Source organism: Oreochromis aureus, linkage group 14 (genome assembly GCF_013358895.1).
Source record: "Oreochromis aureus strain Israel breed Guangdong linkage group 14, ZZ_aureus, whole genome shotgun sequence".
Taxonomy (NCBI): domain Eukaryota; kingdom Metazoa; phylum Chordata; class Actinopteri; order Cichliformes; family Cichlidae; genus Oreochromis; species Oreochromis aureus.
The window spans coordinates 37,356,834-37,418,492 of NC_052955.1; the positions used below are offsets into that span (position 1 = coordinate 37,356,834).

Sequence of the window (61,659 nt, forward strand, 5' to 3'; positions counted from 1 at the left end):
GGAGGAATATGTATGACCTAAATCCAGAAGTTGTTATAACACAGAAGAACATGTTTATGTATTTAAAGTTGATTAGGGGAAAAGTACGGAAGAGGATTAGGGCCACTGGGGGGAAAAAAAAAAAAGTGGGCACATGTTTTTTTCTTTTTCCAGAATTCTGAGAAAAAGTCAGAAATTCTGACTTTTTCTCAGAATTCTGGAAAAGAAGAAAAAACATGTGCCCACTTTTTTTTTTTTTTTTTTTTTTTTTTTCCCCCCCAGTGGCCCTAATCCTCTTCCGTAGAAAAGGGAAGACGTTTTACTTATTAAATATAAAATGACACTTTAAGGCAACATTGGGTTTATTTACTGCCACTTATCCTTACAACATAGCCTTGGTGTTCTGACCTGCACTAATAAAGTTCAGTATCATGAGTTGAGTGGAGGGGGAAAAAAACTTGACTTGGGCTCCAGAAAGATTTTGATCTGATCTTCTGAAGTAGCCATCTGTTTATTAGCGGTTCACTGTGATAGTGTGCTTCTGTTAATACTGGGCTAGCTTTTTATTGAAGTGGGGGGGGAAAAACAAAACCCGTTTTCTGTATTTCACAGTAAGAGCTTAGAGTCTTTAAAGGGAACTGATATTAGCCTACTGCATAAGAATTTATTTATTTAAGCTAGCTGACATGATGTAAGCCTGAGCATCTTTTATAGAGAGGCTTCAGAAGAGGAGCAACGCTTATTGTGGCAAGCTGGCTTGAATCACAAATAAGGATCAAATGTTCATATACTAAAATGAGGCTTGCAGAGTTGCAGAGCACAGATCGTAGCTCTCCACTGAAGAGAACACAGGACAAAAATGTACTGCAGGGCGGATGGAAAGAAACTATAAAATGAACAGATTATTTCAACCCATTTAAAAACTGGAGATGTGGTTTAACTGATCAATGGAGCAAGACAACCATACAAGAGCACTCTTCTGTCATTCATCGAGGTGGACAGAGAATCAGTCCTACCACATATTCACATGATGATTCTACAGATTGTATTTATCAGAGAGTAACTTGAAATGGTAAAATCAAATTGTCTGTTAGCACTTCCTCAACCTCATTCTAACATGAAAATGTTAGTGAGTTTGCAGGGCATGAATGAATCCTGTAATGGCCCAAGTTTAAATGATATGGACAATGTGCACTTCTTTTTTCTTTTTTTTTTTTTTTAACAGGAATGAAATCACTGTTACTCTAGCAATAAGGCAGCTTTATTGTGACTGAAGAACAGATTAGGAAAGGGGTTACGTGTTTAATTTTGCTAAGAACGTTGAATTTTTGTCAAATTCTTGATTATAGTCAAACTCCATGCATCTCTCTCTCATATGGTTAAGTGGTTTAGTGACTCAACTCATTAAGCTAGCCGGTGGAAGAAAATGGGTTGGTTGTGTTCAAACCATAACATTGAGTTATATGAAATTAGGCATGCATACAGTGTGCTGAGCATCAGCCTTATTGGCTTTTGCATTTTTCCATCGATCCATGTTTTATATGATCTCTGCTCCCATGTGTGTATGCTGGGGTTTGTTTTTTTTTTGTTTTTGTTTTTTTTTTTCTTCAATTCATGCTCGTGTTTATCCTATCAAAATTCCTTTTTGTCCAAAATCCTTCACTACAACCTCAAATTGATGCTTTTGTTCATTTTCCTGTAGATAAGATGACTGTACTTTTCTAAAACACTGAAGACAGAAAGATAAGGGAACATTTTTTTGTTTCTAAGATTTCTTCTATTTCATCCTGCCCCTGCCAGCTTTCAAATGTTTTCAAGCTGTGGGACTGACTATTAGGGTTTGTATCACTAGTCAAGTCATCATTTGATTATTTAACTGGATGTTAAACTGTTATGCCGAAACTCGATTAACATGTACAGATCAGTTTTTGTTAGGATTATATTAAGTTTGATTTGATTGTACAGATCTGTTAGGAAAAAAAATAAAAGTTCTTGAAAGTGGTTTCAGATCGTCTGGAAGTGCCTTTTTTTTTTTTTTTTTTTTTTTTTCTTTTTTTTTTTTTTTGTATAAATTTTTTAAACTGCTTTGGCATACTACTGTGTGATACTCCTCATCTCAGGTCAAGCCAGCTAAGAAAGTTTGGCTTTGTTGAACTTAGTTTTTTTTTTTGGTATTCTTGAATGGAACTGATACCATTGACTGACTCCCACGCTCAACTAAATCCAATTCTGGGACATTATAATGTAGTTCATACAGTCCTGATCAAAAGTTTAAGACTTGAAAAGACATCTGAAAAATGGCAAAAAAAAAAAAATCATATTTTGCATGGTTGGATCTTAAGGATCCAAGTAGAGCTTCAGTGTGTAACAAGAAGAAATGGGAGTGAGACAAAACATTTTTTTGAGCATGAAATTTATTGAAAACAATGCTTAAACTGAAACAGGCTGTTTTACAAATGGTCAAAAGTTTAGGACCACATGCCTTCAAAAGGCCAAATGTGTGCAAAAATGTGGATTCATTGTCATTTTCTGTCAGGGAGTCACACTGTCATGATGTTCTGATGGCCAAGGCAAAAAACTTTCCCTTTTGAACGTGGTCGGGTTGTTGAACTGTATAATCAGGGTCTCTCGCAGCATGCCATCACTGCTGAGGTGGGACGGAGTAAGACAGTCATTTGGAATTTCTTAAATGATCCTGAGGGTTATGGAACACAAAAAATCAACTGGAAGACTCCCAAAAATTTCACCAGCACTGAGCTGGATGATCCAATTGGCTGTCTGTCAAGACACTGGATGATACACGACCCAAGTTAAGGCTGTTACTGGTGCCGACTGCAGGCTGATAACCATCAACCACCAAGTGGCTTCAAAAACAATCATCTTCAATGGTCTTGTCTCCTTGAATGCCACAGAACTGATCGTTTGGCACCAAACATGGGACATTGAAATCTGAAAGAAAGTTTTATTCTCTGATGAGAAAAAATTTAACCTTGATGGTCCTGATGGTTTCCAACGTTACTGGCATGACAAGCAGATCCCACCCGAGATGTTTTTCTACGCACCACAGTGGAGAGGGCGTCATAATGGGTTCCTGGGTTTCCTTCAGTGGAACAATGGAGGTGCAGGGTTGTCAAATGGCTGCTGGCTATGTCCAGATGTTGCCGAGAGCATCCCCATGACTGAGGGCCCTGGTCTGTGTGGTAACAACAGGGTTTTTCAACAGGACAACACTACAGTACACAATGCCCGCAGGACAAGGGACTTCTTCCTGGACAATAATATCACTCTTTTGGACCATCCTGTGTGTTCCCCTGATCCAAATCCAATTGAGAACCTTTGGGGCCAGATGGATAGGGAAGTTTGCAAAAATGGACAACAGTTCCAGATAGTAGATGCCCTTTGTGCGGCCGTCTTCACCACTTGGAGAAATGTTCCGATTCACCTCATGGAAACGCTTGCATCAAGCATGCTGCAACGAATTTTGGAAGTGATCAACAATAACGTTGGAGATACTCATTACTGAGTTCATTTTTGGAACTCTGATTTCTGTTTTAGGGGGTTTACGGCTTTTTTTTGGAGGTGTGGTCCTAAAACCAGGGGTCTCGAACTCCAGTCCTCGAGGGCCGGTGTCCTGAAACCTTACCACCTTATTACCACCTCAGCATGCATTCAAGTTCCATAGTCTTGCTAATGACCTACTAATTGTATTCAGGTGTGTTGCAGCAGGGACACATGGAAAAGTTTCAGGACAGTGGCCCTCAAGGACTAGAGTTCGAGACCCCTGTCCTGAACTTTTGATCAGCTGTAAAACTTTTTTGCCATTTTTCAAGTGGTCTTAAACTTTTGACAGGGACTGTATCTATCTGACGCTGCCAGGTTGGACCTCAGACTCAAGGAGCTCAGTGATGCCCTGGTCCACATGTGGAAGCGGATCCCCCAAGACACCACATGTTACAGTCCCTAAATTTAAGGATCATCTCATGAGGATTTGGGTCAGGCATACATAGAAGCATGTGGGGTCCATACAAACTACTGTGCAACATTTTAAGTTGCAGCATTGCTGGATCTTTTTTTTTTTTTTTTTAACTTCAATTTTCAAGGTGTCTTTGAATTCAGCCCTCTGTAGATTGATAATTCTAATTTCCTGACGTTTGTTCCCAACATTAGCCAGTCCATATACAGCATGATTCCTTCCACCCCTTTACGATCTGATGTGTTTTGTGAAATTGTTTGTTTGAAGTGACTGATAGCTTATGGATAGTGAAAAATGTAACAGCTCAACATGGTAAAAAGTTTGAAACTAAAAAAAGGTTGTAAATAATCAGCTAAAATAATTCGCCCAACGTTTTAAAAAATTTGAGGTAAAAGTAATAACGGTAATAGAACCGAATGCTGTTATTGTCACTATACATTTGTACAATGAGATACAGAGCATCTCCTACTCAGTGCAAAGATCCTGGGGGGCACTCAGTAGCGGTTTTTGATACGGGCGGTTGCCCGGGGTGGCATCACGGGCATCATCAAAAAAAAAAAAACGCCAGCGCATATTGGGAATGTCATAGGCACCGATCGGTTTTCTATCGCCTATTTGCTGGGAGTAAGGGCGCCCTCCGTTTGCGAGGTGCGCCTGCTGCTTGCGGCACAGAGAGGAGAGGGTGGGGCGGCGGGGCATTCACTGGCTGGCTGAAGCAGCATTTGCTAAGTGTCTGTGAAGGTTCTCAGTCATCCAGGTTATCGTAGTCTAAGGAGCTGGGAAAGAAAAGCGTCTGGACTTCTTTAAGTTGCTTGAAGACGTTTCACCTCTCATCCGAGAAGCTTCTTCAGTTCTAAGGGTCAATTGGTGGGGAGTTCCAGATTTAAACCCAGTGGGAGTTTCCCCCCCAAAGAGGGACAAAGGACCCCCTGATGATCCTCTACCTAATCACATGAGCCAAGGTGTGAAAGCGGGTGGGGGTCCTAATCAGCCAGGGTTTCGGGTGAGCTCATTGTGAAACCTGGCCCTACCCTATCATGTGATTTCCTGAGGTCAGATGGCCCAGGATGTGAGTGGGCATTAAGGCGTCTGGGAAGGGATCTCAAAACTGGATTATAGATGGCAGACAGTTGGTGTCGTAAACCACCACCTCTGTTCAAAGATGGTCGCTCACAGTGGACGTGAATGGCTTCTTTCACTCCTCTTTCAAACCATCTGTCCTCTCTGTCCAAAATGTGAACATTGGCATCCTCGAAAGAGTGACCTTTGTCCTTTAGATGCAGATGAACTGCTGAGTCTTGTCCCGTGGAGGTGGCTCTTCTATGTTGTGCCATGCGCTTGTGAAGTGGCTGTTTGGTCTCTCCAATGTAGAGGTCTGGGCATTCCTCGCTGCACTGTACAGCATACACCACATTGTAAAGTTTGTGTTTAGGAGTTTTGTCTTTCAGGTGAACCAGTTTCTGTCTGAGTGTGTTGCTGGGTCTGAAGTACACTGGGATGTCGTGCTTGGAGAAAACTCTCCTGAGTTTCTCTGATACACCGGCTACATAGGGGATGACAATGTTGTTACGTCTGTCTTTCTTATCCTCCCTCGCTGGTGTCTGATCTTCTTTTCTGTGCATCTTTGCTGACTTTATAAACGCCCAATTAGGATAACCACATGTTTTAAGTGCTTCCTTTACATGTGTGTGTGTGTTCCTTCTTTTTCCTTTCAGGCTTAGAGGGAACATGTTCTGCCCGGTGGTGTAGGGTCCTGATAACCCCAAGTTTGTGTTCCCTTAGAACTGAAGAAGCTTCTCGGATGAGAGGTGAAACGTCTTCAAGCAACTCAAAGAAGTCCAGACGCTTTTCTTTCCAAACTCCTTAGACCAGCATTTGCTAACAAACTTGCAAAATAAAACAAAATAAAAACAAACCAACAAACACGAAAACACCAGACATTATGATACAGACTTATAATTTGCACCGATGTTTTTTTGAAATTCTATACGCGAAAAGTGAGCGCGAGAGCCCTCGGTGCGCCTGCTTGCTGCTGAAGTCAAAGTAAACTTTATTGTCATCTCTGCTACATACAGTACAGTATATAGAGAGATGAGACGACGAGGCTCCAGTTACAGCAGCGCAAGTAAACAAACAATAAATATAAGAAGAGTAAGAAAATAAATATACACTTTAGGACTAGGGGTAAAGGGATCAATAACAATTTAAAATTTATAATTTACAGTTTATAATTTACAGTTTGATGATTTAAAGTCTCACACAACTCGTCGAAAGGAAAGGGGGGCTGGCTGCTTCCAAATAGAGCAGATTTCATTCATAATGTTGTGATTCCAAGCCCATTATGTATTCATGATTTGAATCCTGGGTTGTGCGAAATCCCAGAAATACACCCTAGACAAAGTGAATCTGTGAACAAAGGTGTAGGTCTATTAGGTTATGTTGTGGTGATCCTCGGGTTGGGGGCTGGGTGTTCATACTGGAGTGCAAAATTAAAACCAATGGAAGATGGACAAGAAAAGTTCAAAGCCATCAGGTGCTCAGTTTAGGAAAAAGAGAAAAGAAGAGGAGGAGAAACGAGCAAAAGATACAGGTAAGCAGATGTGTCATTGGATAATGGCAGGTCATGTATCCTGAAACAATCAGAATACTTTATTAATCCCTAAGGAAATAATGTGGGTTACAGTTGCTCCAAGAAGAAATGGTAAAAATAGTAACAGTAACAGACTAAACTCCAAACAATACATTATGTTACAGATTTTAATATTAATTATTCATTGTCAATTGTTGATTTGTCCTGTTCTCATTGTATGACAAATTATGATGGCTGTTTGGTAGCCGTTTGCATACTATGCATACTCTCTCTCTCTCTTCATATGTGCGTGTGTGTGTTTCTGTGGTGAAATTCAGTATGGTTCCGACAACAGTTTTATGTTAATGCACATGCCTTAATATGTTTTGTGGGTGGGTGTGTTCGCCCAGGGCGCCAAACAGGCTAGGACCGCCACTGGGGGCACTATATACATATGGACAGTATTAACAGAGAAAAATAATAATAATAATAATGGATTGGATTTATATAGCGCTTTTCAAGGCACACTGGTGGAGGCAAGCTACGGTTGTAGCCACAGCTGCCCTGGGGCAGGCTGACAGAGGCGAGGCTGCCATATCGCGCCACCGGCCCCTCTGGCCCACACCAGTAGGCGGTAGGGTAAAGTGTCTTGCCCAAGGACACAACGACCAGGACAGAAAGGCCGGGGATCGAACCGGCGACCTTCCGGTTACAGGTACGCGTCCCAACCCCCTGAGCCACGGTTGCCCCATAATATATATATAAAAAAATAAAATAAATATATATATGTATATATATATATATATATATATAAATAAAAAAAAAATGTACAAATATACAAGCCAGTTCTAAAAAGTAATATGTGAAAAATGGTGTTATGTATCTAGAGTTGGGTTATTGCACATAGAATTTGGTATTGCACAGTGGTGGTTCATAGAAGAAAGGGGGGGGGCTGTGTTATCGATGCATGTGTGAGTTCAGGGTGGTTATGGCCTTTGGGAAGAAACTGTTTTTGAGTCTGTGATACCAACATCTAGTTGAAACTGTATAAACCAGAGGATGGATATTTTGATCATGAAAGATGGACTTTTATGCAGAGTTACGGTGCTCTTCTGAGGGCACTGATTTTGGAGCGCATGCGCCGTGGCAAGACCTTGGCAAGTCGGGCACTCTTATTAAAAAAAGCCCACCAGCTCGCGCACTTGAAACTTGCAAAACAAGTTCACGATGTTTAGTGTCATTTTGTTATGTTCCATTAGCTACTTCACCTCAAATTTATCTGTTTTGGATTTGCAATATCTCAAATAGACATTTTTCATCATGTAAGACATCGAAAGACTTTATGATGAAAGACATTTTCAATCTACACCAGAGTTACACTCCACAAATAAGATAACTCTTTCATGTCACTGCACAGTCATACTTAGTACAACGAAATTGGAAAACCATCCCATGTCGGGCGTTTGCGCAACATGGAAGAAACTGAAGTCGGTGAAAATGTGTTTTTTTTTTTTTTGTAATTACCTTCCCTGTTAACACTTAAACTAATCGATATATTATTTCTTACACGTTTTAAAAAATAATATTCCACAGGTATGGGTTTGTCTTTTAGTTTGAAGATCAGTGTATTTCGTGGCTAACGTAATACATCCGGTAGCCAGCTGAATTTAACGTCATTTCTGCTGGTACGTGTGTAGCTACTGTATTCCCGTTCTAATGTTAAAAGCTGCTGTCCTGCTGGTCAGCTGTTCTTCCTCTGTCGCGTGGAGCATTATGTGGATACTGTCTGTTTAGCCGGACATCGGGGTCTCTGTGAGTTTTTGCAAGCAATTGCTCTTATGTTTTTTTTCCCCATGTCGAAGGACCAGTTTAAAAGACAGCTTTAACTGTCGGATTGTTGTGTATGCTTGCTTACTTTACCGCTTATCTTTGTAAACAGCAGCTCGGCGATTTCTTAAAATGTTGTTTTGAACAGTATGATTTCTTGCGAGGAAAATGTACTACGTGCTCTTTTAGCATCTGAAATCCGATTAAACATTTGGAAAGTGTCTTAATTTAGGTTTGATGATGCCACTGTGAATCACTTACCGAGGCCTTGGAATGACGATTCCCTGCTCGGAGGACCATGTACCTGGTAGTGATTAGTTAGCTAATACAGCTAACATATCGGTGCTAACCCTAGTTTATTTTAAGGGCGCTGTTAATGTTACCCAGTGTTACCTAAAGTAACCCCCTCCCCGTTTTTCACTTAAATTGCGTTAGGATGAAGAGTTAATATTGCGAGCAAAATATACATTGAGAGTTGGACCGTTAGCTAGTTAGCAGCGACCTAAACTGTTTAGAGCACATATAAACTACGCTACAGCAGGAGCTATATCAGACCCCCATTAATAAGATGTGTGCTACATTGTAAACGTCTGAGCTTTTAACATCCGACAGTCCACGGTTTCAGTGGTCTGACCCCATTTGACTATCAACTCCACATTTAGGCTGCATTGAACTGGATTTATCAGTTCAAAATATAGGAGTCTCAGCGCAGTTGCTGATTGAGGCTGACTGAGCATAGGGTTCATCAGTAAGGGTTATTACCACGAACATCTGTCACCCTTTGTTGTTGTACTATAAAAATATCTGCTAGGGCTGCAACTGTCAATGTTTTATTTTTAGTAATCGGCTATTCTATGGATTAGTCCATCAGTTAATCGAATAATCTGATAAGAAATACTTTTGCCTTATTAATGAGCAATAATAAATATTCAAAATAGAATAGAGAAGCCTTTTCTTGTCATTGTACATGCACAACAAAATTGTGGATGCTCTGCACAAACTATGCATGGACAAAATATAAATGGCAGGACAGTAAGAATAAATGACAAACAAGATGAATATATACAAAGCAGGAGAAATGCACACATTAGAGGACACAAAGAAAAAACACAGGTACTTCAAAATGAACTGTTTTAATAACTTAACTGCTTACAACATCTCGAAAAACAACAGTATAGTATTTTGCTGTATTAAAATAGTTTTTAAGAAAACATTTTCGTAAATACAAAAAAATACATTATCTCAAGTATGGTAATATAAAATAAAATAAAATAAAATAAAATATACATGCAATGAAAACTAAGGCATAAAATAAAATTGCCTGTACTCCGTCTTCATGGAACGCAGGTGGTGCGGTGATTAGCACAGTTGCCTCACAGCAAGAAGGTCCTGAGTAACTGTGTTAGACTGGGCACCCAGACCTGTACCCTGCCTCCTGCCTCTGCCCCCACATGACGGTGAAAAGGATAAGCGGAAAATGGATGGATGTCTTCTTGGAAGGCTTTCTTAAGTTAATATGATGCAAAAATAGTTTTGAAAGTGTTGGATCTGCTGGATGACATAGATTTAGTGTGTTTTCATATGTATGTGTTTTGTGCATGTGTGTCTGCATACTTAAGTGTGTATGTGAATACGAGAGTTTGTGTGTCTGTAAAGCCTTAAAAGTGTGTGTGTGGTGGCTGCAATGAAGAAAAGCAAGCATATCAGCATTCTGAAGTTTGCCCGGTGCATTGATGTATAATTTTTGTGCTGCTGAACAGACATTATGATGGTGTAGATGTTAATGTCAATAATAATTCACTGCCCAAACTAACAGCCCCAGGTCACTGGCTCAGAGTTTTGGGGAAAAAAAGCTTTTCTGAGATAATATTTTATATTATTTCACTTTAAATCTGTAAAATAACTTTACAAAAGCCTTGAAATAAATATGGTCTAAACTCACTAAATATGGTCTCTAAACTCACCCCTGTTTATTGCAGGTGTCGGAGGTCACTGAGATGGAAAGTGGGACTTCTGCCGTCAGCCTTCAGCCAGCGGCGTAATTAACTTAGTCTGATACACAGTTTAACTGTCCATCTGCATATTTTAAAATATCCTACTAACGTGGCTTTACTTTAGATTTTCGCTGTGTAAAACAAATGGTGGAGGATAGAGCAGCTACAAAGTTTGCTTTTTCTTCACGTCAGAGTTCCACCTCTCGGGTCTTCGTGTTGTAAACAGACTCTGGCTCCATGTTAAACTATGCCAGAGTCATCTTTACTGCTGCTGTTGTTCTGTCAGTGTTTGTTGGAAAAACTGTGGGCTTAATGTTGTGAAACTTGTTATTCACATGCTACTCCTATATATGATTGTATTGCAGGTCTGTTTTTAGTCACAAAGGTTACAGAGTGATGTATTAATTGAAGCAAATAATTTGTGTCAAGGATTTTGTTTTTATAATTCAGTTATCTAAATTACTAGATGACTGGTTGCTACACTAATATCTGCACAGTTCAAATAACTGTGTCTGCATAGGACAGGGCTGTAGATGAACTTTGTTAGCTTATAGTACTGGTGGTAACAAGGTTGCCAGTTTTGTAGCACAGAGCAAAAAGTTGTAGTGCAAGCATGAAATGTGGTGTTTTTTTTGTTTGTTTTTTAACATTGTGTCTTTTAAATATCTTGTTTGACATGACATAAGAATTATCTGATTCACTCTTTTTCACTGCTTCTGAGCAGTAGTGACACAATAAAAGCTGTGCCTTCACTTGCTGTTGTACTTATAAACCTTTCCTTTCCTTTCAGACGTACCTTCAGTTGGTGCAGGTTGTGTGTTTGTTTTGTCCTGATGGGCTGGTTTTCTTTTAAAGGTTTAAAATATTGCTCCATTATTTTCAGCGTGAAAATATGCTTTTGAATTCCAACTGCTTCTATAAGGAGAAACTAGGTGCGTGCATTGGTCATGTGTGAATCTTTCCCCAAAAAATTTTTCCTGAAGGTTCTGTGGGCCTCTTCTATGAACTCTGAACTTTAATTCTTTTCATAAATTTTCAATTGCTGAAAATTCCACCCTTGTTTTATCTTCATCATCCTGGGAGATGGTAGCAGACTTTTTTTTCTTCTTTTTTTTAAATCAAGAATGTCTCTGTACATTTTTAGGACTGCACTCTTTTGGACAGGGATCTTGTGTGGGATCAGCACTGAGGGTCACTGCACCGAGTGCTTTGATTACCAAAGGGATCACTGTTGCCTTCACTCTCCACATCTTCTTGAGTTCTTCTCTGAGCCCTTGGTACTTCTTGAGCTTCTCTTGTTCCTTTTTCCTGATGTTGCTGTCATTCAGAATAGCAATCACTGAGGCCATCTTCCTCTACTTGTCCACCACTACTATGTCCAGTTGGTTAGATATCATCGGTTTGTCCATCTGTATCTAAACTCCCACGGGATCTTAGCTCGGCATTCTCAACCACCCTAGGAGGCGTATCCCATTTTGACCTCAGGACTTCTAGGTCATACTCAGCACAGACGTTCCTGTATACTATGCCGGCCACTTGGCAGTGTTCCACGTATGCTCTGCCTGCTAGCATCTGGCACCCTGCTGTTATGTGCTGGATTGTCTCAGGGATTTTGCCTGGTATGGTAGACCCCAGCCTCTATCAATCTTCTGCTCAGAGCTCGATTTCTCTTTCACTTCTTTCATACAGCTTGATGTCAACCATGTAGAGGAGGTGGCTGACAATTGCTCCATGCTGTAATCTGTATCCGTAGACGGTCTCGTCAGTGATCTCACTGAGGGGTTCAGGCCTATGCAGAACAGCAGTTGGGACAGGTTATCTCCTTGGTAGATCCCACACTTGATGTTGACTCGTGCAATTGGCTTGAAGTTGGCCTCTAGTATTGTTCATCCCATCCCCTGAAGGCATCAAAACTATGAATGAACAGATGTGGAATTATGTAGTAAATGAAAAAGTGTGAAATAACTCAAAACATGTTTTATATTTATACATGTTTTAATTACTCTTAAGTGAAGTCAAATAAAATAAGATGAATATGCAATTTAAACTAAGGCTTAAAAATGTATCTTTACTCCGTCTTCTCAGAAGCCTTTATATGTTTTTGTACTCGTGTTTCTGTGTGTTAAAGTGTGCAAGTGAATGAGTGTCTGTAAGCCTTTATAGGGAAATGTGGTGGTTGCACTGAAGAGAAGCAAACATATCAGCATTCTGAAGTTTGCCCTGTGTTTTGATGCAGAGTTTTTGTGCTGCTGAAAACAAGATGTAATGATGGTGCAGATGTTAATTAATATAACAATAATTCACTGTCCCACCTAAAATCCCTCATGTCAGTGACTCAGAGTTCTACTGGCCCATATTCATTTTTATTGGCTTGTGAAAAAAGCTTTAATTTTTAAATATTAACACAACTTAATTGAGACAGTATTTTATATTATTTCACTTTTAATCTTAAAAATGTCATGAAAACCTTGAAATAAAAATCTGGTCTAGTACACACCATGCCCCCTTTGGACTCACCCCTGTTTGCTTCAAATTAAAATAGGACGGCTGCTGCCAGCCAGGCTGTCTTTATATTAAACCGTAATCATTTACAGGACTCACTACTATCTTGTGAACTGCTGCCATCCTTCTGTCACAAGTCACCCTGACACTATTCATCTCCACTCATTCCATGATGCCTGCACTCTTTTCTTTATATTTCTGACACACTTCTGGTTCTTTTCTATGGTTGATCCCACTAGCTCTGCTCCTACCTCTACTCCTTGGATGTTGACCTTTTCAGCTGTCTCCCTCTGAAGCTGGTTTTATGGTCGAGCAGAGGTGGTTTCGCTTCAGTCCGGGATGGCCCCTCTGCCTGCAGGGAGCTCTGCTGTCGTGTTGTTAGTCTGTCAGGCAGCCGTGGGGAAGACCAAATGTGTAACATACAAAAAAAGTGACTTGAAACAGAGTGTTAGAAATAATGAGACGTGTCCACTGCAGCCCTCGTTTGTGCTTTACAAGCTGTATTTTTTGATCTTTGAAATGTTTTTTTCCCCCTCAGTTCTCCTTTTCCCGGTAAACTCCACTATACCATAAAACCAGCTTTATTTATACTCATGTATTCTGTTTTGCTGACTTTCATCCCTCTTCTCTCCATTTCATACCTCCACGTCTCCGGGCTCTCTTGCAGCTGCTCCTTGCTCTCTCTGCAGATCACAATGACACCTGTGAACATCATAGTCCATGGAGTATCATACTATCACCACTGTAAACAAGAAAAGGTTAGAACCATTTTGTTATCCTATCCCAAACTCGAACGTTTCACTGTGCACTTCCTTCCACTCTTACCAGTCACCCTCTGTTCCTACCAGTTCTTCAAGTACATGTTTACCCTGGCCATTACATTTTTCCCTGCAAAATCCACTTCCATAGGTCCTTCCTCATGTTAACATCATACCCAGCCAACATCTCATCACCTTTGATCCCTTTATCTACACGCTCATTGATGTAAGCTCCAGTCATCATTCATCTACCCAGGGACATTTTTTGTTACTTTATCCAACTTAAGCCTCGATTATGCTTTCCGTGTCCACAAGTCTGTTAGTGTCCTCTCCAGTTCAAGTGATGTAAATTTTATAATAAGAAAGTAAAAGTGAGGCTTCGTACCAGTTTCCTATCTGTTCTTTGTGACCAAGCGGATTTGTCCAGAGAATTTCTATAACTGTGCACCAGGTACATGTGCCCAGGTGCTGAACTTCCAACCCAGTATCATGGCAAAGCATGTAACAGACATGCTGGTCCACCTTGTGGACGTCACATTTTGCCTCTCCTAAGTGTGAAATGGACCCACATGCAGAAGTTGCAGTAAGCTGCAGTACAAGCCGTGGTGATATTTTATTTCAAGCCAATGTGAAAACAAACGTTTAAAGAGATATTACAAAAACATTTAAATGTAGATAAATATCAGCTACCTAGTTTAATCTTACCTGACATAGAAGGAGCCTGGAATGTACTTCATGCCTTCATTGGTCAGTACCGACATACTGGCTTTAAATATTTATCTCCCCCTGGTGATACTGCAACTTCTGTATGCCTGCTCTCCAGAATTCCTGATAATGAGCAAGAGACACAAGTCTATGTTGTCTTAATATTATGTTAGCAAATACATTTTTATAGTTAATTTTCTTACATAGGCTATTTACTATTCACAGCTGCTTTTTAGGAATGTATTATGTACGAGAACCTAGGAGTAGTCACTTTGTTAACACCCTTACGCCAAAATCACCTTACAACCTGGAGGGATCCCCAGTGATGCTGGATATTTCCTGAGATGCAGCATATAGACATTTTTAGTAATAAAATACAGCTTCATTTCCTTCTAACTGATTGAGCTTACTTTAAATTTATTAAAAATACCAAATACTTATTACCACCTCTTTCTAAGATGATCCTGTCTGCTTTCTCTGCAGGTGACGGCTGTCATGTAGTTAGGCCTTTTACTTCATGGATTTTGAGTCTTGAGGATTTTGAACATTTAGTTTTTCTCACTATTTGACTAAGTTCCTAGACATTCTATTATGCATGTCTAATGCAGTTCAATAATGAATAGTACTAGGTTGAGAAAACTCTTGTTTTTCTAAACTCCAGTCAAAATGCAATTTGTGTGAGAATGAGAGACTCACCGAGAAATTAGGAATAGCAAGTAAAACCAAAGGGGCCAAGGGTTTGTGCTGGTAACAGAAGAGCCACCCTGTCAGTAGGTTGGCAGCGCCTGAGGCAGCCAGGGCGTGAGGATGACTAGCCTGTTTAAACGCAGCAGTAGCAATGGAGGCTCCAGAAGCAGCGGAAATGGAGGTGGGGGTGGCAGTGGACAGGGGCAGCTTAACAATAGCAGGCCAAGCCGACAGGTCAGACGCCTGGAGTTCAACCAGGCCATGGAGGACTTCAAGACCATGTTCCCCTCTATGGACTATGAGGTGATAGAGTGTGTGCTGCGATCCAACAATGGAGCTGTGGATGCTACCATCGACCAGCTGCTGCAAATGAGCATTGACGGACAGGGCTCAGATGACAGCTCAGACTCGGATGACAGCATCCCACCAGAGGTCAGTGGAAAGGGTCCAAGGGTACAAACACCAATACCTGCTGACCTTGACTGGGTGTCAGTATTAGCAGTGTAAACCAAAGCGTCCCCTGGTCTGTCTGTGAAGGTTCTCAGTCATCCAGGTCATCGTAGTCAAAGGAGTTTGCAAAGAAAAGCGTCTGGACTTCTTTAAGTTGCTTGAAGACGTTTCACCTCTCATCCGAGAAGCTTCTTCAGTTCTAAGGTCAAATGGCCGAGAGTCCCAGATTTAAACCCAGTGGGGGTATCCCCCCAAGGAGGGACAAAGGACCCCCTGGTGATCCTCTAATCACATGCGCCAAGGTGTGAAAGCGGGTGGGACCTAATTTCAATCTCCCCTGCATTTCAATGCACATTAGGGTTCTGGTGATGACAAGGCCTTTACAGTGTTCATGTTTGGATTTGCACGTCTTGCATTCAGAAACATGAGCAAGAAATGTGATGTTTTGAGAAACATGCACATGCAATGTATATAATGTAAAAGCACAATATTATGATGTTTGAACTTTCTTTGATGGTACAGAGCGTAGTGGCTTAAATGGCATGATAATGGCAAGGCAACAGATGGTAAAATGCATCTAGGAATAAAGTAATAACCAGGTTTAAAGTTCAAGTGTTCAAATTCCATGTGAAGGGATTAAAGGTTACAAAAATCAAACTATGGGAAGTTTAAGAAACCGGATACTATCTAACAGGATACCTGTAAAAGCAGTCACTGAAAATTTCAAGATGGCTCTGAAAAAAGAATGAATACATGTGATGGAGATTTCTCAATTTTTTTTAAATTTTTTTTTTAAATTTTGTTTAAAAAATACAAATTTGTATTTTTATGTTATTTTAATGAGAATCTGTTCTATAACTGGCTTACAGCCAAAGACTGGAACTGCGGAAATTTAAATATTTTTGACAAGTTGTTGTATGGAATCAGATCTTCTCTTCTAGGATCTGGTTCTATGCATGAAGGCACCATGACAAGTATAACACAATGCTGGTCAGTCTGTTTACTGAAAAGAGCATAGCTACACTAGTTCAAGATCAAGTCCAAAAAATAAATAAGAAATTTTGCAGTAGCTTGAATTTTATTTGGCTGAAACTGATTCAATTGAAAAATGGTAATCTAGCTGAAGGCAGCTTAAATCAATCAAAGCACCTAATCAAACAAAACTTGTGTTTTCTAGATATTGGAGCGAACTCTGGAGCCTGACAGTTCAGATGAGGAGGCACCTCCAGTTTACTCTCCACCAACATATGACATGCACATTTATGATAGGAAATACCTAGAAGCCCCACCAACACCATCTCCACGGTAAGTAACAAAGACTTAGGTGCTATGTTTAACATAATTGTTTTGTTAATTTTTTAAATAAAATACCTCTGTAACCCGCTGAAGCTTCAGGCATTGCTTTTTCATAGTCCATAGTAAATAAAATCTATCAAGAACATTTCTTCAAATTTGGCTTAAATGTCTCTTGGACTCAAAGATAAATTGTTTTTTTTGTTTTTTTTGTAGGTCAAAAGGCAAGGTCACTGTGACTGAAGGTCACAGTGGACATGGGTCCTTAAAATATCTTAAGTGTTCATTAAAGCATTAAATTGTCTGGATGGGTGTTTCAGTCACTTCAGTGTTGCTATTTTCACAATTTCACATATTTAGACCAAACAATGCCTCTGTGCTGAGTATTTGAGGTGTTTTAGATTAAGAACAAACAGCTTCCATATGTGTATCATATCATGTTATTTGCCAGTAAAAATGTTTTAAAACCAATGAAATCCTTCTAATTTTTATTGACTGTATAATAGAAATGTAAAAAATGATCTAAATAAGTGGGAAAGAAACAAACAAACATTGTACGTCTACCAAAACTTGGCCACAATTGTAGTAGTGTTCATCGAAAGTGGGGCCTTTACAATGTTTGGTTTTTTTTTATGCTCGCTGCATGCCTCTTGTTGTGGCTGTCATGTACCGATTTTGTTATGTGGCACGCTGGTCGGTTGAGCACCTCTCAATTTTTGTAACTGGTTTGTTGCACTGTGGCTGAGTGGCTGCAGTTTTTTTTTTGGTTTTTGGTTGTTGTTTTTTTTTTTTCAAGGACAAAGTCTTCCAGGTTTGACTTCCTCTTCCTGTCTCAGCAACTATTTCACAGTATTGTCTAAGTGGTGCCACCTATCATTCAGGAGAATACTGCAGTGCCTTCCTACGCCTTAACAGCAGGCATAAATAGGAGTGACTGTGTGATGATGATGTGGTGGCAAGCGAAGCAACCAATGCAGAGGTTATACTGGTGACCTTAGTTGTGCTTTTGTCCTTCAGCAAGCTGTGGAGATGAGTTGTAAAGTACAAAGGCTTTGTTCAAGGACAAAGGACATGGTCTACGTAGGCTGAGTCCTTTGAAGGACCAACTCCTGAATTTGCACTGTTTAAACACAAACGGCCCAGTACAGCTGCTGTGTGGTTTTCTTTTTGTGTTTTTGATGTTTTGTTTTCCCCCTCATTGTTGCTTCCTTTTGATATCTTATTTTTTCTTCCAGGCCTACATTTCAGATAACCAGCAGTTGACCTACACATACCGTCCACATAAGGAGATGCATTCTTTTAAATTCTTTTAATTTTATTTATTTATTTTTTGGAGGATTGCACATGTCTATGTACATTGAATACCCTTAGTCCTTCAGTCTGTGTAGCAGAATAACTACGCAAACTGACACAAAAGCAGTGCCATCCCACATAAGGGTCCTTTCCTTTCAGAGAGTGTATCCTCTGAGAAGGGTCTTTATGGGACTTTTCATATAGACCCTGGTCCATGCAACTGATGAAGAAAGTTTTTCTGGACCTTTCTGTCACTGAAAAAACTTACTACAATGTTGAACTTTGTAACTATTATCAACTTTGTGCATTGCTTTAAGTGGTCATTTTAAAAAAAGGAAAATCAGCATAGGTGTTTCCCCAGTTACCACTAAATGTGAAGGACAGTGTAACAGGGATTTTGTAGAACCTTTCTGTGTGGAGTTTAATGTCACAGTCCAAAGACACACATGTTACACTAATTGCCGATTAGACAAGTAGTGCAATAGTAAAACTAGAAAAGCACCATGCAAATGCCAGTGTGGGTCAGATTCTGTGCTGCTCCTTTAAAATCTGTATCAGCAGCCATGATAATTCATCCAAAGAGTATTTACTACGGTACAATGATGCTGAGATAGGTAAATAGTTATAGGGTGACCGACAGACAATACCATACAGCCCAGCACCTTTTGTGACTTGAATAAAAGACGGCATAAGATTGTATGTTATATGCAAACACTGACAATGCTTTCATCTTAAAATCGAATTAGCCTGTTTTAATTGTTTGACAGTATTATAGATTGTGATTAGGCCACATTTGCAAACACTCACCAGGCATTTCCTCATTCATAACATCCTTTTCCTGTTGAGGAATATGGGGGAAAAATAGATGTTCCTTGTCTCTAGCACTCCCTAGGGATATTGTGAGAGCACAATATAAGGGATGTAAATAATTAATGATAGTTTCAGATTGAGACAAGTTGAAAATGCAACTGGTAGATTTACTAATCTGTCCTGTTACTCCATGGACTCTCCTAGATCTAAAGCCCAGCCTCCTTCAGCTCACCAGCAGGTCAGAAGCTACCGTAACTGGAATCCACCATTGCTTGGAAATCTCCCTGATGATTTTCTACGGATTCTTCCACAGCAGTTAGACAACATTAAGGTAAAAATGGGATCCCCCCCCCCGAGCATTCACTAGATGGGTCTTTTTTTTGGGGGGGGGGGTGTTTGCTCGTTTATGCCACCTCATCCCCCCTTGTAATGTTTGGCATCTAACACACATGACGGTATGAAAAATCCAGTTAGGTCCAAGTTTTGTAATTTGCTTCTGTACACCACCATGATGTCTTTCAAATCCAATAATCAAGATGTGATGTCAAAGCTTTTTTCAAGATGTTTATCAAAAGTACTAACTGTATGAACTGTTTAAGAATTACTTTTAGATAGTCCTGTGTTTGCACTTTGATTAGATAAGTGATTAGAAAATGGACTCACAGGCACCTTCATGGTCAAGTGAAGTCATCATCATCAGTCATCAGTTATTCATGCCAAATTAATCTGAAGTTGATTCCAAGTGAGCTCTAGTTTGGTATGTGTATACCATGTGATACTGTAATATGTATGTAGTTAAAAAAAACAAAAACAAAATAAACCTATCAGAGAGAGAGAAAAAAGCCTTACAGAGTGTCCAAATTAACAATCTAGGACATGCTTAAAACGAATAATTGCTTTTGTTGGTTAAGAAAACACTTTCATAACATATCCAAGTCGAGAATGTTGTCGAGGAGGTAGTGGTATCAGCCTTCACTGACAGAAGATTGTGTTCTGACAGCCACATCAGAAATGTTTGACTAAGTTGATTATGTTAATTATATTACTGGGGGCAAGAAGTAATATAATAGTATAATAGTGACCTTTTTATCACATCATCATTTTCATCACAGAAAAGTTTGTTTTTCACTTTTTATTCATTTCATTCTTTTTATTTCTTTTGTTGATGTAAAGACAACTTTAAAGGCATCACAAGCATAAAAAAAGAAGAAAGAAACCCCAAGCAAAATGGAAACACTGAAAACTGTAGAGGCTTACTTGAAAAGTAGTAACCCACATGTTTTGTTTTGTTTTGTTTTGTTTTTTTTGTTTTTTTACATGAATATGTGTGTGTATTTAATATTTATCCCCTCATTGTCTTTTACCACCTCAGCCTCATTTGATTTACAGACCTGCATTTAACACACAGGCACAACATTTTTAACATCAGTTTTTTTTCGCATATTGTACAATACAATTGTTGCCGTGTTTTAGTGCTGGTACAAAATTTGTTTTCCATGCACTTTTCTGCTTCAGTTATTGGTTTGAGTCTTTTTTTTTTTCTTTTTTTTTAACATGTTTCTATGATGTAGTGATGAACAGTCACAGGGATTTCATAAAGGGTTTTTTGTTTTGTTTTGGTCTTTTTTGCATTTTTGGCAGTGGTGCCACAACAGTAATCCTGAGTACTAGATTGATACATACATTAATCTTTGTTTAATCCTTTTTTTTTTTTTTTTTTCTTCTCAACAGAGCTCTCAGAACAGTCTGTCTCAGCTGTCATCGTCCTCCTCGTCAGTTTCTTCATTAAGTCAGTGGACAGTGCAGTCTGGTTCTGGGTATGCTGCAGGAACCACTGGGGGTCCTGGTTTAATAACAGCAGCTACAGAGCAAGACAAGAAACTGAAACAGTATCTGGAAGATGAGCGTATTGCGCTGTTCCTGCAGAACGAAGAGTTTATGAGAGAGCTGCAACGCAACCACGAGTTTCTCACTGCCTTAGAGAAAGGTATTCCTGTTCACAGTATACACAGAAAAATTCTGCCATTAATGTTAACATGAGCTTGTGAGTTGTATTGCCTCATCTTATATTTTATTGTACTTACCTGATGTATTGGAATTTTAAAAATACTTAATAAGATATTGTTAATGCTGAAGAGCTGTCAAGTCCTTTTACAGTGCTGTACACCTAGCCCATCACACTACTACTACACATGTCATATTGCTAGTATGACTTTTATCAAATGTTCATTTCATGAAGAGCAGTGTTAGTTTTACGCCAGATGTAATCAGACATAATCTCCCATAAAGGTCAATGTTTGTCTCGTTAGCCAGAATTTTTTTTCCCAAAAGCCTTACGGAAAATTTTTGCCAATTCTGAGATGAGCCGTTTGCCTCTTTTCCACTACCATCTACTCGGCTTGACTTGACTGTACTCTGCTCTACTTGGTTTAGGATGTTTTCCATTACAGTTGAGTACCACCTGAATGTGGATGGGTTTGTTAGACCAAGGCAGAATGAAAGTTCTTTGTTGTATGTGACACAAACAACTCAAAAAGACATTGAGCTGATGGTATAGCTGCTGCTAAACTGATGGTAAATGCTTGCACCTCTTCACTGGACTTCCAGTGTGATGGCGTAATGAGACAGACATGTCAAGTAACTGCTTATTGATGGACTTAATCCACTAAAAACTTGTCCGTTGACAATTTTTCTAGAGTTAAACACACGATTGAGTGGGGAAGGAATCACAGGAGGCTGACAAAACACAAATATGCTTAAAATGGAAGATAAAAACAACTCAGCGGCAAGAGCTAGCAATGTCACAGCTAGCTCTTGCTCGACTGGAAGCTAGATACTACCTACATAATGGAAAATCCTAAGAACGAAAGTCAAGTCTAGCTAAGTAGGTGATGGTGTAAAAGAGGCTTTTGTGTTCTTTTTGGTCAGCAGTGGATTTTGCCTTGGAACTCCTACGTAGAGTTTTAACCTAGTCTCTTTCTTAGTGTTGAATTATGAGCAGTCAACTTAGTTAAGTTCATTGCAAGTAAGGATTGAATTCCTTTAGTGTATTTTCTTTTCTTTTCTTTTCTTTTTTTTTGTGACCTCCTGGATGAACCATTGATGTTCTTTTGGAATAGCATTGGTAGACCTTCCACTACTAGGAAGGTTCACCAATTCAATTCAATTCAATTCAATTTTATTTATATAGCGCCAAATCACAACAAAAGTCGCCTCAAGGCGCTTTATATTGTACAGTAGATAGCACAATAATAAATACAGAGAAAAACCCAACAATCATATGACCCCTATGAGCAAGCACTTTGGCGACAGTGGGAAGGAAAAACTCCCTTTAACAGGAAGAAACCTCCGGCAGAACCAGGCTCAGGAGAGGCGGCCATCTGCTGCGACCGTTGGGGTGAAAGAAGGAAAACAGGTTGAAAGACATGCTGTGGAAGAGAGACAGAGATTAATAACAGATATGATTCGATGCAGAGAGGTCTATTAGCACATAGTGAGTGAGAAAGGTGACTGGAAGGGAAAAACTCAGTGCATCATGGGAATCCCCGGCAGCCTCGTCTATTGCAGCATAACTAAGGGAGGATTCAGGGTCACCTGGTCCAGCCCTAACTATATGCTTTAGCAAAAGGAAAGTTTTAAGCCTAATCTTGAAAGTAGAGATAGTGTCTGTCTCCCGAATCCAAACTGGAAGTTGGTTCCACAGAAGAGGGGCCTGAAAACTGAAGGCTCTGCCTCCCATTCTACTTTTTTTTAAATACTCTAGGAACAACAAGTAGGCCTGCAGTGCAAGAGCGAAGTGCTCTAATAGGGTGATATGGTACTACAAGGTCATTAAGATAAGATGGGGCCTGATTATTTAAGACCTTGTATGTGAGGAGCAGGATTTTGAATTCAATTCTGGATTTAACAGGAAGCCAATGAAGGAAGCCAAAACAGGAGAAATCTGCTCTCTCTTTCTAGTCCCTGTCAGTACTCTTGCTGCAGCATTTTGGATTAGCTGAAGGCTTTTCAGCGAGTTTTAGGACATCCTGATAATAAAGAATTACAGTAGTCCAGCCTGGAAGTAATAAATGCATGAACTAGTTTTTCAGCATCACTCTGAGACAGGATATTTCTAATTTTAGAGATGTTGCGCAAATGGAAGAAAGCAGTCTTACATATTTGTTTAATATATGTGCGTTGAAGGACATGTCCTGGTCAAAAATGACTCAAGGTTTCTCACAGTGTTACTGGAGGCCAAGGTAATGCCATCCAGAGTAAGAATCTGCTTAGATACCATATTTCTAAGATTTTCAGGGCCGAGTACAATAACCTCAGTTTTATCTGAATTAAGAAGCAGAAAGTTAGCGGCCATCCAGGTCTTTATGTCTTTAAGACATTCCTGCAGTTTAACTAATTGGTCTGTGATACCTGGCTTCATGGATAGATAGAGCTGCGTGTCATCTGCATAGCAGTGAAAATTTATGCTATGTCTTCTAATGATGCTGCCTAAGGGAAGCATGTATAATGTAAATAGAATTGGTCCTAGCACTGAACCCTGTGGAACACCATAATTGACCTTAGTGTGTGAAGAGGACTCTCCATTTACATGTACAAATTGGAGTCTATTAGATAGATATGATACAAACCACTGCAGTGCAGTACCTGTAATACCTACAGCATGTTCTAATCGCTCTAATAGGATATTATGGTCAACAGTATCGAACGCAGCACTGAGGTCTAGCAGGACAAGCACAGAGATGAGTCCACTGTCAGAGGCCATAAGAAGATCATTTGTAACCTTCACCAAAGCTGTTTCTGTGCTGTGCTGTGCTGTTCCAGGTTTTATCCAATTTTGGGTAATGGCTCTCACTGTGTTTTGCTGGAGTGCCCATGCTTGGCAAAGATTTGCAACCCTTTCCAGACTAGTAGATATCACTTATGTTTTTTTCTCATCTATTCTTAAATTTCTTTAGATTATATCATGTGTTGTGTTGCATGTGTAGCCTATTTCACTTTGCCAGACAGGTTCTTGGTAAGTTAGGCCTGCGTGTGGCTAGGGAAATTGAACTCGACTCTCCAAAAGAAAATTACTGACTGCAGGATTTTGTTAAAGCACACATTGTGTTGTGCTGAGGAGCACTGAATGTAAACATAACTGTTTAAAGAAAACTGCACAGGGCATAAAACTTTTTTTTCTTGTTTTGTTTTGCTTTGTTATAGCCAAGGTCTGCTTTTATGCTTAAGTATTATGCTTGGTTTGTTTTTATTACTTTGTTTAAAGTAATAAAATTTAAAGGTTTGCTCTCATACAACACAGTATTAGGAAAAAAAGCTAAAGCTACCAAGTCTAGAGAATGCTGGAATCAAAATCTGAAAAAGGAGAACTCTCAAACACATCTGCATATGCTTGGCAGTCACCCCAAAACAAGAAATCTGTGTTCAATAAACAAAACAAAAAAATAGAATCTATTTTGGGGTGGCTAGTATTCATGAAAAGTAAACTTCTTAGTGATAGTTCACTATAAGTAGCGGGATATATCTCTGTACTTTTATTGTGAAAGATTTGCACAAGACGTTGCTGCATTTACTCTACAATGTGCCAGAGCTCTAACAGTTTGCCTTTCCCAGCAGAAACTGAGATTAAGAATTTAAATTTGGGTCATATTACTATTAGGCTAGAGCTCATCACATCTGGGCAACACACACTAGTGGTCATAACATCTGCTCTCTTTTTAGATCGCTTGAAGTATGAGTCAAAGAAATCAAAGTCCAATCATTCAACTAGCTTGGAGAATTCCACAGGTAGATATCACTCATCAAGCTTTCTCTGCTGAGCTACTTTGAGCTCTGTCTAAATTGTACAGAGTACTGGTTTGTGTGTTTGTGCATTCACTGTGTTAGCTGCATCCAAAATTTGCACTCAATATATCACACTATACATATTTACGTTTGATATATTTGATCTTCAGATGCATAAGTGTACTGTGTGGTAGTGCTTCTGTGTATGTGTGCAGGAGACCAGTACTCTGGAGCTTCCATGGAGGCCATCTCAGATGATGTGTTCAGAGACAAACTCAAACACATGGGCAAATGTAAGTCTGCTGATTTACAGTAGTACTATTGTTTCACAATGCCTACATTAGTATTTATGGTCATTTTGTAGTTTGATTAATGGAGCAGGAAGTTTTTTTTTCACCTTCAGCAACAAGAAAGAAGCTGTTTGAAATTGCCAGAACATTTTCAGAAAAGACAAAGAGAAGAAAGTCAAAAAGGAGGACACTCCTGAAGCATCATTCGTATCCTTTATGTAAACGCGGTCAGGCTGAGATTCTTGTATTTTTAAAACGGTTCCATTTCATGTTGTGAGGCAGTACAGTAGCTAAAACAACACATTAAATCAAAACCACTTTCAAAAATGTTATGATAATTGTTAGACTTCTAGTACACTACACACAGAAGAATTTTGTACTGTTGATAGTACTTGTTTTCATGTGCAGCAGTTTCTTTTCACTGCTGTTAAGTGCTGATCGGTGACTCAACTCCTGGGTCCTCCGGTCTGCATGTAGAAATTTCTTACCAAACACTAAGTTGTTCCTTTAGTTGTTTGTGTGCATTAGTTTGTTTGTGTGCATGAATGTCAGACAAAGCACTTAAAGAAAAGAATGAAAGTCCTTTGTAATGAGACTTAAAAAGCAATACAAGTCTTTTGAGTGCTCAGAAAAGCACTGTACAGGTAACATTCCACAAATGGAGTACATTGTGAAGAAATAGAGTAAGAAAAAAATATTTAACTGAGTTGTATGTAAATAAGTAATTAGTTAAAATTGCAGCACGTTCTTGTCTTGTTTTAGTGCTTAATTTGATAAGTGTTTAATATTAGTGACTTATGAAATCAAACTTTGTGTGTTGGTAGTGTTGTTTGATCATACAACAATATTTGGATAATTGCTAACTCCCTTGAGTGTCTTTTAGTACACCTGAAGGATAAAACGGCATCAACCTGATACTCTAACACTATGTTCAGTTTAAACCAGTGGGTTATATATGTCTGAACTTCTGATCACAGGTGACATGAAAGGGCTAAAATTTGGCATTTTAACACAGCACATGAGTATTTACTTACTTTTGAAGCATGGTGGACAATTTTAAGCATGAGTGTGTTCAGTTGATGCAATAGAGTTGTAGGAGGCTGAGGCTATGAGGGAACGACACTTCCTTTGGGGTTCGCGCACACTTTCTTCTATTCCACACTTCCTCTGGTTTACTGTTGCTTTCCAGTTCCCAGCCAGCTCCCAGCTAGTTTCCAACTGCAGACACCAGCTCAGCTTAGCTGTCTTCCTTCGTCTTCTCTGAACCTAGCACGCAACTGTTGGAGAAATGGGGAGTGGTGATATCTGCGTGCACTCTGGTGAAATGGCCCCATGAGGGTCATACCATTGCGCACAAATTGGACTCCACTAACGGTAACGGCTGTACTGCCCAAACATTCCCCCAAATTCCACCAATAGTTTAAGTGTCCTACCGGGGGGACAGGACACTGAACCATGTGTGTACAGTAACATCAAGCATGCTTACAGAGCAACAGCCCTCCTCTACCTAGTACAATCTGACCACCTCTCTCTGCTCCTTATTCCTACCTACACCCTGTACACCCCCCTCAGGAAACAGACCCCTCCAAGCACCTGGGTCATTAAATCATGACCAGATGATGCTCTCCTCCAGTTACAGGACTGTTGTTTTGATCTAACAGACTGGCCAATCTTTGAACAGCAGGACCTGGCAACCTTCACTCAGTCTGTCCTTTTCTACATTAACCTCCTAGCACCTGGCGTCCTTCAGACATTTTGGGTTGTCTAGACCAAAATACTAAATTTTGCTCTAGAAAGGCCTGACATCCACTTACAAGGACATTATACTGCCACTGTCCTATTGAATTTAAAGAGAATGTCCTCATATGTGGATCTAAATTTTCTCAGAAACAAAAATCAGGAATAAAAAATCACATAATTCTTTGATTTTACATTCATCAGGTCCCAATCAGCCCAAATAGCACACCTGTCTGAAGGCCTCCACCATCATTCCCATCCCCAAAAAGCCTGGTATAGACAATCTCAAAAACTAAAGACCTATAGCCCTCACGTCTGTAGTCATGAAGTGTTTCGAGCAGATAGTGTCTCCACCATTTTGCCTACAGAGCAAATCAGTCCACGGACAATGCCCTCAATATCAACCTTCACAGAGCACTGAGCGATCTGGAGAACATGAAGAGCTATGTCAGGATACTCTTTGTGGACTACAGCTCAGTGTTCAACACCATAATTCCACACATTCTCGGCAGCAAACTGGACCACCACCACATCCCACTTGCTTTGTGTTATTCAAAGCTTATTCAGAGGTTGTATGAAAATACAATGTAGTTTAGTGCAGGCAAAACAGTTAGTTTGCAGTAGTGTGGTAATATTTAAAGTAATACACTATGTGTTGTTCATGGTCACTGTAACAGGCATTTTAATTTTAAACTGATGATTAATTCAGTGAATTTGATGTTTACACTAGATTTATGCTGTCTAGAGTTTGGAAATCAATAATGATAGCTCATGTAACATATGCTTGTATCTTGCTGAATTCAGTTGAAACCAAAAGGAACAATAAACATTAGAGCAGCACAGGTTAGATGACCACAGGCTGTATACAAAATAATCTGCTGGAGCACACAACAGAAATCATTGTGAATTATTTCTAAGTTACTCTTCGCTGCACCACTACAATTAATCTTAGGTTTCCCACACCTGCTGAATCCCACTTTATTTACTTTGTTTAGGTGTGGAGGTAATCTACAATGAGGGCAGCCGCAAATAGGACAGGAATTTGTTAAATGGTTTTTTTTTTTCGTAAGGTTTGTATTCCAATAATATAATTTTATTGGTATATTAATATAACATGAGTTTCTGTTAGCTGTCCTCAATAATAGCTGGTAGACATGTCCTTTAATGAGCTACTTTTTAACTTGTATGTTTACTGTATTTTGGATTTTTCAGAGCCTGTACTTTTTAAAATTTACTTAAAGGAAGAAGTTGTATCAGTACTTTTACACAACCATCTGCGTAAGTGACAGATATGCAGTTTTGCCACCTCTGGTTGACCAGTGTTATTCATAAGGAGCCAAGAACCATCATTGTTGTCATTTTCTGAGAAAAGCATTTCCATAGTCTGTGCCATTGTTACTGAGGTTTATGGTTCTCATATTATTGCTAGCCATGCAGAAGCTTCCAGAATTGGATTTATTTCTGTTTGTGAGTCCATGAACTCTGAGAGATTGATCTGGCTTGCAGGGTCTGAGTTTTGTGGCTCTTAACCAAACTCCTTTCCAGATTGGGCACAGCCAACTCTACAGCCAATCTTCTTGATGATGTAGAAGGACACCACTGTGGTAAGAAATCATGTGAACCATACAATGCTAATGGGTTTCGTGCTGTAATGTAGAGGAGTGTTTCCTGACTGATCTGGCTTAAAGGTCAGACCTCAGAGAGAGAGTAATGGTTAAAGCATAAAGCACCCTAACAGTGATTCTGCGTTTTCAATCCTTGCAATAAAACACAGAGATAAGTAACTGAGCCACATTTTAGTTTTAAAGAATTAGTTTTAACCAACTTTGTGGTGGGGATGGTTCCAGTTTGGACATTCAGAAGAGGACTGGTACAGAACTTAACCTCTCACCCCAACCGGTCGCAGCAGATGGCCGCCCCTGAGCCTGGTTCTGCCAGAGTTTCTTCCTGTTAAAAGGGAGTTTTTCCTTCCCACTGTCGCCAAAGTGCTTGCTCATAGGGGGTCATATGATTGTTGGGTTTTTCTCTGTATCTGTTATTATAGAGTATACTGTACAATATAAAGCACCTTGAGGTGACTGTTGTTGTGATTTGGCGCTATATAAATAAAATTGAATTGAATTAAGCAATGTAATATTTTGGCATATTTGGGTTTGGTGGGAAAATGTGTTTTAGCCAGCTCTAAAAAAGGTTTTAAAACCTAAATAACTTTCTGACAGGAAAATGAATTTCTGACCACATTAGACATAATTTGTCTGCTTTTCCAAACCCAGCTGTGGGTGAATACTTGTAAAAAGATCACAAAGGAACCAAACTACTCCTTTAACGTGAAAAAGCAAATCTGACAAAGGACCTGATGCAACTTGTCCTTTGGTAGGACCATAATTTGTGGTTCAAATGAAAAACATGTACAGAAGGTAGTCAAGAGAAAAATACAGGAGTATCTTCAGTGGTCTGTAAAATACAGTACAGGCTTTGTCATTGTATTGATTGAATGATTGATTAATGCAGTAAAAGTTCTGTCATATTTGGATCCACCATGAAATACCACCTGGAAAGGATATGATTGGCAGCAACTGGATTTTTCAGCATGGTAGTAATCCCAAACACACTGCTAAAGCATACCTGCTTAGAAAAACATATCATTCATTAAATAAACTACCAGAAAGCCGTTAAAACAGCCCAAAGTATTTTTCTAAGATTGTGTCCAATAATTATCATAAACCTCGCATTTTATTTGGCATTATAAATTCGGTTCTTAACCCATCCACTATTGATCCCCATACAGTAGCGAATATAACATGCGAACATTTTCTGAAATTCTTCGTTAGCAAAACTGTAGACATAAGGTCCCATATTATTCTTCCTACTATTGACCCATTTATTCACTCTCCAACTTTTGCCATTTTTGATCATTTTGAGCCAGTGTCCTTGTCATTACTTAATGAAATAGTTAATAACTTGAAACCTTCAAAATGTTCCCTGGATATTGTTCCACCTAGACTGCTGAAAGATGTGTTTGACACGGTTGGTAGATGTTTGCTTTCCATTCTAAATACCAGCCTTCAGTCTGGGTCTGTTCCCCATGACTTTAAACATGCTGTGGTTGAACCTATCCTTAAAAAGCAGAACCTGGACCCAACAGTTCTATCAAATTATAGACCAATCTCCAAACTGCCTTTTCTATCAAAAGTTCTGGAGAAAGTTGTCCTCCTCCAGCTCCAGACCTTTTTAGATAATCACGACATCGGTGAAGTATTCCAGTCTGGTTTTAAAATGCATCATAGTACTGAAACTGCTCTTTTAAGAGTTTCTAATGACCTTTTAACTTTTACAGATGTGGGAGATTCCGCCATTTTAATATTACTAGATCTCAGTGCTGCTTTTGATATGGTGGATCATAAATCCTATGATCTTATCTCTTGGCTGGAAAAATATGCCGGTATTAAAGGGACTGCATTAGAATGGTTTAAATGGTTTAAATCTTACCTATCTAATCAATCCTTCTCTAAGTTTCAGAGACACATTATCCCCAATGACCTCGCTCTTTTGTGGCGTCCCTCAGGCATCTATTCTTGGCCCGGTTCTCTTCTCAATTTACATGCTTCCTATGGGCTCTATTTTTAAAAAACATGATATTTCCTTTCACTGTTATGCAGATGATTCACAGATCTACCTCCCACTGAAACGCAAATCTGTGAACACTCTGAAGAGACTGTTCAATTGTCTGGAAGATGTTAAGGCATGGATGGCTGAAAACTGAGATCATTGTCTTCGGCCCTATTCACCATTACAACCTTGGCCCCTTAGAAAAGTATAAAAAATCGTTTGCAAGAAATTTAGGTGTGATTTTTTTTTTGATAGTAATTTAACATTCGATAAACAAATAAATAATATGGTCAAGACCAGCTTCTTTCACCTCCGCCAACTTGCAAAGGTGAAGCCATTTCTCTGTTTCAGCGACTTTGAAAAAGCCATCCATGCATTTATTTCATCTCGCCTTGACTTCTGCAACAGCGTCTACTCTGGTGTTACCTCGTCATCTACTGGCCGACTACAGCTGGTTCAAAACGCTGCGGCAAGGCTTCTGACTGGCACGCGCAAACGAAAGCACATATCTCCTATACTTGCCTTGCTACACTGGTTGCCAGTTAGTTTTCGAATTGATTTTAAGATTTTGACACTTGTTTTTAAATCATTGCATGGAATAGCTCCTATTTATCTTTCTGATCTTTTAAATTGGTATACTCCGGGGAGATCTTTGAGGTCTGTGGACCAAATGCTGCTAGCTGTCCCTAGGTCTAGATTAAAACACAGAGGAGATTGGGCTTTTGCTGCAACTGCTCCGAAACTGTGGAATAAACTGCCTTTACATATCAGGACCTCTTCAACACTGGATACTTTTAAAACTCGTCTAAAGACCCATTTTTACTCCTTAGCTTTTAATTCTGTATGAGTCTGTCATTAAGTGTGCCTATGCCAAGAGGCACACTTATTACTATTCGTCGGATTTATTATTGTGTGGATGCCCTCAAAGGCATCCACACTATTGAGTTCCTGTTTCTCTTTATTCGTTATACTTTATTCTTCAAGTTGCCACTTTCTTTGCCGCTTAACTACTCCCTCAGTTTTCAACCGATTTTCTCCGTTCAAACTCTAAACTGTTCTGCTATTTCTGCTAATGTGTGCTATATCTTTTGGTGTTTATTACTATTATACTTTTTAAAATATTACACTTTTTTCCTTTAATTTGTCCCATTGAAATGAATGGGAAACTTCCACAATTCTGCTAAAACTTGCTTGTTTTTGAAACTTAACTACTTCCTCATACTTTCACCTAGAACAACCATTCAAACTTTAAAATGTTCTCAGATTATTGGGCTATTCCTGTGTGATTCAGCTTTTTCAGATCTTCTACCGTTTTAATTTTATACCTCTTTAAGTTTTCAGTTGCAAAATTGTGATTTTTCAGAAAATACATGCGTTGCTATGGTTGCTATGCAATTAACTCAGAGTGAGGGCTGGTCCGTTCTGAATTTTCTCTTCATGTCTGAACAACGTCTTGCTACTCGCTCAACTTCCACTCAACCCACACAAATTATACATCAAAACGTAGGTATTTTTGCTGGCTTTCAGAAAATGTCACTATCACTGTTGCGGAAGTTACAGATTTTTATCAAATCGCCTCAGAGCAACACAAAGTCTTAAAACTCTCCATAGAAAGTCAATGGAGAGTCTGTTCAAAATCAGCGCTGGGACTCTCTAATGAGAGGCATTTTCAAATCGTCATATCTCTTTAACAAAGCAAAGTTAGGACATGAGGCTTGTGCCAATATACCTTCAGACACTGCTGACACTCACAGTGGAAGCAGTTTTTACAATTATCTTACCGTTGAGCAATGAATTACGTTTGTTTGAGGGGCGGAAATCTGTCCTCCTCTCAGTTTTCAAACTCCGAAAATGAACCCGTTTCTTCTCTCGTCATATTTCCGCGACGGAGGTACAAAGAGCAATGAAAATCGCAATCAAAGTACACCAAAGTCCGCTGATTCACCCAGTACAAGAATTATGCTGCTAGCCCTCCTAGTTTTTGAGTTACACGAAGTTTTGTAACTCAATCATATCTGAGGGCTGGCACATTCAAATTTGCATATTGGGGCATTCATGGCTTCTAAGACAACCAATCATATCTGAGGGCTGGCACATTCAAATTTGCATATTGGGGCCTTCATGGCTTCTAAGACAACCAATCATCTATGTCATATATCTATAATTATTGACATTTTTTTTAAAAAAAGACAACACTTGACGATTCCCCCATCTCTTCTGAACAAAAGAATGTTAGACCTGAGACCTGAAAATTTCCATGACTGTTCACCAAAGCCTGCTGTCTCTTACGGTGAAAAAATGATATCGATACTCCAAATAGATTTAGAGTTACAAAGCATTGTTTGAGGGCAAGTCAAGGCAGTTTTCGCTTTGCCTCTACTCAGTTATGGTGCATTAGAAGTCAAATATCTTCAATAATTCATATTTTAATGATAAATTGTCAACAGTTTAAGATTCCCCCATCTCTTCTGAACAAAACGGTATAAGAATGACCGTTCTAGCCCCTACGGTTAGGAAATTATAGCCATTTGTTTGAAAAGTATGAAAAGTAGACAGCACAAATCCTGTCTCTGTGCTGCGTCTGTGTAAAAACAGGTGCACCTGTTTTGGCGGGAAAAAGTACACAGCCTCTCTGATTGGTGGATTCAAATTTAGCAGCTCCCAGGCTGTTTGGCTGCTGCTGCTGCGTGTGTGTGTGTGTGTGTGTGTGTGTGTGTGTGTGTGTGTGTGTGACAGAGAGAAAGAGAGAGCGAGAGAGAGTTTTTATGGGAGCATCTTATTGTATGATTTAAATTCAATATATTTAGACTGGTTGACTGAATTTGATCCCGTGTGTCTCTCTGTGCTTGTGTGTTTCCATATGTGTCCATATTTGTGATTGTGTGACTGTTATACTTTTTTTTTGCTGATTTTTTTTTTCATTTAACAATTACATTTGAGGGACCCTTAGCATGTTCACGATTTTTCAGCTGTTCATTTTGCTTTTCCAATTTTTCTATTTAAGTTATTAGTATTGTGCTAAGTCATAGCATTTCTGCTGCTTTTCAGTGTTTGTGCTAAATACAGCATTTCTGCTAAATCGTACTATTTCTGCTATTTTATAAGATTTGTGCTAAATACAGCATTTGTGCTAAATCATACTATTTCTGCTATTTTATAGGATTTGTGCTAAAACATAGTATTTCTACTAAATGCAGTATTTCTGGGTAATCATTGTATTTCTATATATTTCTGCCAGGTCCCCAGGGAGTCAATCCTCTGTAAGGACTGTAATATTCAAATTTACATATCAGGACCTGTATGACTTCACAACCAGCCAGTCATATCTGAGGGCTGACACATTCAAATTTGCATATTGGGGCCCTCATGGCTTCTAAGCCAACCAATCATCTATGTCATATATCTATAATATTTCATATTTTTATTTTAAATGGTCAAAATTTCAAGATTCCCCCATGTCTTCTGAACAAAATGGTCTTAGAATGACCGTTTTAGCCCCTACGGTTAGGAATTTATGGCTGTTAGTTTGAGGGGAGTCCTCACTATGAGAAATACACTGCAAAAATCCTGTCTCTCTCTGTGCTGCGTGTGTAAAAGCCTGCACTTGGTGCACAAGTTTTGGCATGAAAAAGCACACAGCCTCTCTGATTGGTGGATTCAAATTGAGAAGCTCACAGCTGTTTGACTGACCTAGAAACATGCTGTTAACAGCCCCTGTTCACTTGCTGCTGTGTGTGTGTGAGAGAGAGAGAGAGAGAGAGAGAGAGAGAGAGAGAGAGACAAAGACCATTTTTCGGGCAGCATCTCATTGTTGGATAAAACTATAATATATTCAGACTGGTTGACTGGCATAGACCCTGTTTGTGTGTCTCTCTCTGTACATTTGTGTATCCATATTTGATTTTGTGTGTATCTTTTGTTTTGTGTATCCATATTTGATTTTGTGTGTATCTTTTGTTTTGTGTATCCATATTTGATTTTGTATGTATCTGTTTGCTGTTCTTATTTGTTTTTTTTCTAAATGTATTTTTATTTTATTTTTTCACAGGTGAACAAAAATTAGTTTTGAGCGAACTTAACCATGTTCCTTTTTATTCAGCTTGTCATTTTACCTTTCCAATATTTTCACTTAAGTTATTACTATTCTGCTCAATCATAGTATCTGTTCTAAATCATTGTTATTAAGCTATATTGTAGGATTTCTGCTAAATCATAGTATTTCTACTATATTATATTTTTCTTTCTAAATATAGCATTTCTGCTATAGAATAGTATTTCTGCTATGTTATAATACTTGTGCTAAACTGGAGTATTTTTGCTAAAACATAGTATTTATTTAAAATTACAATATTCATAGTATATTACAGTGTCTCTGGTAAATCACAGCTTTTCTGCCATATTGTACTGTTTTTCTAAAACATAGTATTTCTGTAATGTTTAAGAATGTTTGGCTAAATATATTCTTTCTGTTATTTTATACTATTTCTCCTAAATTCGTGTATTTTTGAGAAGTTATTGTGTTTCTGGTAAGTTACAATATTTCTGCTAAGTTCTGCTGTGCTATTGTATTTCTGCCAAGTATTATGTTTCCTCTAAGATATTGCAGTTCTGCTAAGTAATTACATTTTAGCAAAGTTCCTTTGCTTCAGCAAAGTTTTTACAATTTCTGCAACTTTTCAGCTTTTTCAGCTAGTTTCAGCAGACAGCTTCAGCTTTAAAGCATCCACACTGCATTTTCGCAGGAAATGCAAATTTTTCTAGTTGTGTGGATGCCCTCAAAGGGCTTCCACACTATTGAGTTCCTGTTTCTCTTTATTCTTTATTATTGTGTGGATGCTGGAGGCATCCACACTATTGAGATCCTGTTTCTCTTTAAACTTTATTCTTCAAGTTGCTCCCCCGTTTTTTTGCCGTGGAACTACTCCCTCAGTTGTTCAGCTGATTTTCTCCGTTCAAACTCTAAACTGTTCTGCTATTTCTGCTAATTCCGGCTATATCTTTTGGTGTTTATTACTATTATACTTTTTAAAATATTACACTTTTTGTGTCCCATTGAAATGAATGGAAAACTTCCACAATTCTGCTAAAACTTGCTTGGTTTTGAAACGTAACTACTTCCTCATACTTTCACCTAGAAACTCCATTCAAACTTTAAAATGTTCTCAGATTATTGGGCTATTCCTGTCTGATTCAGCTTTTTCAGACCTTCTACCGTTTTAATCTTATCTCTCTTTAAGTTTTCAGTTGCAGCTTTGTGATTTTTCAGAAAATACATGCGTTGCTATGGTTGCTATGCAATTAACTCACAGTGAGCGCTGGTCTGTTCTGAATTTTCTCTTCATGTCCGAACAACTTCTTGCTACTCGCTCAATTTCCACTCAACCCCCACAAATTATACATCAAAACGTAGGTATTTTTGCTGGCCTTTCAGACAATGTTACTATCTTTATTGTGAGATTTACCGTTTTTTCGCAATTTGCCTCAAAGTGACACATGGTCTGGTTACTCCCCATTCAAAGTCTATGGGGAGGTTTTGAAATTCAGAGCTGAAATTCTGTAACGGGAGGCATTTTCAAATCGCCATATCTCCTTAACAAAGCAAAGTTAGGACATGAGGCTTGTGCCAATATATCTTCAGACACTCCTGACACTCACAGTGGAAGCAGTTTTTACATTCACCTTACCGTTGAGCCATAAATTACGTTTGTTTGAGGGGTGGAAATCTGTCCTCCTCTCAGTTTTCACACTCTGAAAATGAAGCCGTTTCTTCTCTCGTCATATCTCCGCGACGGAGGTACAAAGAGCTATGAAAATCGCAGTCAAAATACACCAAAGTCCGCTGATTCACCCAGTACAAGAATTATGCTGCTAGCCCTCCTAGTTTTTGAGTTACACGACGTTTTGTAACTCCAAAAAACGGCGCTTTTCGCCGCTCACCGCGATCTATTTTCTGACTGGTCATGTCTATGTTTTTGAGCCGACCGCTCCCTTCCCAGGTGGCGCAATCAGTAATGACACGGCTCTGCAGCTCAAAGGTCGTGGGTTCAATCTAGAGCTGGGCGATAAAACAATAACGATATGTATTGCGAAAGAAATTTTTCTCGATAGAAAAATTAAACTATTGCGATAGACCTCATCTCTCTCTTGCTCTCTTAAAAAAAGAAAAGAAAAGAAGAACAGCCAATCCAAATTAAGTAGCGCAGAGCCGAACCAATCACAGCCGCAGTGTCACGTCACGTGACTTGTTACGTACAGCACAAGTGCCAAGCCGCGCATGTGTGGTTTGGGAAGCAGCCAGCTGCTGGTAACGGAGGAAAGTGTGTTTCGTAGTGATGTGTCGGTCGCGAACGAAATGGCTTGACGTGAACGACACGAGCCGGCTCCTTATCGCGAGCCGTGGGTTTTTTTTCTTTCTTTCTCTCACCCTCTCTCTCGCACTTTTTTTCCGCTTCACTCCGCACGCGAGCCTTGTGCTTTGCGCTGAGCAGAGGGGGGGGGGTAGTCACAGTCGCAGTAGCACAGGAACAGAGCGGGAGGGAGAGATGGAGAGAGAGAGAAAGACAGCCAGGGACAACAATGTGACATTAGAAAGGTATAGTGATCATCCACAACTATTTTCAGTTGCAGATGATAAAGGATTCAGAAAGTTAAGAAAGCTATACAACAAGGAGAGATTGAAAATGTCCTTTTAGTTCTCAGTTTATTTGATATTGACAAAAGTTAGTCAATTTTGTCTGTTCTTCTGTAAAACAAACTAAGATTTATTTTTAGAATTAACATTTTGTTTCTAAGTGGAATTGACAATTTAGTAGTCTGTTTTGTTCTATTTTGAAACTTGAACGCTTTAGCGGCTGCCTTTTGTGTAGTTTGCAATATTTGCCTTTATTTATCTGAAAAATTCTCATGTTCCTTAAGTACATCTACCCTGTTGAACTTATTATGGGAAATAAATATTAAAATCAAGACAAGCTGCTGATTATTTCACATTTTACTTGTGAGCAACGGCACATTTAAATCTTACAAATATAGTTATTTGGCTTATATCGTGATATATATGTCGTTATCGCCTGAAATGAAAAAAACATATCGTGATATGAAAAAATCTTATATCGCCCAGCTCTAGTTCAATCCCACCTTGTTCAACTTTTTTTTTTCACTACACATTTATACACTATCCAAGACGTGATTTATATTGATCATTTATTACAGTTCTGCAAAGTTTTATGATTTTAGCAGCTTTTCTAATATGGACCGAAATACATACAAGTACACAGCCTAATGAAGCAGACAGAGGCAGTAGCTCTGATCAGAGGTGTGGACTCGAGTCACATGACTTGGACTCGAGTCAGACTCGAGTCATTAATTTTATGACTTTAGACTTGACTTGAAAAAAGGTTGTAAGACTTGTGACTTGACTTGGACTTTTACACCAGTGACTTGGGACTTGAATTGGACTTGAACCTGTTTACTTGAAAAGACTTGATATTTTACCCAAATCTAAAATTTAACATACATATTATATAAAAAGTGTGGACCATTAATTCACTTTATTCATTCATTCATTCATTCTTACCACACTCCGTATGTATGTGAGCTTGGGCTGTAGCACAGCCAATCAAATTAACCAGATTTGAAAAAAACAAGAACAAAAACGCTCGAGCCAAAAATGCTTCCAAGAGTAATTTCTTTCGGGTACATAAACTACGAAGTAGTCAACAAAAAACGAAATGCATATGCAAAACATGCAAGAAGAGAATCACAGACGGAGATGGAACAACTTCCAACTTTGTCCGACATTTGAAGTTGCATAAAGAACGGTAGGTGGTGCTTTTTTTCTTTTTTCTTTTTTTGCTACGATGAAATAGCTGACTTAGCTAACTTCATCTTATTAGCAAATGTTCTTCGGGCTACGTTGATGATACTGTTTGGCTTTAACAGGTATGATATGTTTGTCATGCTATTTTAAATCCGGCCCTGCAAGCGCATCCAAGAATAACATGCAACTTGTCAGTTCAGAATTGTTGGTGAATGGTGAGCAGGGTCCGTTTCAGAAAGTGGGTTCTGTAGCTGTACTCAGGGAAGAGAGTTTCTCTCCGTCTCCTCCCCATCATTAACCCCGTAGATTTAACCCAGTTTAGACTGACAAATATTTATTTTACCATCACATCACAATTCAAAATCACTGTGTTTAATTTGCAATTAGTGTATGGTCGTGTTTAACTTTTAACGTGTCTGAGCCAGGGAATTTTTTTTGGTTAGAAAATCTGGCCCACCTTAGTGTGTAATTGAGTAGTCCTGCTATACATGGCCTTTTTCTTCTGTCATTTATGTCAATACATCAAATAAAATATTTTGATCTTATGTTATTAGCTGTTGTTTATTTGCAAAGGTTATTCTCAACAGGGATGCTAGACAAAAACGGCGTTTTCTACAGACAGCCTAGCATACACTCTCCACTTGCGAGTGAAAAAAGAAAAAGAAAAAACACCCCTTCCCTATTGGTGTTAGAGTTTACCATGTCAGCCAATCAAAAAAATGATAAGGTAACATGGGACATTTGGTTGTTTAGGGAGAAGGGGAAGTTTTTAGGAGTGACACCCACGACGGAAAGCGGGCGAGCGAAAGAAAGAGAGAGAGAGAGTTTTCATATGTGAGACATTAGTGACGTTTAGCGTGTTTGGAGGCTATAGTTAGTTTGTTGTGTAGTTATTGTTTTGTATTGTGTGTCGGTTAGACTGCTGAATTTCATATTTGATCTAAAAAAGCTGTCAAAGGCAGATTCCAGTGTAAACGCTGTTCCCACATAGAAAACTGGACTGTTGCACCTCCAGTTGTCAGACCTGCAGGGTTTAGGCCTGTGGTGTTCTCCTCTGTCTTATACTGAACACAAACTACATTTTTTTTTGGACTAGCACAAATAATTTGTGTGCCTTCTTATTTGATGCAGCACACCTGATTGTTCTGTATTTTTAGGTAAATAGTACCATATAACTTTGTTGTTTGCAAAACTTGTGCATAATTTTTTAGAAATGTACAATTTCTATTTGCATTTCAAGTTATGAAAATGATTCGTTAAACATGTAAAAAAATATAACTTTTTTTCTACTCGGATTCTGAATTTTTTGTCTGAATTTAGATCAACTGTGCTAACATAGTATACCAAAATGGAAAAAAATAACTCAAATTTCAGATATTTGAGGTTGTGCTGTAAATAATGATACCAAACAAGGCAAGAAAAACATATTTTAAAGGTGAAATATAGAGGTAAAATCAAAAGTAGTCAAGAACGGCCAGTTATACCCGGGACCCCAGAGGGTTAAAAAAAAGACTTGAAAGGACTTGAAATTCAAAGTTTCGGACTTGGGACTTGACTTGAAAGTTGTCTGTCTTGACTTACGACTTGACTCTGACTTGCTTGACTTTACTTGAGACTTGACTTGTGACTTGAGGATAAAGACTTGGGACTTACTTGAGACTTGCAAAACAATGACTTGGTCCCACCTCTGGCTCTGATTGGTGAATTTGAGCAGAACCAGGTTGTTCTGCCTCTTTTCAGCAGAAATTCTGCTCATTCACCTCTTTTCAGCGCAACGTTCTGCTTCTTTGCCTCTTTTCAGCAGAAATTCTGCTGATTCATCTCTTTTCTGCAAAATTTTCAGCCTTTTCACCTCTTATCAGCACAATTCTCAGCAGCTTCTGCTCATTTCAGCAGAATTGTCCGTCTCTCCACCTCTTCTTTGTAAGAATGACTTTGGCTCAGGGAAATGAATAGCCGCCTTGAGACCAGAAGGGCCAGGTTCGAATCCTGCTCAGGGCGGCATTTTTTTTTCCACCACCATACAGCTTTTTCAGCTTTTCAGCAGACAGCTTCAGCGTTAAGGCATCCACACAGCATTTTCGCAGGAAATGCAAACTTTTTCTAGTTATTCTTCAGTTTCCGCCTGAAATTTTGCAGCCTAACTCGCCCCGCAGTTTGGAGACAAGCTTCATATATGTTACCTCATTTTGTGCGGCTGGATCTGGAATGGTGTGCTATGACTTTTGGTGTTTAAAAAACTATAAAAGTCATAAATATTAATATTTTAGTGAAAATTTTCCCGCGCTTATCTGCCGCACAGTTTTGACACAAGGGTTACATATGTCATATCATTTTGTGCAGCTGGAGCTGGACTAGTATGGTATGACTTTTGGTGTTTATGACTTTTATAGTTTTTTAAATATTAATATTTTAGTGCAAATTTAGGCCAATTCCTCTTTTGGCGCCATAGAAACAGATTTCATTTGTGGTGTGTTGGCTCCATCTTTTGGTCCCATTGAAACAAATTTCAAACTTTATTTGTGGTGTGCTGGCTCTCTCTAGTGGTATGCCGGGAGTGGTATGGCCTTTCTACCCTTATTTGGATACCGTAATGACGAGAATATCAATGGCGCGCACAGCGTCGCTGCTTTCAGGAACCATTAGAAGTTTTAAGGTTGCGCGAACCATTGAATAGTTACGGTAACCGCAAGGGCGTATGCTTGGTGGAAAACTCCATATCCCACAATTCATAGCACACCTCTGCCGAGTTAAACAATGGCGGACACGTCTTCGTTTTATGTCTTTTATTCGTGTTTCTAGGTCACAAAATAAACTTTTAAGATATTTTCAGGCGAGAATGTAGACGTGTAAACTTCAAATATCTGCTCGTTTTATCAAGATATCCCATATTAGCAACAGTTCTCTTACGAGTTGCTGATAGCCGGCTAGCCGGCTAGCTAGCTAGCGCCGCTAGCATAGCTAGCTAGCGCTGCTAGCGACCCTTCATGAAAAAGCACCCAGGCTTGGCTTACAGTGAGGCAGCTGACTCTCGTTTCACCACCCGATCGCTCACCCGATCGCTCGCCAAGGGTCTGTGTTTTAGCTGGACTTATTTTTTGTTTATATGGGCCGATGATGCTGGTCGATGTGGAAAAAATAACTGAATTGTTTGGTGGTGGAGCTACAACAGAGGGCAGCTATCCACCGGTGTGTGACAGAAAGGACATGCCGCGAACGAGACATACGAGGCGGCGAGGCGACCGCCGATCGACCGGTGGTTGCTAACGTGGAGCTCAGTCGTGGATCAGGGAAACCTAAGGCGTGAGGTGAACTGAATTTCAGGTAAGAAGTTATGAACTGCACTCTATTTGGGTCAGATATAAACCGAGTTTAGGTGTAGTTTATTTTCGTTGTGCTGACTTTTTACAATCGTACTGCGTGCTAGCTAGCACGATGGGAGTTTCTATACAGCTGTGTGCGCTAAGTTACTGACGTTGAACTTTATTTTATTCATAAGGGTTAGTTCGTGGAGTTGCCGTACAAACGGAATCGTCCCACATTCAGAGAAATTATTATGATTTATTCTGTCCTTAGGAATCCTCCCCTGTCATTCTCTCGCCTGTTGAAACTTCAATCATGAAACTGATCAATGATCGGCTTTTCGCACTTGTTTATCGCGCTAAACAACAGCAGCACGTTTAAGCTTGATCAGCTGTTGTTAGAATTCATTTGCTTTTAATTTCTAGTATCAGCTGATGTTTGCTGGAGCCACAGCTGACAAAAGGGCTGGTCCAAACCAGGAGATGTCCTTACTGAATCATCAGAGCTGAACTGGTGATGGAGAAACAGGTTTACCGTTTAGGTGACATGAATGAGTTGAAGGGAAGTTATGAACTGTTTCTGAGAGACAAATAAAGACCAAGCTCCTTTTTTGTGTAGCTGACAGCTGGTAACTGCAGGGGCGGATCTAGCAAAGCTTTTGCCAGGGGGCCAGGTAGGGCATTAACAGAGAAAGGTGGACACAAGGATATACTTTTCTTTCTTACTCTCATATAAAATATTTAGCTTTTATTAAAAAGTTATCTGAATCTTACAAGTTTGTATAATAATACACAAGATTGGCTGTAGACCATTGTTCATCATTCAGAACACTGTGTAAAAATAACAAAAGACAAAAAGTGAATGCAATAGTGCATAAATATTTATTTTACGTGTTTGATGTGTGTGGCGGGGCGTGGTCTGCAGTGCCGCTGCAGGGGAGGTGGACCCACCTGAGCGGCATCTGCAATCACGTGTAATCACGCCTCTCGGGCGTAGTCTGTGCTCTCTCGGCTGTTTTTTGGGTGTGTGTCGGGCTGTGAGTTGAAAAGGTACAGCCGGCTGTGTGGGTAAACCAACCATGTGTGAAAAGTGGTCCATAACGTAATGCTTCAAAGCGTGTTCATGCAAATATTGTCAGATCTGCCGTGGTACAATGGGACTTCTGCTCATGAACCTGTGTGCACAGCGTCTGCAAATCGGCTCTGTACGAAGTAACTTCATCTTTACACAAAACTGTAAGCTGTCATCTGTGAAGCGTGTACGGTGTTTGTTTTTGCCATAGTTCATGGTGGAGTATAGCTGCTCTTCTGAGTTTTGCTCTCTGTAGCCATATGAATGGCAAACTACACTGATTAGCAGCGGCATAGGCACACTTAAAATTTCTTCTGAAATTTTCGCTTTCTAGTTATTTTATTCTTATTTTTCTCTCATAATAATAATAATAATAATAATAATAATAATAATAATGGATTGCATTTATATAGCGCTTTTCGAGACCCTCAAAGCGCTTTACAATTCCACTATTCATTCACTCTCACATTCACACACTGGTGAAGGCAAACCACAGTTGTAGCCACAGCTGCCCTGGAGCAGACTGACAGAAGCGAGGCTGCCATATCGTGCAATCGGCCCCTCTGGCCATCACCAGTAGGCGGTAGGTGAAGTGTCTTGCCCTCTTATCTTTGATTTTACTTTCTTTTTAAAATTTTATAGCGTTTTATTCTACTGTACAGTACTTTGTTCAACAGCTGTTGTTTTTAAAAGTGCTATATAAACTAGAAAAATTTGCATTTCCTGCGAAAATGCTGTGTGGATGCTGTAACGCTAAAGCTGTCTGCTGAAAATAGATGAAAAAGATGAGAAGTTTTAAAACTTGTATGGCGGTGAAGAAACTGAAAATTCTGCTGAAAACAGGTGAAGAAGCAGAAATCTTTGCTGAAAAGTGGTGAAAAGCCAAAAATTCTACTGAAATGGGGTAAAGAAGCTGAAATTTGTACTGAAAAGAAATGTTGCCCTGAGCAGGATTCGAACCTGGGCCTCCTGGTCTCAAGGTGGCTACTCAGCTCACTGAGCCAAACTGGTTCTCACGTAATTAGAAAGAGATGGAGAAACTAACAAATCTGCTCAAATGAGCAGAAGATGCTGAGGTTTGTGCTGATAAGAGGTGAAAAGGCTGAAAATTCTGCTGAAAAGAGTTGAATCAGCAGAATTTCTGCTGAACAGAGGTAAAGAAGGAGAATGTTGCACTGAAGAGTTTTTTTTCTGAAAACAGCTGAAAAAGCTGGGACTTGTGCTGAAAAGGGGTGAAAAAACAGAAAATTCTGCTGAAAAGGGGTGAAGAAGCTGAAATTTGTGTTGAAAAGAGTTAAAAAAAAGTTTAACTGTGAACTGAAAAAATAGTTGCCATAAGCAGGATTGGAACCTGGGCCTCCCGCTCTGAGAACAGCTGCTCATCTCATTGAGCTAAAACACAGCTGGGGTCGAGGTCACTGAGGCAGTTAAACAACTCCTCGGTGGCAGAGCCCCTGGTGTTGATGAGGTCCGCCCCGAGTTCCTGAAGGCTCTGGACGTTGTAGGGCTGTCCTGGTTGACACGCCTCTACAATGTTGCGTGGAGATCAGGGGCAGTACCCTGGACTGGCAGACCGGGTGGTGGTCCCCATCTTTAAGAAGGGAGACCGGAGGGTGTGTTCCAACTACAGGGGATCACACTCCTCAGCCTCCCTGGGAAAGTCTATGCCAGGGTGCTGGAAAGGAGAGTTCGTTCGTTAGTCAAACCTCGGATACAGGAGGAACAATGCGGTTTTCGTCCCTGGTCGCGAACACTGGACCAGCTCTTTATCCTCTCAAGGATACTTGAGGGTGCATGGGAGTTTGCCCAACCAGTCTACATGTGTTTTGTGGACTTGGAGAAGGCATTCGACCGTGTCCCTCGGGGTGTCCTGTGGGAGGTGTTATGGGAGTATGGGGTGTCTGGCCCATTGCTACGGGCCATTCGATCCCTATACAACCGTTGTAAGAGTTTGGTTCGCATTGCCGCAATAAGTCGGACTCGTTTCCGGTGGGTGATGGGCTCCGCCAGGGCTGCCCTTATCACCGATTCTGTTCATAATTTTATGGACAGGATTTCTAGGCGCAGCCAAGTGGCGGAGGGCTTTCACTTGGTGGCCTCAGAATCTCATCTCTGCTTTTTGCGGATGATGTGGTTCTGTTGGCTTTATCGGTGAGGGCCTCCAGCTCGCACTGGAACGGTTCGCAGCCGAGTGTGAAGCAGCGGGAATGAGGATCAGCACCTCCAAATCTGAGGCCATGGTTCTCAGCCGGAAAAGGGTGGAGTGCCCACTCCGGGTCGGGGATGAGTTCCTGCCCCAAGTGGAGGAGTTTAAGTATCTCGGGGTCTTGTTCGCGAGTGATGGGAGAAGGGAGCCGGAGATCGACAGACGGATTGGTGCTGCGGCTGCAGTGATGCGGACGCTGCACCGGTCCGTCGTGGTGAAGAGGGAGCTGAGTGTAAAAGCGAAGCTCTCAATTTACCGGTCGATCTCGTCCCGACCCTCACCTATGGCCACGAGCTGTGGGTAGTGACCGAAAAAGAACGAGATCGCGGATACAAGCGGCAGAAATGAGCTTCCTCCGAAGGGTGGCTGGCCTCTCCCTTAGAGATAGGGTGAGAGGTTCGGCCATCCGGGAGGGGCTCAGAGTAGAGCCGCTGCTCCTCCACATCGAAAGGAGCCAGTTGAGGTGGTTTGGGCATCTGACAAGGATGCCCCTGGGCGCCTCCTGGGTGAGGTGTTCGGGCATGTCCCACCGGAGGAGGCCCAGGGCAGACCCAGGACGCGCTAGAGAGATTATATCTCACGGCTGGCCTGGGAACGCATTGGTGTTCCCCCGGATGAGCTGGAGGAGGTGGCTGGGGAGAGGGAGGTCTGGGCTTCTCTGCTTAGGCTGCTGCCCCCGCGACCCAATCTCGGATAAAGCGGATGAGGATGGATGGATGGATGGACTATGTTTTAGCAGAAACACTGCAATTTCTCTCAAATACTATGAAATAGCAGTAATACTATGATTTGGCAGAAATATTACGTTTTAGCACAAATACTATTACAAAGCAGAAATACTATGACTTAGTAGTAATACTATAACATAACAGAAACTATGATTTTGCAGACATACTATGTTTTTTTTCACAAATACTACAATTTGGCAGAAATACTATGTTTTAGCATAACTACTGAGATTTGATTGAAATACTATGATTTAGAAGAAATACTATGACTCCATACAAATACGATGCTTTGGCACAAATACTATGATTTAGTACAAATAGTATGATTTGGCATAAATACTATGATTTAGCAGAAGTACTATGATTTTGCACAAATACTATGTTTCAGCACAAATACTATAACAAAGCAGAAATATTATGATTCAGCAAAAATACTGCAACCTAGTAGAAATATTATGATGTGGTACAAATACTATGGTTTAACACACATAGTATGATTTGCTGAAATACTATGATTTAGCAGTAATGCTTTAATATAGGACAAATATTGATACACACACACATACACAGAGTGTAAAGTGAACAGGGGCTGTTAAGAGTCTGAGCTTGGTATATCTAGGTCAGTCAAATTAGCTGCACCTGCTGTAATCAGCCCTTACACACACAGACACAGAGAGAGTGTATGAGTCTTCTTCAGTGTATTTCTGACATTCAGGATTCCCCTTGAACAAATGGCCATAATTTCCTAACTGTAGGGGCTAGAACAGTCATTCTGACACCGTTTTGTTCAGAAGAGATGGGGGAATCTTAAGGTCTTCATAATTCATAATTAAAGTATAAATTTTTAAAGATATATGACTTGTAATACACTGTAACTGAGGAGAGGCGAACCAAAAACTGCCTTGACTTGCCCTCAAACAACGTTTTGTAACTCTAAATCTATATCGAGCATCAAAATCATTCTTTCCCCATAAGAAACAGCAGGGTTTGGTGAACAGTCATGGAAATTTTCAGGGTTCTGTTAAAATCCATCAAAAAGATATGATGAGAGAAAAAAGTGCCTCATTTCCAGAGTTTGAAATCTGAAGAAATCTCAGCGAGGAATGAATTTCCTACCCTCAAAGAAATGTAATTCATGGCCAAACGGTAATAGGTGAGAAAAAAATTCTTGAATTGTGAGCATCAAGAGTGTCTGAAGATATATTGGCACAAGCCTCATGTCTTAAGTTTGCTTCACTGATGAGATATGCCGATTTGAAAATGCGTCTCATTAGAAAATTCCAGTGGTGATTTTGAACAAACTCTCCATTGACTGTCTATGGAGAGTTTTCAGACTTTGTGTTGCTCTGAGGAGATTTGAAAAAAAATCTGTAACTCCCACAACAATGATAGTGACATTTTCTGAAAGCCAGCAAAAATACCTATGTTTTGATGTATAATTTGTGGGGATTGAGAGGAAATTGAGCAAGTAGCAAGAAGTTGTTCAGACAAGAAGAGAAATTTCAGAAAGGACCAGTGTCCACTCTAAGTTAATTGCATAGCAACCATAACAACGCATGTATTTTCTGAAAAATCACAATTTTGCAACTGAAAACTTAAAGAGGGATAAGATTAAAACGGTAGAAGATATGAAAAAGCTGAATCATTCATGAATAGCCTAATAAGTTGAGAACATTTTAAATTTTGAATGGTTATTCCACGTGAAAGTATGAGGATGTAGTTAAGTTTCAAAAACAAGTAAGTTTTAGCAGAATTGTGGAAGTTTTCCATTCATTTCAATGGGACAAAAAAAAGGAAAAAAGTGTAATATTTTAAAAAGTATAATAGTAATAAGTACCAAAAGTCATAGCAGGCATTAGCAGAAATAGCAGAACAATTTAGAGTTTGAACGGAGAAAATAGCACAAAAACAGAGGAAGTAGTTAAGTGCCGAAAAATGTACGGAAGCAACTAGAATATAGTGGAATAAAGAACTAGAAAAATTTGCATTTCCTGCGAAAATGCTGTGTGGATGCTGTAACGCTGAAGCTGTCTGCTGAAAATAGCTGAAAAAGCTAAAAAGTAGCAAAAAATTGTAATAACTTTGCAGAAGCATAAGAACTTAGCAAAAATGTAAATACTTAGCAGAACTGCAATAATGTAAAGAAAACATAATACTCGGCAGAAATAAAATAACCTAGCAGAACTTAGCAGAAATATTGTCAATTAGCAGAAACATGATAACTTCTCAAAAATACAGGAATTCAGCAAACATGGTATAAGATTACAGAGATACTTTATTTAACCAAAAATACCTAAACATTGCAGAAATACTGTGATTTAGGACAAATACTACAACATAGCAGAAATGCTGTGATTCAGCAAATATACTATGCTATGGCACAAATAGAATGAATATGCTCAAATACTATGATTTTGCTCAAACACTATGATTTAGCAATAATACTAAGATTTGGCAGAAATACTATGCTTTGGCACAAATACTATAATTAATTACAAGTACAATAACATAGCAGAACTATCAAGATTTGGCAGAAATACTATGTTTTAGCAGTAATACTATGATTTGGTAGAAATACTATAATTACGCAGAAATATTATATTTACCTCAAATCCTATAAAATAGTAGAAATAGTATGATTTAGCAGAAATACTGTATTTAGCACAAATACCGAAAAGTAGCAGAAATACTATAATTTAGCAGAATAGTAATAACTTACACAATTAAAAATATGGACGCATATTGAAACACAAATGCACAGAGGGACACACACACACACAGGATCTAATCCAGTCAACCAGTCTAACTATATTCAATTTAAATCCTACAATGAGATGCTGCCAAAAAAGGGTAGGGTTCTCTCTCTCTCACTAAACACACACACACACACACACACACACACACACACACACACACACACACACACACACACACAGACACACACACAGACACACACACAGACACACAGACAGACAGCAGCAGCAGCAGCAGCAAGTGAACAAACAGGGGCTGTACAAACAGTGTTTCCTGTATGTTTCTAGGTGGGTCAAAAAGCCTGGAGCTGCTCAATTTGAATCCACCAATCAGAAAGGCTGTGTATTTTTCCCGCCAAAACAGGTGCACCCTTACACACATGCAGGAACAGAGAGAGAGACCGGTTCTTGCTGTCTATTTTCTCATATTGAGGATTCCCCTCAAACAAATGGCTGTAATTTCCTAACCGTAGGGGCTAGAACTGTCATTCTTATACAGTTTTGTTCAGACGAGATGGGAGAATCTTCAAGTGTTGTCTATTTAAAAGAGAAATATGAATTTTTAGAGATATATGACATGGATGATTGGTTGGCTTAGAAGCCATGAAGGCCCCAATATGCAAAATTGAATGTCTCAGCCCTCAGATATGATTGGCTGGTTGGGAAGCCATGAAGGCCCTGATATGTAAATTTGAATGTCTCAGTCCTCACAGAGGATTGGCTGCCTGGGGACCTGGCAGAAATATATAGAAATCGTATGATTAAGCAGAAATACTACATTTAGTAGAAATACTATGTTTTAGCACAAATACTATAAAATAGCAGAAATACTGTAATTTAGCAGAAATACTATATTAAGCACAAATCCTATAAAAAGCAGAAATACCGTACTATGATTTGGTAGAAAAACTATGATTATTAGAAATACTATATTTGGTAGAAATACTATGTTTTAGCAGAAATACTATATTTAGCACAAATCTTATAAAATAGCAGAAACAGTATGATTTAGCAGAAATACTAAAAAGCAGCAGAAATGCTATGATTTAGCACAATAGTAATAACTTAAATGGAAAAATTGGAAAAGCAAAATGGACAGCTGGAAAAATGCTGAGCATGCAAAGGGTCTCTCAAATATACTTGTTCAATGAAAAATAATCTGCAAAAAAAATTATAACAGCCTGCAGATACACACAATCACAAATATGGACACATATGAAAACACACATGCACAGAGAGACACATACACAAGATCAAATTCAGTCAACCAGTCTAAATATATTGAATTTGAATCTTACAATGAGATGATCCCATAGAAAGGCTTTCTCTCTCTCTCTCTCTCTCTCTCTCTCTCTCTCGCTCACACACACACACACACACACACACACACACACACACACACACACACACACACACACACACACACACAGGGGCTGTTAACAGCATGTGTCTAGGTCAGTCAAACAGCTGTGAGCTCCTCAATTTGAATCCACCAATCAGAGAGGCTGTGTACTTTTTCCCGCCAAAAAAGGTGCACCTGCTTACACACACGCAGCATAGAGAGAGACATGATTTTTGCAGTCTATTTCTCATAATGAGGATTCCCCTCAAACAAATGGCCATAATTTCCTAACCGTAGGGGCTAGAATGGTCATTCTTACACTGTTTTTGTTCAGAAGAGATGGGGGAATCTTCAAATGTTGACCATTTATAATTAACATATGAATTATTAAAGATATATGACTTCTAATGCACCATAACTGAGGAGAGGAGAAGCGAAAACTGCCTTGACTTGCCCTCAAACAATGCTTTGTAACTCTAAATCTATTTGGAGCATTGATATCATTCTTTCACCGTAAGAGACAGCAGGCTTTGGTAAACAACCATGGAAATTTTCAGGTCTCTGTAGAAATCTATCAAAAAGATATGACGAGAGAAAAAAGTGGTTCATTTCCAGAGTTTGAAAGCTGAAGAAATCTGAGCGAGGGACAACCCTCAAACAAACGCAATTCATGGCCAAATGGTAATAGGTGAGAAAAAGATTCTTAAATTGTGAGCGTCAGGAGTGTCTGAAGATATATTGGCACAAGCCTCATGTCTTGTCTTCGCTTCGTTAAGGAGATATGGCGATTCGAATATGCCTCTCATTAGAGAAATCCAGCGGTGATTTTGAACAAACTCTCTATTGACTTTCTATGGAGAGTTTTCAGACTTTGTGTTGGTCTGAGGAGATTTGCCAAAATTCTGTAAATCCCACACAAATGATAGTGACATTTTCTGAAAGCCAGCAAAAATACCTACGTTTTGATGTATAATTGGTGGAGGTTGAGTGAAAATTGAGCAAGTAGCAAGAAGTTGTTCGAACATGAAGAGAAGATTGAAAAAGGACAAGTGGCTCACTCAAAGCCAAGTGCAACCATAACAACGCATGTATTTTCTGAAAAATCACAAAGATGAAACTTAAAACTTAAAGAGGGATAAGATGAAAACGGTAACAGGTATGAAAAAGCTGAATCATACATGAATAGCCCAATAATTTGAGAACATTTTAAACTTTGAATGGTTGTTCTAAGTGAAAGTATGAGGAAGTAGTTAAGTTTCAAAAACAAGCAAGTTTTAGCAGAATTGTGGAAGTTTTCCATTCATTTCAATGGGACAAAAAAAAAGCATAAAAAGCTTAATATTTTAAAAAGTATAATAGCAAAAAATACCAAAAGATATAGCAGGAATTAGCAGAAATACCGGAATAGTTTAAAATTTGAATGGTAAAAATCGGACAAAAATTGTGGAAGTAGTTAAACAGCAAAAAACGTACGGAAGCAACTTGAAGAATAAAGTATAAAGAACCAGAAAATTTGCATTTCCTGCGAAAATGCTGTGTGAATGCCTTGTATTGGAATCTGCTGAAAACAACTGAAAAAGCAGAATTATCTGCTGAAAAGAGGTGTAGACACAGAAGTGCTTGCTGAAGATGGCTTTATGTGTAAGGGTACACTGAAGCGTGTCAGGAAAGCAGAGTGCATGCAAGCGGAGAAGATGTGTAGCAACTATCACAGGTAGGACTCGAACCTCTGCCACCGGGTCTCACGGCAGCTGCTCAACCCTCTGAGCCAAATGAGGTCTGGTCACAAACAAAGATATGATGAGAGGAAAAATGTGCACTGTGGAGCACAAGCTGAAATTATCAGAAAAGAGGTGAAGAAGGAGAACTTTGTTCTGAAAAGAGGTGAAGAAACTGAAATTTGTGCTTAAAACAACTGAAAAAACTGAACTTGTAGCTGACAAGGGGTGAAGGAGATGAAATTTTTACTGAAAAGAGCTGAAAAACTGAAAATTGTGCTGAAAAGAGGTGAAAAAAGCTGAAATTCTTCTGAAAGAGCAGAAGAGGCTGGAACTTTTCAGCTACTCATTGAGCTAAACTGGTTCTCACGTAACTGAAAAAAGGTGAAAAAGCTGAGAATTCTAATAAAAACAGCAGAAGAGGCTGAGATTTGTGCTGATAAGAGGTGAAAACGCTAAACTTTCTACTGAAAAGAGGCAGAACAACCTGGTTCTGCTCAATTTCAGTCCACCAATCAGAGGTACTACTTCTGTCTGCTTCATCAGGCTGTGTACTTGTATGTATTTCTGCCATGGAGCGTTAACAAGAATCTGAGGTCCATATTAGAAAAGCTGCTAAAATCATAAAACTTTGCAGAATTGTAATAAATTAGCAATATAAATTACAGGTCTGTGATAGTGTATAAATTTGAAGTGGAAAAAAAAATATTGACCAAGGTGGATTTGAACCCACGACCTTTGGGCTGCAGACCCGTGTCATTACCAATTGCGCCACCTGAAAACCAGATTGATGACCAGTCAGAAATAGATCGCGGTGAGAGGCGAAAAACGCCGTTTTTTTGGAGTTACAAAACGTCGTGTAACTCAAAAACTAGGAGGGCTAGCAGCATAATTCTTGTACTGGGTGAATCAGCGGACTTTGGTGTATTTTGACTGCGATTTTCATTGTTCTTTGTACCTCCGTCGCGGAGATATGACGAGAGAAGAAATGGCTTCATTTTCGGAGTTTGAAAACTGAGAGGAGGACAGATTTCCACCCCTCAAACAAACGTAATTCATTGCTCAACGGTAAGATAATTGTAAAAACTGCTTCCACTGTGAGTGTCAGCAGTGTCTGAAGGTATATTGGCACAAGCCTCATGTCCTAACTTTGCTTTGTTAAAGAGATATGGCGATTTGAAAATGCCTCTCATTAGAGAGTCCCAGCGCTGATTTTGAACAGACTCTCCATTGACTTTCTGTGGAGAGTTTTAGGACTTTGTGTTGCTATGAGGCAATTTGATAAAAATCTGTAACTTCCACAACAGTGATAGTGACATTTTCTGAAAGCCAGCAAAAATACCTACGTTTTGATGTATAATTTGTGGGGGTTGAGTGGAAATTGAGCGAGTAGCAAGAAGTTGTTCAGACATGAAGAGAAAATTCAGAACAGACCAGCGCTCACTCTGAGTTAATTGCATAGCAACCATAGCAACGCATGTATTTTCTGAAAAATCACAATTTTGCAACTGAAAACTTAAAGAGGTATAAGATTAAAATGGTAGAAGATATGAAAAAGCTGAATCACTCAGGAATAGCCCAATAATTTGAGAACGTTTTAAACTTTGAATGGAGTTTCTAGGTGAAAGTATGAGGAAGTAGTTAAGTTTCAAAAACAAGCAAGTTTTAGCAGAATTGTGGAAGTTTTCCATTCATTTCAATGGGACAAAAAACTGCATTAAAAGCTTAATATTTTAAAAAGTATAATAGTTAAAAGTACAAAAAGATATAGCACGAATGAGCACAAATAGCTGAATATTGTGAAATTTGAATTGAGAAAATAGCACAAAAACTGCGGAAGTAGTTCAGCGGCGAAGAACGGAGCAACTTGAAGAATAAAGTATAAAGAACTAGAAAAATTTGCATTTCCTGCGAAAATGCTGTGTGGATGCCTTAACGCTGAAGTTGCCTGCTGAAAAAGCTGAAAAAGTTGAAAACTTGCAAAAAGTTATATGGCAGTGAAGAAACTGAAAATTCTGCTGAAAACAGGTGAAGAAGCAGAAGTTTTTTTGCTGAAAAATGGTGAAAAGCAAAAAATTCTACTGAAAGGGGTAAAGACAGAGAAATTGTTGCTGAAAAGTGGTGAAAAATTTTTTTTGCCATGAGCAGGATTCGAACCTGGCCCTCATAGTCTCACGGCGGCTACTCATCTCACTGAGCCAAAGTCACTCTCAATGAGTCAAACTCATTCTCACAAAGAAGAGGTGGAGAGACGGACAATTCTGCTGAAATGAGCAGAAGCTGCTGAGAATTGTGCTGATAAGAGGAGAAAAGGCTGAAAATTTTGCAGAAAAGAGGTGAATCAGCAGGATTTCTGCTGAAAAGAGGTAAAGAAGCAGAAAGTTGCGCTGAAAAGAGATGAATCAGCAGAATTTCTGCTCAAAAGAGTTTTTTCTGAAAACAGCTGAGATTTGTGCTAATAAGAGGAGAAAAGGCTGAAAATTTTGCAGAAGAGGTGAATAAGCAGAATTTGGGCTGAAAATTCTGCTGAAAAGAGTTCAATCAGCAGAATTTCTGCTGAAAAGAGTTCTGCAAAACTCTTTTCAGAATTCTGCTGAAAAGATGTTTTTGCTGAAAATAGCTGAAAAAAGCTGGGGTTTGTGCTGAAAAGTGGTGAAAAAACTGAAAATTTTGCTGAAAAGGGGTGAAAAAGCTGAAATTGAGTTAAAAAAGTTTAACTGTTAACTGAAAGAAATGTTGCCATAAGCGGGATTTGAACCCGGGCCTCCCAGTCTGAGAACAGCAGCTCATCTCACTGAGCTAAAACATGGCTCAGCCTGGCAAGCAAAACTTGTGATCACACTGATAATGTGGTCCCACTCAGCAAAATGGGCCAAAAACTGGTATAAAAAGCTTAATATCTGAAAAAGTATAAAAGTTATGAGCACCAAAAGATATAGCATGCTTCAGCAGAGGGAGCGGAGCAGTTCAAAGTTTGAATGATGAAAATCGGCTGAAAACTGAGGGAGTAGTTAACCAGCAAAGGTCGGAGCAACTAGAATAATAATAAAGTATAAAGAGAAACAGGAACTCAATAGTGTGGATGCCTTTGAGGGCATCCACACAATAAAGAGAAACAGGAACTCAATAGTGTGGAAGCCCTTTGAGGGCATCCACACAACTATGTGCTGAAAGGTGAATAAACTGAAAATTATGGTGAAAACAGTTGAAGAAGCAGAATTTTTTGCTGAAAAGAGGTGAAAAGCCAAATATTCTGCTGAAAAGGGGGAAAGATGCTGATATTTGTACTGAAAAGAGATGACAAAGTTGAACTGTGCTTCCATAAGCTAGATTCGAACCCAGGCCTCCTGGTCTCAAGGTGGCTACTCATCTCACTGAGCTACTGGTTTTCAGATAACTAAAAAGAGGTGTAAAAGCTGAAAATTCCACTGAAAACGGTTGAATAAGCTGAACTTTCTGCAGAAAAGAGGTGAAAAACTGACAATTCCCCTGAAAATAGGTGAAAAATCTGAAAATTCTGCTGAAAACAGCTGAAAAAACTTAAAATTCCACTGAGAACAGGTGAATCAGCAGAATTTCTGCAGAAAAGAGGTAAAGAAGCAGAAGGTGGCGCTGAAAAGAGGTGAATCAGCAGAATTTCTGCTGAAAACAGGTTTCTGCTTAAAACATCTAAAAAGGTGGGATTTGTGCTGAAAAGGGGTGAAAAACTGAAAATTTTGCTGAAAAGGGGTAAAGAAGCTGAAATTTGTGTGGAAAAGAGTTAAAAAAGTTTAACTGATAACTTAAAAAATTGTTGCCATAAGCGGGATTTGAACCCGGACCTCCCAGTCTGAGGACTGGTGCTCATCTCACTGAGCTATAACACAGCTCAGCCAGGCGAGCAGAAATAAGTGACCACATTGATAACGTGTTCCATTCATTTCAATGGGCAAAAATATTGCAAAAAAAATTCAATGCCTCAAAAAGTATAGAAGTTATGAGAACCAAAAGTCATTAGCAGAAATAGCAGAATTTAAGATTTGAACAGCGAAAATCGGATAAAAACTGTGGGACTAGTTCCACAGCAAAAAACGTACGGAAGCAACTAGAATAATAAAGAATAAAGAGAAACAGGAATTCAATAGTGTGAATGCCTTTGAGGCTTTACAGCATCCACACAATAAAACTGATTTGATTTGATTTGAAACTCAACATTAGTGAAGCAGTGTGGCATCATCTTGATAGAGAATGGAACAAAAGGAAGCCAACATCCAAAGAACTTTGGAATATCTTTCAAAAACCCTGGAAGAATTATTCCCTGGAAAAATTACAAGAAAGCTTTCCCAGAAAGGTTCAGGCAATATTGAAGAACAAAGTGATCTTACCAAATATTGACTTTCAAGCTGGTTAGAATTTTACAAACACAATTGTAACCTTATACGTATACTGCATTTCCAATTATGTTGGGACTTATTTAAATACATTTCTACACCTATTTGTCATTTCCCCAGCACAATATAGAGAAGTTATGGGTGGCTCAAGACTTTTGCACAGCACTGTAATACATTTACCCTTGCTGAAACACATTCAAATGAAATGAAAAATGAGTAGCCAATTTTGTTTTGCCTTTGTTTGGGAACACTGTTGTCCGTCTTACCCTAACCCTAACCCGACCTAAATTTTGCACTGGAGGTAGAGCAGGTCTTCTACTAATCACAGGTTATACATCCTTGAGTAAGATACTAACCTTGAGTTGCTCTTGTATGCATCAATCGGAGTATGACATTGTGTGAATGTTGGATAGAAAGCACTTTTTAAGTTTTTTTAGGTGCACATGTAACTGTTCATTTACTTTTGTGTGTGTCCAGAGGAAGATGGCCAGCCTAGAAGAGCAAACACTCAGGAAGAAACTGAAAAACGCAGTGAGCCAATATCATGGTAAGATAATCTTTTGTTATTTGTACAGTTCTTAAATGAGTCTATGTATAGTGGCCCCTTTATATATCTTGCATCATGATTTGGGCTGGGTAGCGATTTCAATTTCTATAACTGATTTGATCCAGCTTCGATTCAATTTTGACTCAGACAGTCATAAATATTATTAAAAAAATATGGATATGTACTGATAAACATATTGGTATGTATAAAAAAACAAAGCTGACACTTGTGCGACGGTAACTGAGGATAAAACATAGAAAAATCTAAAGGAGATTTTTCTGGCCTCGCTTTTTATGGCAGATAAATATTCTGCAATAGATCAAAATCTGAAGAAAACCATGAATCAACATATGAACATTAACTGATGCTGGTGAAGTGCTGAAGTTTTATTGGAGACATAGCTAAGCATTTTACAAGTTGGGCATAACTTGTAAAAGTTTACATTTCTTCAGTATTGAACAGCAGAACAAAACAAACAAAAGCAAAACAGCGGCTGATGGCACTGAACACAACGGTAGACCGGTGCATAATAAGCGAGTGAATAATACAGAAACAAGAGATCCTTTTTTTTTTTTTGTTAAAATTGTAAACTGGTCTCAAAACACACTTGGAGAGAGTGAGCTGTGCAGGTGCGATCTTATCATGGTGGAAGCAAAGCAGCAAAAGTAAGAGGGAATTAATGACGATGTTTATCAAACATGAAGCGTAGTTTTGATCTTCCTTTGCAGCTGGTTCAGTGAATTTTGGTCAGAGAGTGATGAAACCTGCAGCTTCATGTGAGATGTCGGCTTTCAGCACTTGACAGCAAGTCCCCATACATGCCGTCGAGTGGGTTTACATCTTTGTGCCGAATCCGTTTACTTCCTTTACGTGCTGTTTTAGCTGTTTGGCGGTTGTGTAAGTAGTTTTTCGAGCTTTAACCTGAGATTTCTAGCGTTTCTGGCAAAATGCATTTATATTTAAAAATCAATTCAGGATTTAATGAATCGATATCGCATTATTCAAACTAAAACCAATTTGAATCTGGAAAATCACTTTTTTTTAAACCCACGCCTAATCATGATGGAGAAGATATTCTGTGACCACATTTCCAGTTGCATGGGGACAAATATGTGTCATCTGCAGTGGTATCTACATCCAACTGTCCTGAAAGGTGGGACCTGTGTCCAAAATGACACATGCACAACTGCTTCTTCTCACCCATAATGGGAAACACCACCACCTCCACAGGGGCATTCAGTCTTTACAAGAACTGCCGTAGAGGTGGATAAAAAAGATGCTTCTTTGAGAAGAATACTGTTACGGACTCTCAAGATCAAGGGTGATGGGCAGAGGAGTGGGAGAGAACTATGTGCAGGACATATATGAGGAGACAGTGGGAAGGAGCGCAATTAGAGTGACAGATGGGTTAAAGGTAGGGTTGGTATGTGATGTTATGATCTGTAGTGGGAATAGAAAGCAGATGAGAGTGTTCCTGGAGAAATGGAGGTATACACTGGAGAGACTAAATTAAATTAAATACTTCAGATCAACCATTTAAAGTGTCATAGAGTCCAAAAGAGGGGTGAAGAGAAGAATGCAGGCAGAGTGGAGTGGGTAGGGATGAGCAACAGAGGTGACTTGTGACAGAAGGATAGCAGTGCAGAGAAAGCGACCAGCTATGGTGTATGTTTCTGAAATGTTGACATGAACAAAAAGGAGGCTGGGTGGGAGGTGGCAGAGCTGAAAACATTTTAAGGTTTTCATTGGGAGTGATGAGAAATTAGAAAATGATTATATCAAAAGAAACTGCTCAGGTTGATTGGAGACATAGAGAGGTAGGGCTGAAGTGGTTTGTGCAGAGGAGGGATAATAGAAATATTGGACAAATGATATTTAATGCAATCTTCTGTGATCGCTTAAACTTTTTAAAAGCTTCTTAAAAAAGAAAAAGGGGGGGAAAAGGCATAGACAAGGTTGTGTTATTGTTCTTTTTTTTTCATATTTTGTTTTGGTATAAAATCTTAATCATCTAGACTCTTGGCTTTTCAGATCCTCCCGTGCTGCTCCATATCGGTTTCCAAGGTGACTACAGCATGACCCATGGGCAGTGGTTTTCTAGTTTGTGTTGTTCCTACTTGCTCCTGTCCAAATCATCTGAAGAGTTAAGACACCCGTACCCATCCCTGAAAGAGGAATCAGACTGTTCCCTGCCACTGGGCAAAAACTTTGTAAATGCATAATCTCTGTGTTCTAACATTTTATTGATATATCATTTAAACATAAAGGAACACACGTTATTCCTTACAGTATTTGTTGATGACTTCTTTTAATCCACTGTGGAGGAATACTAGCGTAGTGAAGCTCTTTCCATACAAACCCTTCTCCAGTCCTGTACGACAGCATACTAGGCATTTCAAATCCAAAGTGTGAACATGCATCTTTATATACACTAAACCATGTAGGGCTTTTTTTTTGCTTTTTTTTTTTTTTACCTCATTTTCTCAAGCAGATTGTAATATTTAGCTTTATGTAACTGAATTTATTTGGTGTACAAATATTGTGGTTGTCTGTGGCTGCCTAAATGTCAAAATGTCACCATGGACAAAATAACCATTAGGCTATGTTTTTAAAGAATGGTGTTCTGGCAAATAAGGGTGTTGCAGGGTATGGAGCAGTTTACTAGTTGGTTTTTTTTTGCTTTTTGTTTGTTTGGCAAGGTGAAATTTTTCAGTTTGCGTGGTTGTCTATTTCAGTAGTACTGTAGGCACTGTGCTGTTCGAACATTAACCCAGGGTGACCAAGCCAGGGAAAACATCAGCATCTTATTAGGCTTAACTGGTACACAAAATCCTTCACATACATTATTGTCTAACCCAGTCTGAATGCAAATTTGTGGCTTTTAGGCTATGGGCATTTAAAGGTAAAATGACAGGAATGACTAAATTTGACTAAAATCTTCACAGTCACCCCTCCCCATTGAGTTTGGGCTTTGATTTTGGCATTTGTCGTTGTTGCCATCTTGTTTTATTTTATTTTTAATATATGATCGAAACCCAACAGTGGAGATGGGAAGTTATCAGCTAATACTACCTAGTTTAGTTGGCGAGGTTCATCCATTAATGACTTCAATGTCAATTGGGATAGCAATTGTTGCTAGTGAAAATAACAAGATGTACTCAAAGGAAAAAGTGAACACTGAACAAGACATTTTTGTAAAACTTGTAATTTGTGTATAGCAGCAAATCACTGACTGCCTGGAAGGTAGGACCAACAACCAATATGTTGAAATATTGGGAAGTTGATGAGGGTTCTCATCTTGTTCACGGCTTCACTTTGGTAGCTTGAACCCGACGCACATTCCACCCTTATCGTGTGAAGCCTGTTATTGGTAGGTGACAGAGGAATCAGGTCCTAATTAGGTGCCAGGTTTCCAAAAATCTTCATGCAAGATCATTTTTTGTCTTTATTTCCTGAAAGAAAGCATATTTACAAGTGATGGTTCTACAAACAATGAGATGGTTGTGATTTCTGTCGTGATGGGTGGGTGGGTTTGCGAAATGTAGTGGCTGAACAAAATGACAACAGAAAAAATGTTTATGGGATTTTCATCTTCATCTTTCTACCGTTTTTATTTGCACATGTAGCTGTGAACCTAGTATGGATTAATAATTGTAATGTTGGGAAGAACAAAAGAAATCAAACAATATGTAACTGCTTAAATTTAACAAATGGGTCTTAAAAAAGTATTGCAACCAGTTTGATGACCTGGTGATACCTGTTTTCTCATCATTGCATGATAAAGTAATCAGATAAAATATTCAGATGTGATTCAAGGATTGAACTTATATTTGGCACCTTGTCCCCTGAATCCTTAATATGAGGTCCAGAGATCTTGATGCGCATGAAGGAGGCCATAATTTGGCTTAAAAACCAACTTAAATCTATCAGAGAGCAAGCAAGAACTTTAGCAGTGACCATATCAGAGATGTGGTACATTCCTAAAAAGCAGGAATGCACTGGCCACAGAAGACAACTAAAGTGGATGCTTGTTGTACTCTTTCTTTGGTTCAGAAAAACACAACATCTAGCCATCTGCCTATGATTGTCATTGTCTACAATCAAGACATTCCTTCACGAATGTGAATACAGGTTTACAACAAGGTCCAAATACTGGTTACACTCAAGAGCAGGGAGTTAAAAATTGAAAAAGCCAGAAAACCTCTTACGGAGCCAAGAGGTCTTCTCTGGGGAAAAATACAATCCTTTCCTTTGGACAGATGAAATCAAGATGAACTTGTACTAGAATGATGGGGAAAGGAAATTATTGAGAAGGTGACTGCAGTGAATGCTGATAGAAACAGTACAGGGAGTGCAGAATTATTAGGCAAGTTGTATTTTTGAGGAATAATGTCATTATTGAACAACAACCATGTTTTCAATGAACCCAAAAAACTCATTAATATCAAAGCTGAATGTTTTTGGAAGTAGTTTTTAGGTTGTTTTTAGTTTTAGCTATTTTAGGGGGATATCTGTGTGTGCAGGTGACTATTACTGTGCATAATTATTAGGCAACTTAACAAAAACAAATATATACCCATTTCAATTATTTATTTTACCAGAGAAACCAATATAACATCTCCACATTCACAAATATACATTTCTGACATTCAAAAACAAAACCAAAACAAATCAGCGACCAATATAGCCACCTTTCTTTGCAAGGACACTCAAAAGCCTGCCATCCATGGATTCTGTCAGTGTTTTGATCTGTTCACCATCAACATTGCGTGCAGCAGCAACCACAGCCTCCCAGACACTGTTCAGAGAGGTGTACTGTTTTCCCTCCTTGTAAATCTCACATTTGATGATGGACCACAGGTTCTCAATGGGGTTCAGATCAGGTGAACAAGGAGGCCATGTCATTAGTTTTCTTCTTTTATACCCTTTCTTGCCAGCCACGTTGTGGAGTACTTGGGCGCTGCGTGTGATGGAGCATTGTCCTGCATGAAAATCATGTTTTCTTGAAGGATGCAGACTTCTTCCTGTACCACTGCTTGAAGAAGGTGTCTTCCAGAAACTGGCAGTAGGACTGGGAGTTGAGCTTGACTCCATCCTCAACCCGAAAAGGCCCCACAAGCTCATCTTTGATGATACCAGCCCAAACCAGTACTCCACCTCCACCTTGCTGGCGTCTGAGTCGGACTGGAGCTCTCTGCCCTTACCAATCCAGCCACGGGCCCATCCATCTGGCCCATCAAGACTCACTCTCATTTCATCAGTCCATAAAACCTTAGAAAAATCAGTCTTGACATATTTCTTGGCCCAGTCTTGATGTTTCAGCTTGTGTGTCTTGTTCAGTGGTGGTCGCCTTTCAGCCTTTCTTACCTTGGCCATGTCTCTGAGTATTGCACACCTTGTGCTTTTGGGCACTCCAGTGATGTTGCAGCTCTGAAATATGGCCAAACTGGTGGCAAGTGGCATCTTGGCAGCTGCACGCTTGACTTTTCTCAGTTCATGGGCAGTTATTTTGCGCCTTGGTTTTTCCACACGCTTCTTGCGACCCTGT

The 61,659-nt window shown here is 39.3% G+C and overlaps 1 protein-coding gene across 7 annotated transcripts; it reads left to right on the forward strand.

Annotated features, from left to right (window-relative positions):
• Positions 1 to 8,198: 8,198 nt before the first annotated feature.
• Positions 8,199 to 60,577, forward strand: cuedc1b (CUE domain containing 1b). Of its 7 annotated transcripts, none has more exons than XM_039622616.1 (13): positions 8,204 to 8,333; positions 10,328 to 10,386; positions 13,512 to 13,602; positions 14,791 to 15,426; positions 16,622 to 16,749; positions 19,045 to 19,171; positions 20,572 to 20,827; positions 24,559 to 24,624; positions 24,837 to 24,914; positions 25,025 to 25,118; positions 28,194 to 28,252; positions 56,042 to 56,111; positions 58,143 to 60,577. In XM_039622616.1, coding segments are annotated over exons 4-13 (1,191 nt in total). In that variant the 5' UTR covers positions 8,204 to 8,333; positions 10,328 to 10,386; positions 13,512 to 13,602; positions 14,791 to 15,114; the 3' UTR covers positions 58,144 to 60,577. The 7 variants fall into 7 exon arrangements, with proteins under 7 accessions (XP_039478549.1, XP_039478550.1, XP_039478551.1 ...); XM_039622617.1 differs by having other exon boundaries at positions 13,534 to 13,602; XM_039622615.1 differs by lacking the exon at positions 10,328 to 10,386 and having other exon boundaries at positions 8,199 to 8,333.
• The last annotated feature ends 1,082 nt before the right edge of the window (positions 60,578 to 61,659 follow it).

What these genes read in the sequence shown, in the direction of transcription:
- cuedc1b (XM_039622615.1), top strand. Translation starts at nt 15,115, where the DNA reads ATGACTAGCCTGTTTAAACGCAGCAGTAGCAATGGAGGCTCCAGAAGC. An exon ending in AGCAGTTAGACAACATTAAG is followed by an intron (nt 19,172 to 20,571) that starts GTAAAAATGGGA and finishes TCTTCTCAACAG; the next exon opens with AGCTCTCAGAACAGTCTGTC. An exon ending in ACACTCCTGAAGCATCATTC is followed by an intron (nt 25,119 to 28,193) that starts GTATCCTTTATG and finishes ACTCCTTTCCAG; the next exon opens with ATTGGGCACAGCCAACTCTA.